A 68,564-nucleotide genomic window follows, 5' to 3' on the forward strand; every position below is an offset into this window, starting at 1 on the left:
CGAAGCTGGGCAGCAGTGTTAGCTGTGAGGAGGATGCTAAGAGGATGCAGGGTGACTTGGATAGGTTAGGCGAGTGGGCAAATTCATGGGAGATGCAATTTAATGTGGATAAAGGTAAGGTTATCCACTTTGGTGGCAAAAACAGGAAAACAGATTATTATCCGAATGGTGGCCGATTAGGAAAAGGGGAGGTGCAACGAGACCTGAGTGTCATTATACACCAGTCATTGAAAGTGGGCATGCAGGTACAGCAGGCAGTGAAAAAGGTGAATGGTATGCTGGCATTCATAGCAAGAGGATTCAAGTACAGGAGCAGGGAGGTACTACTGCAGTTGTACAAGGCCTTGGTGAGACCACACCTGGAGCACTGTGTGCAGTTTTGGTCCCCTAATCTGAGGAAAGACATTCTTGCCATAGAGGGAGTACAAAGAAGGTTCACCAGATTGATTCCTGGGATGGCAGGACTTTCATATGATGAAAGACTGGATCGACTAGGCTTATACTCGCTGGAATTTAAAAGATTGAGGGGGAATCTTATTGAAACGTATAAAATTCTAAAGGGATTGGACAGGCTAGATGCAGGAAGATTGTTCCCGATGTTGGGGAAGTCCAGAATGAGGGGTCACAGATTGAGGATAAAGGGGAAGCCTTTTAGGACCGAGATGAGGAAGAACTTCTTCACACAGAGAGTGGTGAATCTGTGGAATTCTCTGCCACAGGAAACAGTTGAGGCCAGTTCATTGGCTATATTTAAGAGGGAGTTAGATATGGCCCTTGTGGCTACGGGGATCAGGGGGTATGGAGAGAAGGCAGGTACAGGGTTCTGAATTGGATGATCAGCCATGATCATACTGAATGGCAGTGCAGGCTCGAAGGGCCAAATGGCCTACTCCTGCACTTATTTTCTATGTTTCTATGTCTCAAGAATTGATAGATTCTGGCATTGTACCAGATGACTGGAAAATTGCAAATGTTGCTCCACTATTTAAGAAGGGTGGGAAGCAGCAGAAAGGAAACTATAGACCTGTTAGCCTGACATCAGTGGTTGGGAAGTTGTTGGAATTGATTGTTCGGGATGAGATTACGGAGTACCTGGAAGCACATGACAAGATAGGCCAAAGCCAGCATGGTTTCCCGAAAGGAAGATCCTGCCTGACAAACCTACTGCAATTCTTTGAGGAAGTTACAAGCAGGGTAGACAAAGCAGATGCAATAGACATAGTGTACTTGGATTTTCAGAAGGCCTTTGACGAGGTGCCACATATGAGGCTGAAAGATAAGAGCCCATGGAATTACAGGGACGTTACCAGCATGGGTGGAGCATTGGCTGGTCGGCAGAAAACATAGAGTGGGAATAAAGGGATCCTATTCTGTCTGGCTGCTGGCTACCAGTGGAGTTCCACAGGGGTTGGTGTTGGGACCGTTACTTTTTATGATGTATGTCAATGAATCAGACTACGGTATTAAGGGATTTGTGACTAAATTTGCCGATGATACAAAGATAGGTGGAGGAGCGGGTAGTGTTGAGGAAACAGAGAGCCTGCAGAGAGACTTAGATAGTTTAGGGGAATGGGCAAAGAAGTGGCAAATGTAATACAATGTTGGAAAGTGTATGGTCATGCACTTTGGTGGAAGAAATAAATGGGCAGACTATTATTTAGATGGGTAGAAAATTCAAAATGCAGAGATGCAAAGAGACTTGGGAGTCCTTGTGCAAGATACCCTAAAGGTTAACCTGCAGGTTGAGTCGGTTGTGAAGAAGGCGAATGCAATGTTGGCATTCATTGCTAGAGGTATAGAATATAAGAGCTGGGATGTGATGTTGAGGTTCTATAAGGCACTCGTGAGACCACACTTGGAGTTTTGTGTGCAGTTTTAGGCTCCTTGTTTTAGAAAGGATATACTAACATTGGAGAGGGTTCAGAGAAGATTCACAAGAATGATTCCAGGAATGAGAGGGTTACCGTATGAGGGCCGTCCGGCAGCTCTTGGGCTGTGTTCCGTGGAGTTCAAGAGAATGAGGGGGGATATTATAGGAACGTTCCAAAGGCTAAAAGGCCTGAACAGATTAGATATGGCAAAGTTATTTCCCATGGTAGGGGATTCTATAACAAGAGGACATGACTTCAGGATTGAAGGACAACCATTTAGAACTGAGATGCAGAGAAATTACTTTAGTTAGAGGGTGGTAAATCTGTGGAATTTGTTGCCATGAGCGGCTGTGGAGGCCAAGTCATTTGGGTGCATTTAAGGCAGAGATAGATAGGTTCTTGCTTAGCTAGGACATCAAAGGGTATGGGGAGAAGGCAGGGGAGTGGGGATGACTGGATGAAGTGGATCAGTCCATGATTGAATGGCAGAGCAGACTCGATGGGCTGAATGGCCTACTCTGCTCCTAAATCATATTGTCTTGTATGTGAGTGATGATAAACCTGATTCTGATGTGGGTCTCTATTGTGGACTGAGAGTGGGAAGGGGGCGGGGATTGGGGAATCATGGTTGGGAAAGAGGGAAGGGAGGGGGAGGGAATGGGAAACACCGGAAAGACATTCTGTAATGATCAATAAATCAGTTGTTTGGAATCAAATGATTTTCCTGGTGTCTCAGGGCTAGGTATGTCTACACCCACCTCACCCCTGCTCCTTGCACTCCTTCTCTGCCACCTGCCCCATGCTCCTCCTGTGGCATTCCACCCTCGCCACTCCCAACATCCTTTGCTCCCACTAGATTCTTGCTCTCTGCTTCATGTTGACAACTGCAGTACCATGCAAAGGCCTTAGCCATCCTAAACTCTTTATGCCTAAAATCTTTGCACAGTACTGTACTGTATGTCACCATATACTACCCTGAGATTCAGTTTCTTGCAGGCATTCACAGTAAAGCAAGAAAATACAAAATAGTGACTGAAAAAATATACACAAAGGCTGACAAACGACCGAAGTGCAAACTGTGGAAAATACAAGAAAAACAATAAACAAGTAAATAATAAATAGATAGATTAATAAATGAGAACATGAGTTGTAGAGTCCTTGAAAATGAGTCCGTAAATTGAGGAAAATCAATGAGCCTGATGACAGAAGGATAATTGTTATGCTTTGTAACCAAACAATAATCTAATTGCAAGAAGACAGGAGCCCAAGAGATGTGAGTCTTAGTTTGTTCTTTACTTTAGTGAGACACACACATATCATGTGGTAGCATCATGATGAATTCAATTCACTTATTTTTACATATAACCTGTAATGAATTATTTAAATAAACAAGAATGCTTAATCAAATAATATATTAATAATATTACTCAAATACTACTGAAGTATTAAATGCACAATTGTAATAACTGTCCCTTAACCTGGTGAGAGAAGAGAGAGAGAGAATGTCGACTCTCTGTCTCTCTCTCTTTCTCTAACCTGGTGGTGTGGGACCTAAGGCTCCTGTACCTCCTTCTGAACATCACCAGTGAGAAGGGAGCATAGCCTAAACAAGAGAAAATCTGCAGATGCTGGAAATCCAAGCAACACACACAAAGCACTGGAGGAACTCAGCAGGCCAGGCAGCATCTATGGAAAAGAGTACAGTCGAAGTTTCAGGCCGAGACCCTTCGGCAGGTCCTGGATGGTGCGGGGGTCCTTGATAACAGATGCTGCTTCCTGTAGATGTGCTCACGATGGGGAGGGCCTTTCCGGTGATGGATTGGGCCATATACAGCACTTCTTGTAGCCTTCTCTATCCTTGGGCATCGGCGTTTCCATACCAGGCTGTGATGTAACCAGTCAGGATACACTCCTCTGTGCATCTGTAGGAGTTCATCAAAGTTTCAGATGACATGCTGAATCTGCACAAACTTCCGAGAAAGTAGCTGTTGTGCCTGCTTTGTTATAGCACTTCCTCTGATATGATAATACAAAGGAATTTAAAATTACTGAGGTAATTTACCCTAGCAATTTAAATCTGCTGAGGTAAAGTGAGCTGTCACTATAACTAACATGGAGATCTCACAGTAAAACCCTAGCAAGAACCACTTTTAGTTCATAATAGAGTGACTAATGAATGTTGTATGGTCAGTACTATCGGCAACAAAAGGAGGACAACTACAGTAATTTAAAATAAGGAGCTGCCTAAGCATAAAATGATTCAGTTGCATGCGTGCAAATAAGAAACACCGTTCTTTTATGATTTAGGACCACTGTGCAATAGTTCAAATGAAAGGACTTCAAATGGATGAATGAGTCCTGCTGCAGGGTTTTGGCCTGAAATGTCCACTTTATTCCTCTCTGTAGATGCTGCCTGACCTGCTGATTTCCTCCAGCATTTTGTGTGTGTGACAATGAACGACTATAATAGCAGCATTTTTAAAAAATGCTGAAATAAAGACTGGTTGCATTGAGTTGTTTATCCTTTCAATCCCAGAGGGCAAAACGGTCATGGGTTCATTTACAGGGCTGTGCTGACTTGCTTCATTTTAGTCAGGTGTCAGCACGTACCACAATTATAGCACGTGGAAGATAATATTGAAAGGGTCTACTCCACAGGAGTGGGCGAAACAGGCACACCGGGTCACATGGAGAGATCTGAAAGGATGGGATTAAAAGTTTGGTCAAAGAGATAGACTTCAGTGTGCATCTTAAAAGAAGGAGAGAGAAGTGGGGAAGAGCAGAGGGGTTTTGGCAGGAAATTTCAAAAACAATTTGGATATAAAGTAGACTTTATTATCTGCCTGACCTGCTGAGTTCTGCTAGCATGTTGGTGTGTGTTGCTCTGGATTTCCAGCATCTGCAGAATCTCTTCTTTTAGACTTTAATACCTAATTAGGTGATTATTAATAAGCAGACAATGATTTACACCTCATCTACTACTTTTATAACCAAAATGAAAGTGGACAATTAAATTTCATAATGGTATGACTTTCTATTGCTTCTGGAGTGCTGGCAGCAATTAATCTGACATCATTGACAGGATGGCGATACTCTGTACAAGTCATGGAAACATACCTGAGATGAACCGCCCCTGGACACAATCGAATGCTGTTCTTTGTCTCATGTTGTGTGCGGATTGTAACCTACTTTCCAGAGGAATGTAGCCTCTACTGGCAAAAATGCAAATGGTTTAAACCACTATTCTCTGCCATGATGTCACCGGGAAATAATTTTCAAGGAGATCAGATTTCATGTTCTTACCAGAAAATAAATCAGGTAACAACTCCCAAAGCAGCAACAATATCCTGCACCGATATAGCTCCCTTCATATAGTAAAACATATTAGTCTTTCACCCAATAGACCATGTGGGGTTATGCGATGAACAGCTTGAACAAAGCAGCGGGTTGAGAAGCCATCTTAAAAAAATATAAAGAAAGAGAAATTTAGGAAGGACTTAACAGGGCTCTGGGCCTACACATATAGTCACCTATGGAAGGTGATAAAATCCAAGGCCCAATCAACAAACAAGCTGCTGGAAAAACTCAGCAGGTCGAGCAGCATCTGAAGGAGGAAACCCTTTTTCATTGTTAGTTGCTCCAGATTTCAATGCCTGTGGTCTCTTTCCCCTCCGTATGTGGAAGACCCAAATTGGAAGAATGCAAGCATCTCAGAGGGATGAGGAGTGGGAAGTTGTTAGAGACATGGTCGGGTTGAGGCTTTGACGAATGAAAATAAAGGACAGAGTTTTAATACGGAAAGTGTAGGTGTAAGTTAGAGTGCAAGCAACACAGTTTTGAATAAGATCATTAGACCTTAACACACAGGAGCAGAATTAGGCTATTTGGCCCATCAAGTCTATTCCACCATACCATAATGGCTAATTTTTATCCCTCTCAACCCCGTTCGCCTGCTTTCCCCCTGTGCCCTTTGACACCCTTACTAATCAAGAATCTATAAAACCCTGCTTTAAATATACTCAATGATTTGTCCTCCACAGCCATCTGTGGTAATGAATTCCCTATTCACCACCCTCAGGCTAAAGAAATTCCTCCTCATCTCTGTTATAAACAGATGTTCCTCTATTCTCTGGTCCTGGAATCACCCATTATTGGAAACATCTTCTCCACGTCCACTCTATCCAGGCCCTTCAATATTCGATAGGCCGCAATGAGAAACATTCACAAAGTTCTGGAGGGACTCAGGTAGCATTGATGGAGAGGAGTAAACAGTTGACATTTCGGGCTGAGACTTTTCGTCAGGACTGGAAAGGAAGAGGGAAGAAGCCAGAGTCAGAAGATGGGAAGGAGGGGAAGGAGAACAAGCTGGCAGATGATCGGTGAGACCAGGTGAGGCCATGGTGGGTAGGTGGGGGAAAGGGGATGAAATAAGAAGCTGGTAGGTGATAGGTGCATGAAATAAAGGGATGAAGAATAAAAAAACATTATTAGAGGAGAGTGGACCACAGAAGAAAGGGAAGATGGAAGGGCACCAGTGGGAGGTGATGGGCAAGTGAGGAGAAGAGAAGGGTTGAGAGGGGAACTAGAACGGGGAAGGGGAAAAAGCAGAAGGTGGGGGGGTGGTGAAAAAACTATTAGTTAGGGAAATCAATGTTCATGCCATCAGGTTGGAGGCTACCCAGAAGGAATATGAGATGTTGCACCTCCAATCTGAGTGTGGCCTCATCATGGGAATGGGATATTGAATTGAGATGGGGGTGCACTGGAAAATCCTGCCATTTTTAGCAGACGGTGCGAAGGTGCAGAATGAAGCCGTCAGCTAATCTACGTTGGGTCTCACCAATGTAGAGGAGATACACTGGGAGCACTGGATACCAGCAGATGACCAGTAGACTTATAGGTGAAGTGTCACCTCACCTAGAAGCCTGTGTGAGGTCCTGAGTGGTGGTGGAGGAGGCAGGTGTAGCACTTGCCACTTCTGCGGGGCATATGCCAGGAGGGAACCCAGTGGGGGAGGGACACGTAGACAAGTAGAGAGCAATCCCTGCAGGAAGTGGAGAGTAGGAGGAAGGGAAAGATGTGTTAGCTGGTAGGTTCCTTTAGCAGATGGCAGAAGTTGTGGAGTTATGGAGAAGTGTGGAGATGTGGAGCATTGCATGGTGGTAGATAAGGACCAGAGGAACTCCATCCCTGTTACAACAGCAGGAGGATTGGGTGAGGGCAGATGTGCAGGAAATGGAGGATGTGGTTGATAGTAGCATCGATGGTGGTGGAAGGGAAAACTCTCTTTGAAAAAGGAGGACTTCTCAGATGTTCTAGATTGGAAAGCCTCATCCTAGAAGAGATGTGGCAGAGACAGAGGAACTGAGAAATGGAACAGCATTCTGACAAGTGACAGGGTAGGAAGATAGTCAAGATAGCTGGGGTCAGTAGCTATATAAAAGATATCTGTAGACTGTGTGAAAAAGATTGTGAAAGGGGAGAGGGGTGTCAGAAATGGCCCAAGTAAATTTGAGGGCAGGATGGATATTGGAAGCAAAGTCAATGAAACGGAAGAGTTCAGCATGGGTCCATGAAGTAGCTCCAATGCAGTGGAGAAAGAGTTGGGGAGCATTACCTGTGAAGGCTTGGAACATGAACTGCTCCACGTAGCTAAAGACAAGGCAGGCATAGTTGGAACCCATGCAGGTGCCCAGAGCTGCACCTTGGGTTTGGAGAAAGTGGAAAAAGCCGAAACAGAAATTGACTAGTTCAGCTAGACTTAGGAGGCCGGTGGCGGAGGGGAACGACTTAGGTCTATTGTCCAGAAAGAAGCAGATCTAATGGGTTTTGAGCAAGCCAACCAAGAAAAGGATGTCCATTTTACCAGTGACCCTATTCTACATGTCTGAATGATACATAAAAAATCTCCAAATCATCTATATTTGTCATCATGATGTGATTGTCCATTCAGACAATTGTTTCAAATACAGACTAATGTTAAAGACAAAACCACAATAAATTGGACAAAGATTAACTAATTGGACCAAATTAAACTAATAAACAGAGGAAGAATCATTTATTAAGTTATTGCAATTTATGATTAGTTTTAAACTGTTTATTTTGCATTTATATTTTTGCTTACTGATGTAGTAATTTTTTTGTAACATAAGATTAGATGGATTTCTTTTCTAAACTGTATTCAAGAAATATATTTAGTTAGACCTGTGGAGGTAATCAGATGAAGTTAAAACAATGGACAATGATTTAGCGATAAGTTAAGGGAATGATAGGTAGACATGTGATATAACAAAACAAGGAGAATGCTTGGCTTTAATAAAAGGCAGAGAGATTACGATCAAGCAACACAATGTTAGCTTCCACATGACGGTTAATGTTACCTAGTTGTATCTCATCACCACCTCTCTAACCCACACCTCCCCCCCGACCCCCAACCCTCCACTGTTTCTGATAGACTGACTTCTAGTTCTGGGTCAGCAGAAACCTCTCCAAAATAAGTAAGTTGTTAGTGTGCTTAAGAAGGCCTGTGGTGTGTTGGCCTTCATTAGTCGGGGGACTAAGTTCAAGAGCCACAAGGTAATGCTGCAACTCTTTAAAATACTCACTTGGATTACGTATTTTGTTTGGCTCTGGTCACCTCATTATAGGAAGGATATGAAAGCTTTAGAGGGTGCAGAGGAGATTTATCCATAGTAGTTAGTGTGTTGTTATTACAGCACCAGAGATCCAGTTTCAATTCTGCCACTGTCTGTAAGGAGTTCGTACAGTTGAAGTCAGAAGTTTATATACACCTTAGCCATGTACATTTAAACTCAGTTTTTCACAATTCCTGACACTTAATCCTAGAAAACATTCCCTGTCTTAGGTCAGTTAGGATCACTGCTTTATTTTAAGAATGTGAAATGTCAGAATAATAGTAGAGAGAATGATTTATTTCAGCTTTTATTTCTTTCATCACTTTCCCAGTGGGTCAGAAGTTTACATACACTTTGTTAGTATTTGGTAGCATTGCCTTTAAATTGTTTAACTTGGGTCAAACATTTTGGGTTCCACAAGCTTCTCACAGTAAGTTGCTGGAATTTTGTTCCATTCCTCCAGACAGAACTGATGCAACTGAGTCAGGTTTGTAGGCCTCCTTGCTCGCACACTCTTTTTCAGTTCTGCCCACAAATTTTCTATCGGACTGAGGTCAGAGCTTTGTGATGGCCACTCCAATACCTTGGCTTTGTTGTCCTTAAGCAATTTTGCCACAACTTTGGAGGTATGCTTGGAGTCATTGTCCATTTGGAAGACCTATTTGTGACCGAGCTTTAACTTCCTGGCTGATGTCTTGAGATGTTGCTTCAATATATCCACATAACTTTCCTTCCTCATGATGCCATCTATTTTGTGAAGTGCACCAGTCCCTCTTGCAGCAAAGCACCCCCACAACATGATGCTGCCACCCCCATGCTTCACGGTTGGGATGGTGTTCTTCGGCTTGCAAGCCTCACCCTTTTTCCTCCAAACATAACGATGGTCATTATGGCCAAACAGTTCAATTTTTGTTTCATCAGACCAGAGGACATTTCTCCAAAAAGTAAGATCTTTGTCCCCATGTGCACTTGCAAAGTGTAGTCTGGCTTTTTTATGGTGGTTTTGGAGCAGTGGCTTCTTCCTTGCTGAGCAGCATTTCAGGTTATGTCGATATAAGACTCGTTTTACTGTGGATATAGATACTTGTCTACCTGTTTCCTCCAGCATCTTCACAAGGTCCTTTGGCTGTTGTTCTGGGATTGATTTGCACTTTTCGCGCCAAAGTATGTTCATCTCTAGGAGACAGAATGCGTCTCCTTCCTGAGCGGTATGATGGCTGCCTGGTCCCATGGTGTTTATATTTGCGTACTATTGTTTGTACAGATGAACGTGGTACCTTCAGGTGTTTGGAAATTGCTCCCAAGGATGAACCAGACTTGACATCATTTTCTGACCTCAATCTGATAGAAAATTTGGGGGCAGAACTGAAAAAGCATGTACAGGCAAAGAGGCCTACAAACCTGACTCAGTTACATCAGTTCTGTCTGGAGGAATGGAACAAAATTCCAGCAACTTACTGGGCAAAGCTTGTGGAAGGCCACCCAAAACATTTGACCCAAGTTAAACAATTTAAAGGCAATGCTACCAAATACTAACAAGTGTATGGAAACTTCTGACCCACTGCGAAAGTGATGAAAGAAATAAAAGCTGAAATAAATCATTCTCTCTACTATTATTCTGACATTTCACATTCTTAAAATAGTGATCCTAACTGACCTAAGACAGGGTATGTTTTCTATGATTAAATGTCAGGAATTGTGAAAAACTGAGTCCAAATGTATTTGGCTAAGGTGTATGTAAACTCCTGACTTCATCTGTACGTTCTCTCCATGGCCGTATGGGTTTCCTTCGGATGGCACAGTTTCCACCCACATTGCGAATACGTACAAGTTAGTAGGTTAATTGGTCACAGGGATGTAAGCGGACAGCACAGGTTCGTTGGACCGGAAAGGCCTGTTACTGTACTGTGTCTAAATTAGAGAATATTCCCATGAGGAAAGGCTGAGTGAGCTGGGGCCTTCCTCTTTGGAGTGAAGGAGGATGAGAGGCAACTTGATAGAGGTGTATAAAGATCAGGAGAGGCATTGACAGAGTGGACAGCCAGTGCCTTTTTCCCAGGGAGGTAATGATCAAAACGAGAGGACTTCAGTTGAAGGGAAGAGGAGGAAAGTTTAGGGGAGGTATTAGAAATAGTTTTTTTTCACACAGAGAGTGGTGGGTTCCTGGAAGGTACTGGCAGTGGAGGTGGTAGAGGCAGATATAATAGGGACTTCAAAGAGAATCTTTGATAAAATGCAGGGTTTTGGGTTGTGTACTAGGAGAGAGTTAGGTTGATCGTAGAGCAGACTTATGTAAATCGCCATGACACTGTAGGCCAAAGGGCACGTACTGAGCTGTAGTGTCCTAGGATCTTTCAGGAGAACCAAACCTACTGGACTGTATTTCAAGGGATTTTTGTGGCCTGCCTTCTCTGCCTACTCACGGTCATCTGTATCCGATGCAGACGGCCAAGCCTGGAATACCCTGACAGGCTTTGTCAGAAGGCAAATCTGGGCCTGTACCAGCTATGAAATCTTTAGGGCATTTTAATATTTTTAAACTGTTTCTCACATCCAAAGTCACTTAACAACTCCTAAGATTGAAGAAAATAGAACATAGACCATATTACAGCACACTACAGGCCCTTCACTGCACGATGCTATGCCAAACTTTTAACCTACTCTAAGATCAATCTAATCCTCCCTTCTACATAGCTCTCCAATTTTCTATCATTCATTTGCCTGTCTAAGAGTTTCTAAGAAGTCCCCAATGTATCCACCTTTACCACACTCCTGGTAAAATGTTTCACGCATCCACCACTCTCTGTGTATAGAAAATACCCTTGACATCCCCTCTATACTTTCCTCCAATCACCTTAAAATTATGCCCCTTTTAAATAATTTTTCCCCCAAAATGTTAATTATTTGGACAGTACAGTGACACAATCGGAGGAGCGATTGCCTCCCATCTCCTGGAATCAATCCTGACTTTGGGTGTTGTCAGTGTGAAGTTTGCAGGTTCTCCCAGTGAGTGCAGGGAATTCCTCCGGGTGCACACATTTTCTCCCACATCTGAAATGTGCAGGTTGGTCACTGTAAACTGCCTTTAGTGGTTAGTTGAGGGGCAAAATCCAGGGGGAGTTGCTGGGAATGTGGGGGAATAAATAGAACATCAGAGCTCAGCACAAGTCCTTCAGCCTATGATATTATGCCAACCTTCTAACCTACTAAGATCAATCTAACCCTTCCCTCCTATATAACCCTCCATTTTTCTATCATCAATGTGCCCATCTAAAAATTTCTTAAATGCCCCTAATGTATTTGCTCCTCCCACCAACCCTGGCAGGGTGTTCCATTCACTCACCAATCTCTATGTAAAAAAAACTTACCTGCCACATCCCCCTACACATCCCTCCGATTACCTTATAATTATGTCCACTGGTATTAGCCATTTCCGCCCTGGGAAAAAGTCTCTGCTAGTCCACTCAATTTGCCTCTTATCATCTTGTACACCTCTGTTAAGACACCTCTCATTCTCCTTCTCTCCAAAGAGAAAAGCCAGAGCTCTCTCAACAAGATATGCTCTTTAATCCAGGCAGCGTCCTGGCAAATCTCCTCTGCACCCTCTCTAAAGCTTCCAAATAGGACTAGGACAGGATTAGTATAAATGGGTGCTTGATGACTGGGTCAGACCCAGTGGGCCAAAGGGAGTGTATTTCCATTTTCTATAACTCCATGACCATATAATCATTTGAAATAATTAAAAATACTGAAGTACAATAATTTAAAACAAAGAACAGAAGAAATCAGCGGATCAAGTAGCATCATTGGAGACAAGAGGTTTAAGGATAGTTCTAGTAGTCTCCTTCAACACCTGTAAGCAAGACATGTGCTTTAGCCACATGGAGAGGCACACATTGTGTCTAAATCCAACTTCAAGCACCAAAAGGGGCTGTAACCTTTAGCAGATGAGGTGGGAAAGTAAGCAATGACAGATTGGAGCATGCTGCTGGGTACAAGCACAGGAGGAAGCCATTAATCAAGATTCAAGATTGTTTATTATCATTCTTGAGTAAAGGAAAATGAAATAATTGTTAATCCAGATCCAATGTAGCATAAAAAACACAATAAGCATAAAGAACTCAATAAGTATACATACATAAGGTTATATAAGATTATACACAGACTGATTGCATGTACATAAAGTGACACTAGGTCCAGGAGTGTCTGTACAGGAGGTGAGTCGGACAGAAAATGATAAAGTAGTGGTGGTAGGGTGGGTTAATGGGTGCAGGTGTTGATCAGCCTGTCGACTGGGGGAAGTAACTGATTTTGGTTCTGGTGGTCCTGGCGTGGATGCTGCATAGCCTCTTCCATGATGGGAGTGGGACAAAGAGCTCATGAGCCGGGTGGGTGGGTTCCTTCATGATACTGCTGATCTCTTTCCGGCATCTCTCTGTGTGGATGTCCTTGATGGGGGGAGGCTGGTGCCAGTGGTGCGTTCGGCAGTTTTAAGCTCCATTTAACTGTGGAGCTCTCCTGTCTGCCCCGGTGCAGTTCCTGTACCACACAGTGGTATGTGAGAACCCAAGGAAAGAGCCAAGTGGTTAAGACGGAAACACTAAGAATGTCTAAAGGACATTTGGGCAGGTAGGTGGGTTGGAAAAGTTTGGAAGGATATGCCCGAAAGCAGGTGAATGTGCCACTGGCTTAGAGGGCATCTTGGTCAGCATGGGTGAGCTGGGCTGAATGGCCTTTTGCCACACTGTATCACTCTATGACTAACTGATTCAACGTATCAGGTCAAGGTCCTGACTCAGGACTGGGGGGACAGGAAAGATAGTCAGTATGTACAGGGCGATCGGGTGGGCCAGAAGGAGGGAAGCGATAGGAGGGCGGGAGGATGGATAGATGGAGTCAGGGAAGGGGTGAAAAAAGCTAGGTGGATGGGTTAGTGTGTGTGGGGGAAGAGAACTCACGGGGGGGTGAGGGTTATCTGAAACTGGAAATTTTAATAGGGCTTTAAGCTGCTCAAGCAGAACATGAGATGCTGAAATTTAAGAACTTTATTTGCCTCTGCTTTGCCTTTTAGAGGCCTGGAAATATATATTGAGGTTTCTGTTTTGACAGCAGAGTTTAGCTGGCACAGGATTCAAAGTCAAAGTAAGATTTATTATCAAAACACGTATACACTCAGGGGCCACTTCAGTCCTGCTAAGTCCTGCACCTAATTATGTTGCCACTGACCGTATATTCGTGGTCTTCTGCTGCTGTAGCATATCCTCATCAAGGTTTGACGTGTTGTGTGTTGGGAGATGTCCCTCTGTATTTTCCTGTCAATGTCTGAACGAAAACCAATCTGAAAGAAGTACCAAGTGACAGCAGTCAGTGGCCACTTTATTAGGTACGTCTGTACACCTGCTCGTTAATGCAAATATCTCATCACTCAATCATGTGGCAGCAACTCAATGCATAAAAGCATGCAGACATGGTCAAGAGGGTCAGTTGTTCTTCAGACCAAATATCAGAATGGGAAAGAAATGTGATCGAAGTGACTTTGACCATGGAATGATTGTTGATACTAGACAAGGTGGTTTAAGTATCTCGGAAACTGTTGATCCCCTGAGATCCTCACATACAGCAGTCTCCAGAGTTTACAGAGAAGGGTGCGAAAAGCAGAGAAACATCAGTGAGCAGCAGTTCTGTGGTTGAAAATGCCTCGTTAATGAAAGAGATCACAGGAGAATTGCCAAACTGGTGGTTCAAGCTGACAGGAAGGTGACAGTAACTCAAATAACCACGCATTACAACAGTGGCCTTCAGAAGAGCCTCTCTGAACTCACAACACATCGAACCTTGATGGGCTACAGCAGCAGAAGACCACAAACGTACACTCAGAGGCAACATAACTCTGAACTGATTCCCCAAGCTGCACTCACTTTCAAGGTCTCAAAGATTCATGGTGTTATTTTTAATGTTTATTTGCACAATTTGTCTTCTTTTACATGTTGGTTGCTTGACAATCCTTATGTATAGTTTTTTGTAAATTCGATTGTGTTTCTTTATTTTTCTGTAAGTGCCTGCAAGCAAATGAATCTCACGTCCATGGTAATGTACATGTACTTTGACTTTGATTTCCAGCTATTCTTTCAATACCCCATAAAATATGGGTCTCTGTTTCGAATGCAGTCAATGGCTAAACCTCCAGATCTCCATAATATAACGAATTCCATAGATCTGTCACCCTGTCAGTGAAGAAATTTCTCCTTGTTTCGGTCCAAAAAGCCCCACGCTTTGTTTTGAGACTGATCTTTCAATTCTCGACTCTTTAGCGGGGGGAAACATTCTTCCCGTGTCCACCTGTGGTTAATATCCATAAGAATTGTGAGTGTTCCAGTGGGTTTGACTCTAGAATATAGAGACTAAGCCTACTCAAACTCTCAATCATTCTCCAGCCTTTGAATCCATCAGACACTTTACATTAATACTGAAATAATCCCAATTTATTCCCCTGACCTTCCCGTCAATCACACACCCCCATCCCCCACAAACACACAAGGGGCAATCTATAATGGCTGACCCAGCCCACACAGCTTTGGGAAGTGGGGAAGTAGTTGGAGCACCCAGACAAAATCCATGCAGTCACACTGGGAGCCAGCAAACCTCACGCAGCTAGCACTGGAAGTTAGGATTAAACCTGGTTCAATAGAGGCAAGAGTCAACATCTCCACCAGCTACACTAATCATTTGACAGACTTGCCCACCTCAAGAACCAGTCTGATGAATCTTCATTACACTCCCTTAATAAGAAGCATATCTTTCCTCTACCTGTACATAATACTCCAGGCATGGTTTCACTAAGACACCATATAAATTAGATTAGACTAGCCTTATTTGTCACATTTACATCATAATTTACAGTGAAATGCATCGTTTGCATCAAATCGAATCAGTGAGGATTGTACTGGGCAGCCTGCAAGTGTCACCTTACTTCTGGCAATAAATTACCATGCCCACAACTCACTAACCCCAACGCTAACCTGTACACCTTTGCAATGTGGGAGGAAGCTGGCGTACCTGGAGCAACTTCACCTGGTCACATCCACACTCTTTGTTACGTACCCCGTAACTGGGTTGCCAAACCAGCAGAAATGGATCACTCAGTTGGAGTCTGGATTACTAGAACTAAGAAAGTTTTATTAAAGAAACAAGCAACACAGTAATCGAAAGGATAATAAATGCAACAGTTCAGCAATGATAAACACACGTGCACAGAATTAAGATAACAGCATCAATCAAGCTCTATCGTTGTCTAGGGGTAAATGACCAAATTTCAAAGTGACTCAAAGTTCAGTCCAGTTTAGTAGTTCAGTTCGCAGTAATCGTTGCCATGGCGATGGACAACGTGGGGGGGGGGCGGAGAGAGAGAGAGAGGGAACAGGAACAACTGATCATTCAGACACGGCTTCACTCACAGACCGGCGATATGGCTCACAAGCAGCTTTTGGGCAGGTCCTTGGTGATGTCACCTGAGGTCACCGACTGTGACCCCTCCTCCAGATGCGGTCGATCCTCTGCAGTGAACCCGGCACCCAGGCAAGGGCGGACACACACCGGGTTCCCGCTGATCGTACCTTTCCACCCTGGCCGTTGTCTGGTACTTCCCACCGACTCGTGAGAGGCGTACCGCTTTCAGGGTCTCGTTACCTCGGGTGACGTGTGTGTCCCGCCTTAGCGAACCTGTCCCTTTTTATCCCCCTGCTGGGGTATCGCCTGTCCATCACTTCAAACAGTTCAGAGTTCAAAGGGGGAGCCGCTCCAGACAGCTCTCTACACATCTCCAGGTGCTGTTTCTTTGTGTCCCTTATCTCTCTCTTGAAGACAGGCGGCAGACCAACTACTGATCACACAGGACAGCTAACATCTTATCTATGTGTATTCGTCACATCTTTTACTCAAAACCCCAAGCAATAAAAGCCAACATGCAATTTGCCTTCCACACCTGGACACTGGCTGTCACTGACTTGTGTATTCTTGGGTCCCTTTGAGTACTAATATTTCCCAACTTATCATTTAAAAGTAAGTAGGTTTTATGTTCCTTCTGCTAATGGATAACCTCACATTTTTCTGAGGTGTTTTCCATCTGCCATGTTGCTGCCTAGTAACACGGCATGTCCGAATCTCCTTGAAGCCTCTTCAGATCCTCATTACCACTGCACTCTTCATTTATACTCAGTGGCCACTTTATTAGATACAGGACTGCTGCTGTAGCCCATCCACTTCAAGGTTCAACGTGTGTTATGTTTTCAGAGATGCTCTTGCGCACACCACTGTTGTAACCATGGCTTATTTGAGTTACAGTCGCCTTCCTGTCAGCTTGAACTGCTTCAGTGATCTCCCTTTGGTATGTTACCAGAGATTCTGGTAAAGTTTTACAGATGTACTGTGGAGAGCATTCCGACTGGTTGCATCACCATCTGGTATGGAGGGAGGTTGTTGCACAGAATTGGAAAAAGCTGCAGAGGGTTGTAAACCCAGCCAGCACAATCAGGATATGAAGACATTTTCAACAGATATGTTTGAAGAAGGCAGTGTCCATCATTAAGGACCCTCACCATCTCACCATCCAGGACATTACTCATTGCTACCATGAAAAAGATACAGGAGGCTGAAGACACACACTCAACATTTTAGGAATAGCCTCTTCCCTCCACCGTCAGATTTCTGATCAGACCATGGACCCACGAACACTACATCACCTATTGCTCTACTTACTTAATTTTTTAAAATATTTCCTTTTATAACTCCTGGCATTTAAAAAAAAATATTGAATTGTACTGCTACTACAAAACAACAAATTTTACAACAGGTTAGTGATAATAAACCTGATTCTGAATAACTTCCTCATTGCAAGGTTAAGAATATTAAGGCAGAATAATAACGGGTACATTTTAAAGATATTCTTGTTTTCCATGAACCCAAAACGAAGAGATGACAAAATGCATACTCAATCTTGAAAGGCAGGTTCAAATCTCTAAGGGGAAAGATTTGGGATGGACCTTCTACTAAGACACAATTATTGTACCTACCAACTTTTAACTGCTTAACTGGCAGAAGTTTACAATTGAGAAGAGAAATTAGAGAATCCCAAAGTCCTAATCACATGGATTATTCTCCTCAGGATATCTACGCTTTCCATTTAGGTGAGAGCATTCTGCGGAGGATTTCACAACACAGAGGCTGGAAAGCCTGCTTGTAGAATCCTGCTGAATCCAGTGATTTCATTGGCTTAAATGGGAAGAGAGAGCTGTGAACACAATAGGTTAATACAAGTGGATTTTGATTTGATTAAATGGTCACTTAAAAATATCATGTAATTTTTGAATATATTGGAATGCTCCACGACCACCTCAACATTGAACTGATTTGGCAACCAACAGATCTCTTTCAGGGATTCTACAGCTCATGATCTCAGTATTGTTTTACTTGTTTATTCATTATTATTGCTTAATTTTCTATTTGCATAGTTTGTCTTCTTTTGCACATTTGCTGTTTACCAGTATTTGTGTATAGGGTTTCATTGGGTCTATTGTATTTCTTTGTTCTGCTGTGCAAGAAAATGAATCACAAGTTAGTCTATAGTGACATGCACATGTTTTGATAGTAAATTTATTTTAACTTTGTATGTTTGGGAAACATTTAATCATTTATGGATTTGATAGACAGTAAATCCGAGGACTTCTTCACCGGCTATCAAACCAACCCAAGGTGAAAGCCTGTCAATTTTACTCAAAGGTCATGCATTGCCAACAGATTGCACCTGGAGGCAAGTTCAAGTGAGAATAAGCAGAAGATTCAGGCAGTACAAATTTAAAGAAAATCTGGGCTCTGCACAAAATTTATGCAAAAATGGTGCTGCCCACAGAATCATGGTAGTGTTATCCAGATAACACAGATCACACCAAGTGACTAGTCGAGCCCTGTTCCTTCCTCACCTGCACACATGCACAGTCCTCTGGCCCCAGGGCAAACTGTCTTCGGCCTCCCACAGACTCCATTTTATACCAATTGGAAAGAATTAGTGTAACATGTTTTAAGTAAATAGCCTTATAAACATTTAGAAATTCAACCATGGAATGTAGGTATTGCTGGAATGGGCCAGCCGTACTTGCATAAGAAGCTGCTAATGAAAATAAATAACTTTGCAATTTGCTATTCTAATTGACAGTGGTGTAAAATTGGAATGAGAAGACAAAATAGTTATGCATCACAAATCAAGCAGCAGCTTGCCATTGGATTTTTACAGATGGCCATCATGAGATATGAATGCTGGCTTCTACTGATGTATCTAAGCACCAGGATTGTTAGCGCATAGCTGTATCTTGAAAATGAACAACTGATGGAATAAAAATCTGTGGATCTGAAGTAAACACATTCAGAACTACACAGACTGTTCATCAAGAGGTTACAAATCAAACCGTGGCATCCAGCAGTACAGATAGTCATCTGGTAAGGCCAAATCCAATTTGGAACACATCCCAAGTTGTTATGACTGAAATCCTAATGCCAAAGTTCACATTATACCTTTGTCAACAATATTAATTCAAAGTTCAAAGGAAGTATCCAGTTCACATAAAATAAATGTAATAGTTCAGCAGACAGCCATGGTTGTTGTTTGGACCAGGCCCTCACGCCATGGCAACACTTGTTACAGCCACCCAGAGGTGGTGGTGCTGGAGGCACTATGGGAGAGAACAGGGGCACAGCGGGCATACTGTAATCCATGCTAAATTGGGGGCTAGGCCCTGCAGATTGGCTCTCCCATCAGTACTGTGCTCTACTATTTTCTCCCTGGACAACGACAAGCTGGATTACGTCTGTGGACGCAGGAGACGAGGAACTGCTGCATGTTTTTTCTTGCAGAAAAGCAGCTCCAGGACAACACCCCATTCACCAATCTTCAGGCCATGTCACTCCTCAGGGATTGTGCTAATATTATGTTGTGACTGTACGTGCTGTGTGTGACTCTATGTACTGTGTTTTGTATCTCGACTCCAGAGGAATACTGTTTCTGTATACAGGTGGATAGTTGAATGACAATTAAATGAACTATATTCACAAAGTAGTCTCCTTTTTAAATTACTAAATACTTCGCATCTCTGAGGGATTTTGAAGACTTTGCACCTGAACCACTTAAAGTTAATATGCAGGTAATGAATGCAATTGTGAACATTTTTATTATATGGAAATGAGATGCCTTGTTCCATTTATACAGAGACAGTGTGATCACTTGAGTTGCGCAAGATATTCTCCTCAGGGCTTGGCTATTGGTGGGATCTCAGGTGCTGCGAGTCCAATCCAAGATCTGCATGTTCTGGTGCAGTGTGGGAGAGAGTAAGTGGTGGCTGTGGTTAGTGATTGGAACTTGGTTGTTTAGTATCTTTCAAGGCTGCTACTTGCTCTTGGCGGCACAGCAGAGGTCGTTCTCATGTAGCGCAGCTCCCTCTTGAACAGATTTCCTCTAGGAGTATCTTCCCAGTTTTTAGATGCAGTTTTTAGTTGAATTTCTTCAGACTGATTTTGATGTCATCATTGAAGCATTTATTTTGTCCATGGGTACTCACTGACCTTCCTTCAACTGAGAGTAATAGAACTATTTGTGGAGACTGGAGCTAGACATCTGGGTGACATCACCTAGGCACCTGAAGTTGCTCTTGTTTTATCGTGGTAGAGATCCTGTTCATTTTGTTATCCTCCGGTAGGATGGTGTTAGTCATTTGTCCTTTCAGCTGATCCTTAAAATCTTTCATAAGGATTTTTGGTGGCATCGATCCAGGGCTTTCAGGTGCCTGCTGTAGGTGGTCCACCAATAATCCATTTATATAAGCTCCTGTTGAGACTACATTTAAAATATTAGAGCTCATAATCTCCTTATGCTGTATAGGAAGAAATGAGCTTGTGATAGAGGGAGTTTAATGAAGTTTCATCAGCTTTATTCCAAAGGTGGTGGGCTACGGTACAAAGGCCTCATTGAAGTGGACAAAATTCTCAGAGCTCAACAAGGTAGATGTTTCCGCTGGCTGGGTATCTAAAACCAGGGGTTAATGTCTCACAGGGGGACTCTTCACCGGGATAGATTTGAGAATTCTAAACACATGATAGGTGTAGAGGCTCAGTGATCAGCTAGATTCAAGACAGCGTGAAACAGAAATTTTGAGATCAAGGCGCAAGGCATTAATGCAGAGAAGTGGTACTGAGATGAAAGGTAAGCCTCGATTTTATTGAGTGTACAGCAGATACAAGGGGCTGAATAGCCTACCATTACTACTTATGGTGGCACAATAGTTCAGGAGCAGAGGAGAGAGGAGCAAGAATGCTGGAAAAAGCTTTTTTTGTAAAATTCACCAAGCGACCCGGAACTTTCTGGCTACGAGTGTGATAAAAAGGAAATTTATTTATTAAGATACAACACAGTAAGTCTAGCCTAATTACAAGACAATTTACAATGACCAATTTACCTCCCAACCAGTACACCTTTGGACGATGGGAGGAAACCAGAGCACCCAGTAGAAACTCACACAGTCACGGTCTACAAACTCCTGACCTACAGTGGCAGGGATTGAGCCAGAGTCACTAGTATTGTAGAACATTGTGCTAACCACTACTCCACCGTGCCTCAATGGGCAGTTTAAGGAAATAAGAGCTACAGGGTTAGAGAATAATGTAACTTGTATATGAAGAGTTGGTATGTATTTGCTGAGTCAGGCAGTCTCCTTCAGCATTCCAAGGAGAGTTTTATACAAATTGGTTAAAGAATACCAAGTCTCATAGATCCTTCAAGTTGTGGTATCCAAACCAAACTGTATTGATTGGCAGACCAACTGAAGCCTATAGTTTCCAGGGCTTCCTTACATAAGTACATCCTCAACAACTTTCAAAGCTCTTAGCACACAATCCCAGATTTCTCTGCTGAGCTTTGCATGTGTTGCTCTGGATTTCCAGCATCTGCATCTTTCTTTGTTCATGCGCACACTTTAGAAAGTTGCCATCAAGTGTCTGGCTCTTTTCCATCTATCCTCTGCCAAAAACGCATGGTGATGTAGCTGTTACTGGAACACTAACAGCACCTGGGTTCAATCCCCACTGCTGACTTAGGAGTTTGTTCTCCCCGTGACCACGTGGGTTTCCTCTGGGAGCTCCAGTTTCCTCTGTTTAGAATTCTCAAAGACATACCAGTTAGTAAGGTAATTGGACACATGGGTGTAATTGGGCAGCACAGCCTCATTGAGCCAAAAAGGCCTGTTGTCGTGTAGTATTTCTAAATAAAAAAAATACTGCATACAGCCAATAGATCTTTTAAGATCAACCAGTGACAAAATAATCTAAATGGGAGTACCCCAAGCAGCTGAGTATCATGAATAAACTCATCTTCCTGTACTGAACAAAGCACCATTCAAGACAAAATTAACTTCAGAAGTACAATGAAGACTTATCATTACTTCCATTCATCTGTCATCCTGTTTAGAATAATGTAAAATAAAATGCATTACACTTATATTCATTTTACCTGCCATGGTCCAGCTTACACTGCTAGCTCATTGTCCAGGTACAGTCTACTGGCATCACCTTTACTGTTTGCTACATTGCTGTTTCAATGCTCCAATATTTATTTATAAATATTAAAGCCAAGTGACAGCAATCCCTGGGAATATGGCTCTGGAATTCTCCAGCCTGAAAAAAACTTTGAACATTAATCACTATTTTGTCCTTAAGCCTTTTTCTTTCTAATCTGACAGCCACCCATCTATGCCACAAGACTCAAGTTTGTTAATTGGCTTATAAATCTTTTGTGAACTTAAAGAAATTGTCCATGCATTCCATTTATCAACCTTCTGTTCTCAAAAATTCAATTAGATCATACACAAATTTACTTTTCTTAGAGATGAAAGATAGTTAAAGCCCCTTTCAGCCCAACAAGCCTGTGTTACCTAATTATATCCACATGACCAATTAGCTTACTAACCTGTATATCTTTGGAATGTGGGAAGAAACCAGAGCACCTGAAGGAAACCCACGCTGAAACGGGGAAAACTTACATATTCCTTAGACAGCAGTGGGAATTGAGCCCTGATTATAGTGTTACACTAACCAATACACTACAGTTCAATATTTCATTCAAATTTCAGCGAGTTTCTCTCTCATTTCTAAAACCTAACACCTACACTAAACAGTGTGGGCACGTGGCCAAGTGGTTAAGGCATTGGACTAGCTACCTGAAGGTTGTGAGTTCGAGCCCCAGCCAAGGGAACGTGTTGTGTCCTTGAGCAAGGCACTTAGTCACACGACACTGGTGCCAAGCTGTATGGGTCCTAATGCCCTCCCCTTGGGCAACATCGGTGTCGTGGAGAGGGGAGACTTGCAGCATGGGCAACTGCCAGTCTTCCATACAACCTTGCCCAGGCCTGTGCCATGGAGAGTGAAAACTTTCCAGGCGCAGATCCATGGTCTCGCAAGACTAATGGATGCCTTTTAAACTAAACTGACAAGTACTGGGAATAGTACTGGGAATGTCTTTGAACAGACAATTTTCACTCTTCAGGTTCCTTCTACTTATCTGGGGATGAGCAGAAAATTACAGTCCTTCCTTCCACTGTGTGAACTTCCACTTCCCATAGCAACCTACAACAGCAAGCCATCTGGATCACCAGATGACAAAACATAGCCCGTGTTTCCTGAACATCCCATCTGCCAGTTTTTGTCATATCCATTACCTTTATTTTCAATTAATGGAGTAATACAGTATAGAAACGGGCCTCTTGATTACAATCCTTGCAAAACATTAAGCACCCATTCTTACATTAATTCTATCCTATCCAATTTTATCCAACATTCCCATCAACCATCCCCACCCCAATTCTCCCATTTTCTACACATTATGATCAATTAAATTACCCAGATGCAAATAGAGGATGTGGGAAGAAAGAAAACCCATGACTGAAACCAGGTCTCTGGAGTAATGAGGGAGCAGCTTTCACCACTGTGTTGCTCCTTCAGTAAACATCAAGATGGAAATTTAGTCAATGAATGCAGAATATGGTATAGGACAGTCTTTTGAAGAGTTTCAGCTCGTTACAGATATCAGTATTCCAAACCTTCTTCCATTTAACAGGTTGACCATTAGATACCCTTCCATTCTCAAGTGAAAAAGGCATTATCTTGTTTTTTTTTTGCACTGGGAACTTTGTCTTGATTGACAGGTCTATAGCCATCACTAGTTGTTTTCTGCCTTAAATTGGGACACCCACACAGATGAACATTCAATCTTACAATTTAGATAGGAGTAAGAACCCAACCCAAATGATAGAAGACCCTCATCAGTATCATATTGCAAGTGATTTAGAAATGTTTCTAATATCCCTAAATTATACTGTTAATTTCTATTACTTCAACACTGCACTTCCTCTATTCTATTGCCATCACTACCCCACATATAGTTGTCAATCTACTCTTTGCATCCCACACCCACCCATCTGGCAGCATTCCAATTTAACCTTCTCCCCTCCAAAAATCTGATTTTTAGCAAACCCTCATGCAGCCCTTCAGATTTTTTGAAGTCCATGCTACAGAATTAAGTCCGTGGGCAGCAATGTGGCACAGCAGTTACTGCATCATTTTACCACACCAGCATTCACCAATAATTCCCACCACTACCTGTGCAAACTCCTTACCAGTCTCCTTGTGACTGCACGGGTTCCCTCCCAATTTCTAAAGAAATATGGTTAAGGTTAAGAGAGCTGGCACCAGAAACAGTGACACTTGTGGGCTGACAAGCATAATACTCACTAATTTTGTTGACACATGATGCATTTCACTATGTTTCCATGTATATGTGGCAAATCAAGCAAATCTATGTTATACTGCAAATGTTCCCAGTGGCTCAAACCACCAGGGTGCTAAACGGCAAGCTCCAGGGAAAAAGGCACCTACCATTTTTATCCTCCCCTTCTCATCTAATGAATTATTTGATTTGCTTGCTTTAAAACTGAACACTGTCTGAATCAATTCTGGTAGAAATTCTGGTGATTTTCTTGACAATCACCTAGCTTCCGTTCATTACGTGGTAGGTGAAGAACATCTCACAAAGGTGCTAAACATTAGTTCAGGTTTTAGTCACTCCCAAATTGTTGTGGGGGGGGGGGGGGGAGAAAAAAAACAGCAACCTGCATTGACCAAATAACTTGGACTCTTCAAGAAACAGGAAATTACTATTCATAGAAATTGCACAATAGTGGTTAGATGCCAAAGCAACAAATCAGTGACCTGCAAATTCTAATCACATATTAGTTTTGTGCAAGAGCTAGATTTGAAAAAGTACATCAAATGCTGTTTTTGCAGCTCAACCCCTTACTCTTCTTGCCATCAGTTTAGCAAACTGCAGAAATATCCATAAAATTTTCAGATATCAAATGTATATATTCCTGGGCTCAAAGAACTAAATTTGTTTATCTCCATCATGAATCAGTAACAAATGAAGTAATTACTTGCTTGAAGCCTTAGAAGACCATACTTTACAACTGGAATGCTGAAATGAAAAGACTGATGCTTCCCATTTATTGAAATTTAAAGGATGGTTTTAATCAAGGAGGTTAACCTAATAGAATGCAGTATTTTGTCCAAGATAGAAAATTAACTGCTCAAGATATTTTTCCTGACCAGCAGGGCAAGAGACCATAACTTGGCGCACATTCCAAATTTATACTAGGTCTAGCTGTAGACTGAATAGTCCAACCTACACTCAATCTAGTGCGAGGGAAAACCTAACCTCGGGGTCAACATGAACACCGACTTCTATGAACTAAGTATTCAAGACTATGGATCAATAAACCATAGAAGTATACAGTGCAGTGCAAGTCTTAGGCACACTATCTATATAAATTCTGTTTACTCATAAACCTGATAATACGCAAAACAGTTGTTTGCTTTGACTTCCTTGGTCTCTTCAGCATCAGTGCAGGTCAAGTTTCTAGGAATGAACTTCAACAGCCTATCCCAGTGCAACCATGCATACAGCACACCAGTACCTCTACCTCTGCAGGTCAAAGAAATTTTGAGGTCCCCACTCCCTCAATCAAGCAGAAGATACAAAAGCCTGAAAGCACATACCACCAAGAGCAGCTTCTATCCCATTATAACTTCTGAATAGCCCACTATAATGCCAAGATGTACTCCTGACCTCAATCTACCTTATGATCTTGCAGTTGCTGCCTGCCTGCACTGCACTTCCTGTGACTACACTTTTCTTTTCCCTTGTACTTACTCAATGCACTAATGCATTGATTTATATGGACGGCTTACAAGGCAAGTTTTTCCACTGTACCTCAACACATTTGACAATAAACCAATTCAGCATTTGAATTCATAATGAAATTCACAACTGGTTTGAGGCAGATTTGGTTAGGATTGGTGAGCAATTAAAATAATTTGCACATGCTCAAATACCAACCTGTATTCCTGAATAGTCTAATTAAAAAGAATCCCTTTTATAATCTATTTCAATATGGACTTGCCCCTCTCTGTAACAATTGCCAGTTCATCAATCCTCTATCATGCTTTTATTTCTTTTGGTCTTCTATTGCTGAATGCATAAAATATCAACTAATTTGGTTACACCAAGTATCAATTTATAGGCTGTCATCCAAAACAATCTATACAAATACTGGAAGGTTCAAAGAACACAGGATACCTGGGAAAAGGCAGGGTATGTTAAATGTAGATTCGGAACCCCACATTCATGTTTGGCATTGGTTACCAATCCTGTCAATTTATTCCAAAACATATTCAACACAATTAATTCAAATGTGGACAGAACCAAAGAGGGATAAGTGATCACCAGTCACATTGAAATTACCCCAAATCTTGGCTGCCTGGAGTAAATATTAAGTCAACTAGTTACCTCTTTAAAGCTAGAACACTAAACCTGAATGTCTGGAACAGATGACTGCAATCAGTCACAAACCCAGAAGGTAACCAAATTAGCACAAGCTAAAACATAGAACCCCATCCCTGGGACAACCTAAATCAAAGATGTGGTCTAGCAATTCCCCTGAAATTGCCAGTAATGCGCAAAGAATTCCCACCAACCCTTCCCAAAAAATACACCATATAGAAGCCCAGCATAAACATTCTACAGATACTGGAAACCCAGGGTAACATAAAATGCTGGAGGAATTCAAGTCAGGCAGCATTTATGGAAAAGAATAGAGTCAACATTTTGGACTAAAACCCTGTTTCAGATTTTAGCCCATAACATCAACTCTTTGTTCCTTTCCAGATGCTGCCTGATCTACTGAGTTCCTCTATACAAGCCCAGTACCCCATCACAAGATGCAACATTTTTCAAACTTGTCTTATTTTTACATTAAGATTTCCAGAGACATCAATTCACTGATAGAGATCAATAAAACTATTTTAAGTAAAATGATCAAATTTTCATTAGAAAAATTTAAGCCACACTTAACAGATTAAGGCCCCAAGTACTCAGTCAAGTGCACTCTAGACTCTTGAGATGTCTTACTGTAATGCAATAGAGGACGCAGGTGTGTGATTTGATGTTAACATGTGACTGTCACATTAAAATTAACCTTCTGCTGTTGAACACTGCCAGCACTAAGTACATGAAGATTATATTCAACCCTTACAAGTAGAAAATGGACATCTGCATCCAGTTTCAGTTTGAGCAATAATAGAAATGTGCTGTACAGCCAACCATTCGACACAAATTTAGGAGACACTAAGTAAGGAGAGGGTTGGAAGGAAGGGTGCACAAAGACAAAGTACAAAGACAATCTGGAAACTCTCATTTCTGTTCTTCATTCTATTCCAGATATTTAATTTTGTTTTTGGTACATTTATTCTTTACTCCAAATGACAAGATAGTACAGATTTTGCTGTCAATAATCAAGCTGTTGGTTCACACCAGTTGTTAACAGTTACACTTTTTCCTGTAGCTGTTTTCCTTCTTCACTGCCTCCTCTCAATTTAGTATTGTTCTCTCATTTTTGGTCTTTTGTTCCCTTATGGTCCATACATTTTTTCCTGCTAAACACTTCTGCATGGGTTGTATTTAACTTGGATAATCAATGGAAAGGTTAAACAAAAATCTAACGCTAACATTTTCAGAAGGAGAATTGATTTATTAACATAGTACATTGGAGTCGCCATTGTAAAACAGGTATTGTTTAACCAGGGAACTAGGAAAAAATACCACTATAGAGCTACCAGTAAAGATGTCCACCAAAACGCAACACCAGGTGTTTTTGCAGATGCATAATCTTTCAGAGCGAAATGATTTTTGGGCAAACACTGAAAACACTGCCAATGTACTATTTACAGTTAAAACGGTTTACCAGCCATTCGCTTAGGTTTGAACAGTTTCAGGAATTGGTCAAGTCATTGCTAGACAACTAATCTAGGTTGAAAATATGCTGAACAATTATCCCTTCATTTACGAGGCAGCAGTTTGAACATTTATATCCAAAGCTTCCTACATCCAGACTATATTTGTGAATTCCATTCTACTGGAGACACAAATATCAGCATATAATTTAGTAAATCAAATTGAAATTTTTAAAAAATCCATTCATAAAACATTTTATTCCACTTACATCAACTTTACACATTTTCTTGATAACAGTTATGCTTGTGTTCTTATGAAAAGTCCAGAAGACATGAATGCAGCTAGCCATACAGCAATATATCTCATTACTTCCCTGTTAACTATTTCACAGCCACATGCGTGTTAGGCAATCAAGACCACAAAGCAAAAACTAAAAAAGGAAGTTACCAGATAAACACATGGGAAGGTCTTTACCTCTTAAAACATACATTATCAAAGGTAAGCGTTCATTTTTACTGCATGTTTGCTTGTACATTTGTTCTTACGTTGACAATAATTTCTTTTAAATACAAATAAAACGTTCAGATGTCATGTGTAGCAAAATGAAGACATGAGCAATGGTGAATATTGCAACTCATGGAATGTTAATCCTCCTCTGCCCTATCCCAAAAATCCTGAGACACGTAATAGATGGTGCAGGTTTTGATCTACATATTAGCAACTCTCTAGAAATTGCACGACTCGTACTGAATCTGCCATTTCCCCAATACAGACACTAAGTTATGGGCATCCTTCTTTGCTAGTACAGGAAACAATTGACATTAGCTTTGTGGAAACCACAGCTACAAAGAGTACTAACCAAACATTTAAAACTTGTATAAAAATTCCACACCCTGAATTTACATTGGCCATCTGAAACATACAGTACAAGAGTTCCCAATATGAATTGGCTCTTCTCCCCTATCAAACACAAACCACATGGGAAACACAGAGACCCAACAAAAGTGACAGAAGCTCTCCAAAGACCTAAAATAGAAACTAGTGGGACAGCAAAGGTTACAAATAGTCTTGATGGTGAAGATTCAGGAATGAGGCAGACAGAACAAGAAGGCGGAAGTTTAGTTCTCTCCTCCCTCGCCAGCATCAGCTTCTTCCCCCTGGTTGTCTGAAGTCCACAACTAGAAAGATAAAATTCCAATTAGTGTCTTGGTATCATCAATAGACCATAGAACCATAGAAGCTACAGCACAGAAACAGGGCTTTTGGCCCTTCTTGGCTGTGCCTAACTATTTTCTGCCTAGTCCCACTGACCTGCACACAGACCATATCCCCCCATCCCCCATACACTTCCCATCCATGTATCTGTCCAATTTATTCTTAAATGTTAAAAAAGAACCTGCATTTACCACCTCGACTGGCAGCTCATTCCATACTCCCACCACTCTGTGTGAAGAAGCCCCCCCCTAATGTTCCCTTTAAACTTTTCCCCCCTCACCCTTAACCCATGTCCTCTGTTTTTTTTCTCCCCTTGCCTCAGTGGAAAAAGCCTGCTTGCATTCACTCTATCTATACCCATAATTTTATATACCTCTATCAAATCTCCCCTCATTCTTCTACGCTCCAGGGAATAAAGTCCTAACCTATTCAACCTTTCTCTGTAACTGAGTTTCTCAAGTCCCGGCAACATCCTTGTAAACCTTCTCTGCACTCTTTCAACCTTATTTATATCCTTCCTGTAATTTGGTGACCAAAACTGAACACAATACTCCAGATTCAGCCTCATCAATGCCTTATACAACCTCATCATAACATTCCAGCTCTTATACTCAATACTTTGATTAATAAAGGCTAATGTACCAAAAGATCTCTTTACGACCCTATCTACCTGTGACGCCACTTTTAGGGAATTTTGTATCTGTATTCCCAGATCCCTCTGTTCCACTGCACTCCTCAGTGCCTTACCATTAACCCTGTATGTTCTACGTTGGTTTGTCCTTCCAACGTGCAATACCTCACACTTGTCAGTATTAAATTCCATCTGCCATTTTTCAGCCCATTTTCCCAGCTGGTCCAAGTCCCTCTGCAGGATCTGAAAACCTTCCTCACCGTCTACTACACCTCCAATCTTTGTATCATCAGCAAACTTGCTGATCCAATTTACCACATTATCATCCAGATCATTGATATAGATGACAAATAACAATGGACCCAGCACTGATCCCTGTGGCACACCTCTAGTCACAGGCCTCCACTCAGAGAAGCAATTCTCTACCACCACTCTCTGGCTTCTTCCATCGAGCCAATGTCTAATCCAATTTACTACCTCTCCATGTATTACCTAGCGACTGAATTTTCCTAACTAACCTCCCATGCGGGACCTTGTCAAAGGCCTTACTGAAGTCCATGTAGACAATATCCACTGCCTTCCCTTCATCCACTTTCCTGGTAACCTCCTCGAAAAACTCCAGATAACAAGCTATGCTGTACAATATGGGGAAATTTAAGTTAAATCGCAATGTATACCTTTCCTCCAGGGCGACTATCTTGGAATAACATCACAAGTATTCAGTGCCCCCTCATTCAGATTGCAAAACCTTAAATTTATTTTATTTGGAAATTTACAATCATGGTGATTTAAAAGGTCACTCACAAAGTGCTCACACAGAACAGGAAAAAATTAGAAAGGCAAAAAGAAATATCAAACTTCATGTCCAGACTTGCAAGAATGCTTACACTGCAACAAACCACTTAATTTTAAAGACAGTAGACAAAGCTACAAAATAGAGATATAGAAATAAGATACGATTTAAAGAAGACAGCTGAAGCAGAAAATGAAAGCAACTGGCTTTAAACTAATCACCTTAACCTGTATGTCATAAATTGTTGTTGCCTTTACAACCAGCAAACCAAATGTATCAGAATGACTTGAATTGGTAATTCAAATCCTTGCACGTTTAAATAATGTATGAATTCTAATAATTTATTGAAAAGTTGAAGTTTACACCTGGTCCATACTATTTAGTACCCTTGGATAAAGGACTTTGATTTTTCACATTACATTAAGTGCCTAAGTACTTACTGTCAAGTTATCTCGCAATAACTGCATTATTAATGTGCTGTCTTTGTAGGAATCTTCATTCAGTGTATCAAGCTCTGCAATTGCTTCATCAAATGCCTTTAAGAATGAGAAAATATAGTTAAATGTGATAACCAGCTAGAACTATTTTACCCAAGCTAATTTTGTCTGTACTTACAGCCTTTGCAAGAGAGCAAGCTTGTTCTGGAGAGTTGAGAATTTCATAGTAAAACACTGAAAAATTAAGGGCCAGTCCTAGGCGGATAGGGTGTGTCGGCTGCATCTCTTTTTTACTGATGTCAAACGCTTCTTGGTAGGCTTGTTGTGAATGATGCACTGTGGCTAAAACAGAATCATAGCTCAGTATATGGCATTCATTTTAAAGCATGCAGCTACCTACAGTAACCCAAACTAATGCACAAAATGTAATATAATTGGAATTTAAAGTCAATGGTTAATTCAATAGTTTTAAACCTATTAGGTTTTATCCTACTGAATGCATTATTCTATATAAAAAATACAAAGTAATGAATAAAGAATTCAACCAGCATATTACAAATTATGAAGGTCTCTCCAATTGGTGTTTTAGAAATGTCATTGTACATTTCACAGAATATTATGCCAGTACCAGATATATACAGTTACACTGAATGCAGGGGTTGATACTGAAAGATGGAACACTAACTCCAGGCATGCAGCCAGTCACCCAATCACAATGTCTAAAATAAAACATCCCTCGCCTTAGTGAACTTCCCATTCAGAGAATTAACTCCAGTAACCCAATGCCAAGTGCACTGCAATGAGCATTTTTCAAATTCAACTGAATCCGAGCCAATGACACGTGCAAAACCCCAATCACATATTTCAAATTCAATTTTCTACAACTCAGCTTTGTGATAATACAAACTGCAATTGTGATGAGCTTTTCCAAAGACAAACAAGGATAAAGGTCAGAGCAGCTTGATATTATTTGCATAAACTTTTAACAATGTCCCAGATGGAAAACTACTACAAAATGTTAAGTGTCTGGAGTCCAAACTTGGGTTTGTAGGAGACAGTGGTGTGCTCTTGTGACTGTAACTAGCACACCACAGGGATAAAAACTGGGAGCCTTACTGTTACTTACATACATTAATCACACAAGTTAATATAGGAGGCATGATTAAATAGTTTGCAGATGACAAAAACAGGTATTGATAGTGAGGATAGTCTCAAATTACAGAAAGATTCATTAGCTAGCAAACCAGGCTAAGTAACAGCAGATGAAATTTAATTTTAGGTGCAAAATGATGCATCTTTGCAAATTAACAAAGGGAATACCAATATAGTGAATATTAGATCTTTAGGGAGTACAAGTGTACAAGTCCAAAGATTCCTGTAAGTGGCAGCACAGGTAGACAGGTGACAAAGCATGCAGAATGCCGGTCTTACTTAGCAAGGTTATGGAATACAAGAGCAGCGGGGGGGGGGGGGGGCAGAGCAGAGAGAAGAGGAGGCAGCAAGGTTCACAACTGGAATATTGTGTTTAGTTTTGGTCACCACTACAGAAGTGAAATGATTGCTCTGGAGAGAGTGCAGAGAAGGTTTGCCTGAGATTTACTGTCTTAGGAGAGACTGAGTGTCTTGGAACAGAGACGGCTGAAGGGGTAACCTGACAGAAGTACACAAATTTGAGGGGCATGGTAGACAAGGTAGGCATCATAAAGTCCACCCTTCCGTGATCTGAAAGCAGCTTCTTCTATAAACCCTTAGGTGTATGTTTGAAGCAACCGGCAAGATGTTTAAATGGGATACAAGGAAGATTCTGTTCAATGAAGCTGGTTGGAATTCAGAATGCAATGGAACTTAAAGGACATCTGTAGAGGCAGGTTTATTTTTTGAAAGCAGCTGTTGGTATCTGGTGAATGATGACAGAGGTGGTGGAGTCGTATTATGTATAACAGGCAATTAAGACACTTAAATAGGCAAGACTCTGAAGGATCCCAATTCTAATGCAGGCAAATGAGATTAGCATGGATGGGGTAAATCACAGAGATGTAGTGGGTTGTAGAGACTGCCCTGTACAACCTTATGACTCTACAAAAACAAAGGTGAAGGCAGAAACTCAACATTTATCTATCTAGATAAATGTTTGAATTGCCAAGGCATGGAAGGCTATGGTACGTGGAGGTAAATGAGATTAATGCAGATGGGTACATGGTCACCACTGACAATTATGCTTAATGTTTTTAAAATGGTAACTTAATCAAAACCTTTAAAACTAAGTTCTCTCCCATGCTGCATAATACAAAGGAGCTATGACACATATGGCTCTTTCCCAGCTTTGAAAAGCAATGGAAGCTCCAAAATGACACCGTTTTCAGTGTGGCTGTCACATTAACCACATCTCCTGCATCGATAAACACAAAGCTTGATGTGTTGAACTGCAGCTAAAACATTGGCGATAAACTTCACGTGTCCTTGAAACATTGCCACAAGCAATTCTGATTTAGAAGGCACCTTTCTAGCTTATTTACTTAGTGATTTAACAGAGTGACACCAATTCCACCTTTTTAACTAGTTCTTTGTTACGTAACTCTTAGCCTTTTAAAAGATCCTCTAACATTCACTGATGTGCCCAAACTGTAATGACTCAAAATTGCCTTAACTTTTCAGACAACATGGTAAACACTTTCTAAACAAGAGGCTGCAAAATCAGTGTTTGCTACTATGATTCTTGATGGATTCAGAGAAAACAAGTTCCATTGCCTGGCAAAACAAATCCCTTGATGGCCCTTTGGGATTTGTAAACAGCTGTCGATATCTGGTGAACGATGCCAGAGGTGGTGGTGGAATTATATACATGTAGCAGGCATTTAGACACCTAAACAGGCAAGACACTGAAAGATCCAAATTCTAATGCAGGCAAATGGATGGGGTAGTCCCAGCAATCCCAGCTGAACACCTACATCCTAGCAAAGATGCAAGCTTTAGGCAGGTGACCAAGTACACTTTTCCCCACACAAAGCCTGACTGTCAATTTATATTCAGGAATTTTTACCTCCAGCCAAAAATGTGACAACCAATGCACAGCAAGCCATCAAAAACACCATCAGCTGGTGGCTCAGGTATGCACTCCTGTATCACAATCACAAATGCCCCACTTCCTACTGCAGCAATACAACTATAGAAACTCAATTAAAATCCCAGTTGGCAGACAAACTAAAAGGCAACAGAACCTAAGACAAGCAACACACATAAAAACTGCTGGTGAACGCAGCAGGCCAGGAAGCATCTATAGGAAGGGGTACAGTCGACGTTTCAGACCGACTAACTGAAAGAAGAGATAGTAAGAGATCTTACTACCAGCAATTTTTGTGTTGCTTGAAATTCCAGCATCTGCAGATTTCCCCGTGTTTGAGAATCTCAGGCAAAATGAGATTGATAATAAATGGCTATGACAAAAAGTATAAGACCATTTGCAAAGGTACATTGTGGTAGTGGTAAGACTCTTATTCACAAGGTAGACAATGAGAAATCTGCAGTTAACAAACAAAAGGAAGAAAGCCATGGATTGCACAAGTTATGAAAATGATTATGTCAGCAGAAAGATTACCTTATTTATATTGCACGAGTTCTGTTAATGTACCTGGGGAAGTCGAACCAGGCAACAACTAGCAAGTTTATGGAACAGTAATCAAAAGGATTATAAAAATGCATTTGCAAAAGGCAGCAGGGTGGGTAGTTAAGTAGAGTAGCAAAAGAGATACATGCCTTAAGGTTAGGCCTGGGAGAGTGAAGGAAAGGAAGTCATGGCAGAGTCATATTAGTGGTCCTCAAGAGGTATATTATTATGGTCACATTACAGAAGGGAAAATTAAGCATTTCCCTGACATTCATAATGGATGGATTTTTGATCTCTTAAAATAATATCCTTAGAGGGCTCAACACACTAGATGCTAGGATGATTTTCTCCCTAATTGAGGCAGCTAGAGCCAGAACAGAGTTCTCACCCGGAGGCCGAGCAACTCATTGGAATTATATACCCACGAGAGCTGTAGGGCTCTTCTGTTAAATACATTTTAGACAGATGGATCTTGAATGTAGATTTGAATACAGATTTTGAAAATAAATTTATATTGAATATCGAAGGATAGAGGCAAAGACCAGCCCTAATATTCATAATGGCTGAGTAGTTTCAGGAGTCTTATTATATTCTTTATTATAGTCTTACTGAACTTGAGTATGTTGCTGGGGATGTTCACTTACTGATAAGGATAGAGAGGCTTGGTGTGGTTCTTAACTTGGAACAGGCAGTCAAGTTCAGACTTAAAACACAACTGACAATTGAGGAGCCTGGAAAGGACCTGTTTACCACAGCAGACATCAATAAGTAGAGTGTATAGATTTAAGGTAGTAACATTAAGCATAGGTAATTGGATGGCTTTTCCTCTCCCATCCACCAGAAGTGTACGAGGTAGGAATCCTCAGCACATGGCAAAGACCAAGGCCATAAAGGAAAATTAGTTGGTGTAGCCTGTTTGGCCAGTATAAGCATGGACAAATAACCAACCTCAATCCAATGCATAAAACCTAGAAGGATGCTATATGCTTTTAAGTTTAATTGAGAATAAAGTGACAAGGTGTAGTTTAGTGAATAGTTCCTCATCACGTGTATAGTTTTGGCCTGAAATTCAAATATAAAAGGATGTTATAGCAATTGAAAAGTTGTTCTCAATGCACAAAGCTAAATGACAGTGAAAAGAACAAAGCTGCAACGGTTATTAGCAGCAAAAGTTTTTGAGGAAGTCAGGTGAGGCAAAAGGTATAGTTGACATTTTAGGTCAGAACTGAGTATAAAGGCAAGAGAGCCAGTATAAAGAGGCAGGAGGAGGATGGGTGGTAAGAAAATGTGGAGATAGCCAGAGGTTGGGAGGTTGTAAGTGGAGATAAAGGGTTACATAATACCAAATTTATAAGGAAGGTGATGAATTGAGCCAAACAAGGGAAGGAAGGAAGGTACAAACAGAAGGGGAGGGGCAAGGAGGGGATCTGTTGGCTTGTGTGTGAGGGTAACAGGCAAAAGGATTGGGGAGGGGAGTAACCTAGGCTACAGGAGGCTGAGAAAGGTTTTGTAAAGTGGGTGTCAGCGGATCAGTGGATCAGAGGGAGAAAGGAACAGAAGGACATGGGTTACATGAAATTGGAGAATTCAATGTTTATGGCATTAGGTTGAAAATTGCTAGAAGAACAACCCCTCATACTTATTGGGTAAATATTATTTTTATTGATGTAATCATTCAATGTTTCATAGAAGGCAATATGGAATAACTGAACCTAAAATAGTATTTTTTTTTAACATGTGGATTCAATAAAGTGCTGTAACCTCGGCATACTTGTGCAAGGCTATCTCTGATAGTCCAGATTGAAGATACATGGATCTCAGATTACCAAGATGAGAAACAGCCAAAGTCATTGATCCTATTCAATACAGCTCTTTTGGCTCGAAGGAAAATAAATTCAGTTTCATTCCTATCCAATATTCCCATACCAGTAAAAGGAACATACAGTACTAAATCTTGAAATATTTTAGCCTACATGTACCAGGAATCAATCTTCCAAAAGTTGTTTTTTCTACTAACTATACTGCCAGAGCTAAAGAAACATTGATCAAGCTACCTGGACATTAACTACATTCCAGTCACAAGTGGAACTTAAGAGTTTGCTCCCCAACTATATATCAAAACCTTACAATAGTTGTAATAAATGCAGTCTCATTAGAACCACCCCGGATCAAGTGTATGGTCCCAAAACATTAGTACAAAACAGCAGGGTTGTCCATTAGTTCGGCATTAAAATAAGAATCAATTCCTATCCCACTAACACAAAACTATTTCTCTTCTTTAATTTTACCCAAATTAACACGCAAGCTAATTGACTGGAAAATTGAAAGCAGACATTTTTGGTTGAAGCAATAAATGGCAAAAGTGATCCTTCAGTTGTATCAATGTCTTAACTGCAGAACTATCACTACCTAAAATTTGAAGTCTTTTAAAAGCTCAAGTCCAAATGACCAAATATCCCCCTCCTCATTATTCTGCTCCTCCTGTTGCACACTCTCCCAAAAAAATAGCTACCGGGGCTCCTGCCATGGTTAACCATAGACTACTGCCATAACATTTGCCCCAATAAAATGGTACCTTCTGACAAAAATAAGCCAGGTGTAGTACTATCCATATTAAATTTGGGGCATATTCAGTGGTCTGTCTACATCTGAAATTCCCACGAGAATTGCATTATATCAAGAGAAACAACTTGGAAGCTAGTTGGATTTACTGCACTGGGTTTGACTTGGGGTGAAAATATTTATGGAAGTCAAGTACAAAAATTTTAGGTAGTAACCCAGAATTTTCATTCAGCCTGAGTGAAATGATCAAGAAGATGCCGGAATGTGAATCTCAATAGCAATTTTAGCATTTATTACCCACCCTTGACTGCCTCAGTTTGGGAAGAATAAAGAATCAACCACTCTGGAGAGCCTGCAGTCACATGGGCCAAACACTAGTACCTAACTGGGTTTCATTTCACGTCACCATTTCCAAGATTAGCCCTTCCTTAAAAATTTCACTTTTGTTTAATTACTTGAACCTAAATTCTTCAGCTGCATGGTAGAATTTGAAATCAAGAGATTAACTGAGCCAATTTACTGCAGTGAGGAGTGATCTTATTGATACAAACAAGATCCCAAAGACAATGAATACTAGAGAGAGTCTCAATCAAGGAGAAAGCCATTTGAAACCATGTATAAATGTTCCTTTTTGCAGGTACAGATCTCCAGAATTCTCAATTCCATAGGATTGTGGAGGGCTGTTCACTGGATGGATTTAAAGTAGACATTCTCTCTCCCCGCACCCCCAAAAAGACCAGGGAACTGAAGGATGTGGAGCCGGCACAGGAGGGCCACAATTTAGGACCAATAAGTCATGGGTATACTGATGGCCAAGTGGTCTACTCTTGCTCTCCTCCTCTCCCCCACCCCCCACACTGCCAACATCAATGATCCGAACTGACTGCAAAGTAAACTCAATGACAACCCTTAAAATACCAAGCCCCATTTTACAGAACTGTTGTGCAAAAGCCTGAACTTTCCATCGGGTTTTGGACACATGAATAATTCACATTTGGGTTAACCAGTACATGGAAATGAACCACAGACCCACTTATGAAACACGTAGAATATGTCATTAGTTTCAATAATAGATTTACTACATATTCAAAACAACAATTATATAGAATATTGTCTAAATATTAGCTGCTACATTGAAACTGCAATTCTCATGCATAAACTTCTGCTTTTAGTAACTCATCCCAATATTTCACATTTCAACATACCTTTCTTGTCATCACCAGAAGCCACTTCAGCTAAGTAACGATAGTAATCTCCCTTCATTTTCAAATAGAAAACTCTGCTCTCTGGAGAACTAGCATTGGCAATCAAGTATTTATCAAGAAGACCCTGTTAAATTGAAGTAAAGACAAAGATTAAAAGCCCAGCACTACAAGCTTTCACGTCTCAAAATTTTAGATTCACAATGCATTCCACATTGCACAGAATTCAAACATGAAATTAGAAAATTCAAGCTCAATAAAGCATTTTCTTACAACATAGAAGTACTGGATTACAGTGCAGATGCATTAGGAAGCATTAGCATACCCGAAACAGCACTACATTGCCATGAGGTAATGCTCACTTTCACTTTAAGGAGCTCAAGTCCAGTATTTCCAGAACCACAGGTATTCGTCACAATAATCACACAAGTCGAGCACCCAACTTATTGGTTTATTTGGCGATATCCAAGCTCCATCACACATTACTCCTTGGCTGCTGGGCAATCATTCTTAATTGTTCAAATAATGTTAAATAAAGATCATGGTCTTAATTTGACAATTTGTATGATACAGTTCATTAGTGAGGAATGCCCACTAACAAATTGAACTCCATACTATAAACAGATATACAGGTGACATAATGGGCTAGATACATTAAGCAGCATGAACAGCCAAACCACCTTGCAGAACTATATTAGCATAATTTTGGAAAGCAAAGTTTGTGACCTTATGCACCCAATGGTATTAGAACTGTATTGAACACTTAAGATTTAACAGCATTCACCTTACTATGCTCTTTATTCAGACAGAAGGATAACCACGGTAGCATTCTCTCAAAGCCCGCATAATAGAAGCCATCTTCAGTTAATTTAACACCGCACTTTATTAATGACCAACAACAGCACAAAGGCTATGGGATCAGAGAATATACCTTAAGTTGTAGTACTGAAGACTTGCACACACTAAGTTGCTCCAACACAAATATGTAAAAAGTTAGCCACTCACATCCCATCCAGGGGAAAAAAAAATCCAATTTGGCTAGCTAGCACCTGTCTCAGTCAAGGTGATGATATGCCTTACCACATAGCAGCAACTCTTCACAATTTGCTGACCAATATTCAGTAAGTTTCACCAGAAATCAGCAGAGCTCCAGAAGTCAATGTCTGTCCACGTGTCTGGTAAAAGTGAGATGAATGGACATAACCAAAAAGAAAGCAATCCAAAAGTTGGAATTCTTTGGAGGAAATAGGCAACAAGGAAGTCAATGAGAGTTACTGGATGTTGTTTACTTGTATTTTCAGAAAGTCTTTGACAAGGTGCCACATGCAAGACTACTAAACAAGAGGGAGAAGCAGAGTGAAGAAAAAAAGGGGGCCTATTCTGGTTGACTGCAGGTGACTAGTGGTGTTCCACAGGGGTTGGTGTTGGGTCTGCAACTTTTCATATTACACATTATTGATTTTGGTGGCAGAATTGATAATTTTATGGCCAAGTCTGCAGATAATACAATGATAGATGGATGGTGTCGAGGGAGCAGTGAGTCTGCAGGACATAGATTAGGAGAATAGGCAAAGAAATGGCAGATGGAATAGTGTAGAGAAGTTTCTGGACGTGCACTTCAGTAAAAAAAAAGCATAAACTGATTTCTAAACCGGGGTTCTCACCTATTTTATGCCATGGACCCTTACCATTAACAGAGGGGTCCATGGAACCCAGGTTGGGAACCCCTGCTCTAAATGGGGAGAAATTTAAAAAAATTTGAGGTGTAAGGGGATTTGGGGTTCCTCATACTAGATCCCCGAAAGGTCAGCTTGCGGATTGCATTGCCAGCAAGGAAGACAAATGCACTGGTCATATTCATTCCCAGAGTGCTAGAATATAAAATAATGCAACGCTGAGGCTTTCCAAGGCATTGGTCAGACCACTTCCGGTGTATTGTGAGCAGTTCTGGGCCTCATTTAAGAAAGAATGTGCTGATATTGGAGTGAGTCCAGAGGTTTAATAGAATAATTCCAGTAAGAGTTAACATACAAGGACCATTTGATGGCTTTGGGCCTATACTCACTGAAGTTTAGAGAATAGGGGTGGGGGGTGGGGGGGAAGAGATCTGATTGAAGCCTATCACATATTGTAAGGCCTAGATTCCACTAGTGAGAAAGTCAAGGACGAGAGAGGGGGCAAAGCCTCAGAACGGAAGACTAACCCTTAGAAAAGAGATGAGGAATTTCATTAGGTGGTGAATCTGTGGAATACTTTGATAGATGGCCGTAGAGACTAAGTCAGTGGGTACATTTAAAGCAGAGGCTGATAAGTTCTTGATTAGCCAGGGCTTCAAAGGCAACGGGAAGGAGGCAGAATGGGGTTGCAATGGAAAAATGTATCAGACATGATTGAATGGCACAGTAGACTTGATCAGCCAAATGGCCTAATTCTGCTTCTGTCTTGTGGTCTTGTATCTCAAGCAAAAGGAGATGGTTGTGATTACATAGGACAATTTTCAAGTGTTGTTTGCCTAGAATTTTTTGTTTATGATAGACCAGTTGAAGCTGAACATAATTTTAGACTATTTGTATCAAAATTTGGCGAAACAAAATTAATTTTTGAATATAATGTGCTGAATTGCATAACAGTACCGACACCTTGCAATATTTCAACTAAGCTAAGAATGTTTTGTTGATTTTCATTTGTACTCAGTGCCCGAGGCTTCTCACTTAACTGTCTAACAATCATCCAGCATTGACAAGATTCTAGTTGCCCCGATACCGTTTCTCCATGACCGCAATGTCTTGGTAAAGCCTTTCACCATGCTCATTATTGACAGCGCCAAGATTTGCAGGAAAGAGATCTAAACAGGAATGCAGAAAATTAATCTTTAGTGGCATGTTGCACTTCAAGGTTTTGTATGCTTGAAGCATATTGTCAACCAGCTGCAAGTAATTTGGGGCTCTAAAGTTGCTAAGAAAATATTCAACAGCATCCTTGAATACCTTCTATGCGATTTTCTCCGGTTTCACTAGAAGTTGTTTGAACTGCCTGTTATTGATGGCCTGTTTCATTTGTGGATGAACAAAAATACCTTCCTTAATCTTGGCATTAGTTATTCGAAGTTAAATTATGAATTGAAATTACAAATACAGGCGATTATAAAAAAAGGTGAATGATTGGGAAATTTCATGGTGATTTTCATGATCAGGACCTCAAAATCCATTATACACTCAGGAAGTAAAACTTTCATTGCCCAGTTATTGGAGTACAAGCACCCGAATGAGAACAGTGCTATCAACAACCTCCTCCCCTCCGCACCCCCCCACCACATCCATTAAAGTCAGAAGCAAGAATGCTCAATACTATTCACTGCTTCTCAGCAAATGAAATTCCGTACTGCACATTGTAAGACCACGTACTATTCAGGAATAGGATGATAGTACAGATGAATGAATGGATGAAGGAGTGGCGCAGGGGGTAAGGTTTCAGATTTCTGGATCATTGGGATCTCATCTGAGGAAGGCATGACCAAAGACTCAAGTTAACACTGCAGACAACAGAAAACCATCAAAAAGTTGCCTAAAGACACAGGACTGTAAACCAGTCTAGATTTGTACTTGTTTAAATATTTGTGAAATAAAAAGTACCAAAGTTTTAGTTTTATTTCTCCTAGGGCATATAAACCAAGTTTAACAATGAGAAATAATGGTTCCTCTTAATGACTGTTTTAAAGTTTAATGCAGATGGAGAGTTCTCAGCAATTGTAAACTACATTTTTATTTAAATGTGCAACACATATGACCCTGATTCTTTCATCCTCAAATGTTAATAAAAACAAAGATCAAGGATACCTAAAGAATTGAGACAAGAACAAGACTATGGTTGTGTCCTGTGTAACAAAAAAAATCCCAAAGGTTACTCAGCAGAAATTCTGCTTTGACTGATCACAACTGCAGAAATTAAGTGGTCTGTTAACTGGTATTACAGGGAAGGCACTAGCATGAACAGAGATTGGCTGACTGTGGGAATAGAGGCCTTTTTCTGGTTGGCTCCTGGCAATTAGTGGTGTTTTGCAGGGCTTGGTGTTGCATCTGCTACTTTTCACATTATGCTAATGATCTGATGGTTTCAAGGCTAGACTTGCAATGAAAAAGATAGGTGGAAGGGCAGGAGGGGTGAGGAAGCAGGAGTCTGCTGAAAGACAGATTAGAAGAATAGACAAGTATGTAGCAGATGGAAAACTGTTATCCCAACGAGTCAGTGTTGAACCATGAATCTGCCAAGTCTCATCAACCTGCACCTGGACCACTGCTCTCCATAGCCCTCCCATCACCCCACCCCCATCAATCCAGATTTCTCTTAAATGCTGAAATTGAACCTATATCCACCACCTGCACTGGCAGCTCATTCCATACTCATGCCACTCCGAGTTAAGAACTTCCCGCTCATGTTGTCCTTAAACATTCCACCTTTTACCCTTAACCCATGCTCTCTAGTTGTAGTCTCACCCAACTTCAGTGGAAAAAGCTTGCTTGTGTTTACCCTATCTATGCACCTCTTAATTTTGTATACCTCTATCAAATCCCCATTCGATATTCCCTCGAACATACAAGTCCTAACCTAATTAACCTTTCCTTATAAATCAGGCCAAGTCCTGGCAACATCTTCCTAAATTTTCTCGGCACTCAGTCTTTACATCTTTCCTGCAGGTAGGTGAATAAAACCACATACAATACTCCAAATTAGGGCTCCCCAACATCCAATACAATTTCAACATTCCAACTCCTGTACTCAATACATTGATTTATGAAAGCCAATATGCCAAAAGCTTTCCTTACTCCTGATCTACCAATCATGCCTGTTTCAGTAACCATGGATCTGTATACCCAGATCCTTCTGATCTACCACACTCCTCAGTACCCTGCTGCTCACTATGCAAGACCTATCCTGGTTGGTCCTCCCAGAGTTCAACACCTTACGTGTCTGCATTAAATTTATCTGCCATTTTCCCAACTGGTCCAGATCCTGCTGCAAGCTTTGATAGTTTTTCTTGCTATCCACTACACTCCCAATCTTTGCGTTCAACAAATCTGCTGATCCAGTTTACTACATCATCCAGATCTTTGATATAGATAACAAAACAATGGACCCAGCACTGACCCCTGGAGCACATACTTGCAGAGAAGCAACCATCTACTACCACTCTCTGGCTTCTTCTGCAAAGCTAGTGTCTAATACAATTTTATCTTGAATCCTCATCTTGAATGCTAAGCAACTGAATCTTCTTGACTGACCTCCCAGGTGGGACAACATCCACTGCCTTGCCTTCAACTTTCTCAGTAGCTTCCTTGAAAAATTCTATGGTTGGTTAGCCATGTTGACCATTCCTAATCAGTCTCTGTCTATCCAAATACTTGTATATTCAGTCCTTTAGAATACTTTTCAATACGGATGTCAGGTTAATGGCCTATAATTTTCTATTTTATTTTTAGAGCCTTTCTTAAAACAATGGAACATTAGCTATCCCCTATCATCTAACCCCTCACCTGTGGCTAAGGGTATTTTAAATATCTCTGGTAGGGCCATGAGCTTCTGCACTAGCCTCCCACAGGGTACAAGGGAACACCTTGTCAGGCTCTGGGGATTTATCCACCCTAATTTGTCTCAAGACTGCAAACATTGTCTCCCCTGTAATCTGTTTAGGATCCATGATCTTACTGCTTTCCCTTTCTATAGATTGTCCATTTCCCAAATAAATCTATAAGATGTCCCCTATCTCTTTCAGGTCCATGCATACATCACCATTCTGATCTTCTACAGGACCAATTTTGACCCTTAATATCTTTTCTCTTAATATATCTGTAGAAGCCCTGAGGGTTCTCTTTCACTTTGTCTGCTAGAGCAACATCAAGCATTCTAAGCCCTCCTGACTTTCCTTCATTTGTTCCTAACTGCCTATACCTGCTATGCACCTTTTTCTTAACCAGAGCCTCAATCTCTCTCAAAAATCCAAGTTCCCTAAACCTGTTATCCTTGCTTTTTATTTGTACAGGATTCCTAAAGGGTTAATTTGCAGGTTGCATTGCAAGTTGAGGAAGGCAAATGCAATGTTAGCATTCATTTCATAAAGATATGAGGCTAAGGCCTTAAAGCATTTGGCAGACCAAATCTGGAGTATCATAAGCAACTTTGGGCACCATATCTAAGAACAGATGTGCTGTCATTGGAAAGGGTCCTGAGAAGGTTTACGAGAATGATCGGAAGAATGAAAGGGTTAATACATGAGCATTTGTTAGTCTGGGCTTGTACTTGCTGGAGTTACAAATGAAGAGGGAACCTCATTGAAATCTACCAAATATTGAAAGGCCGAGATAGAATGGACGGGGGAAGAATGTTTTCCATAGTCTACGTCTATGGTACAGCCTCAAAATAGAAGGATGTCTCATTGCAGATGAGGAATTTCTTAAGAGGTGGTGATTCTGTGGAATTCACTGCCACAGATGGCTGCAGAGACCAAATCATTGGGTACATTTAAAGCAGAGGTTGACAAGATTCTTGATTAGTAAGGGCATCAAAAGTTACAGGAGAAGGCAGGAGAATGGGTTTGAGAAAGATAATAATCAGCCATGATCAAATGATAGAGCAGACTCAATGGGCCAAATGGCCTAATTCTGCTCCCATGTCTTACGGTCTTACTCACTACTGTACATGTATCACTTAGTCTACGTTTTCTCCAAAATACATTTTAACCTGATATGGGCAAGTACATGTATCAATTTTGTTAAATTTGCATAGTAGGGAAAAAGTCTTTAGTTTTTATGGACATGGAATAGAACATGGATTTACTGTACCTACACTGTACAATGAACTTTGCACATTCTTTCTGACAATGGACTGATTGGGTCAAATATTTCCCACAATCAAATGGTTAATTGGGCACAGACTCCAGCACCGTTGCACAACAGCCGCAGTTTCCTCTGTCTGTAACATGCAGTCCAGCATCTCAAGTCTCCTTAGACAGCACCTACCAAACCAACACCTTATCAGCTAGAATGACAAAGACAGCAAGGAAAAGGATCACCTCCAAACCACACAGCATTTTGACTTGGAAATATTCCCATTCTTTCAGTGGGTCAAAATCCTGGAACCTTGCTCTTAACAACACTGTGGAAGAAAGGGAAGGAGGCACAAGAGGGAGGTGATAGACAGGCGAGGAGAAAGTGAAAGTGTGGAGACAGAATGGAAAGAAGGGGAAAGGGGGGCGGAGGGGGAATTACAAGTTACAGAATTCAATCTAACCTGATGAAATTACTTTTGGCAATTTCTCCCCATCTGTGGCAATGAATTCCACAGAATCACCACCTCTTAAGAAATTCCTCATCTGCAATGAGACATCCTTCTATTTTGAGGCTGTACCATAGTCGTAGACTATGGAAAACATTCTTCCCCCGTCCATTCTATCTCGGCCTTCCAATATTAGGTAGGTTTCAATGAGATTCCCTCTTCATTTGTAACTCCAGCAAGTACAAGCCCAGACTAACAAATGCTCATGTATTAACCCTTTCATTCTTCCGATCATTCTCGTAAACCTTCTCAGGACCCTCACCTAATATCCTCCTCCCTTTTCTTTCATTGTCCACTGTCCTCTCTTACCAGATTCCTTCTTTAGACCTTTATCTCTTCCACACATCACCTCCTTGCTTCTTACTTCATAACCATCTTCCCCATCCACCTACTGCCACCTTACCTGGTTTCATCTATCACTTGCCAGCTTGTATAGATTCCCTCCCCCTATCTTCTTATTCTGGCTTCTCCCACCTTCCTCTCCAGTCCTGATGAAGGTTCTTGGCCCCAAATGTCGTATTGTTTATTCCCTGCCATAAATGCTGCTTGATCTGCTAGCAGTTACCTTCTGACAAGAAATTCAATGCTGGCTCAACCTGGAAAGCCCACATTCTTTAAAAATAATCCAGAAAATTTCACTCAATTGCATTAGACTTAAAAGCACATAACATTAAAGCTCAAGACCATACAATTTCAGTGCACCCAGGACCTTTTCATAATTTAAAGTGACATCCATGGATTAAGTTCACAATTCCTACAAATACTACAGTTTCCAATGTTTTTGCTTAAATACAAATTGGCATCAGTGGTTCTGACCTTCATCTCAACTCACTTTGCCCTCTTTCCCAATCTCATAGCCTTGTGTCTTCTATCAAAGAAACCCAATTACCAAAATACAGGTAGCTATTTTTGGACTCCTTCAAGATCTTAATTACCAGAAAGGTTTTACCACCAGTTATCTTACCATTGGATACAACAGGGTCTTTTAAGAGCCTCTTAGATACATGGAGCTTAGAAAAACAGAGCTATGCACTAGGGAAATTTTAGGCAGTTTCTAGAGTAGGTTACATGATCGGCACAACATTGTGGGCTGAAGGCCCTGTAATGTGCTGTAAATTTCTATGTTCACCTTCAGCCTGAGGTACCCAAGTCATTTGCAATTACACTCCAAGTGTAAAATCTCTGTTTTGGTATATCTCTGCATATTTCTAAATATCTGCCTATGCCCAAAGTCCATAAATAATGTGACCATTTCTGAACATTAACACCACCACTTTTGATCATAAATTGCTAAGAATACTAGCTAATATTCTATACAGGTAAGTAGAGATTTCCTCCAAATAATTGATAAATGATACTCAGCCTCCAAGTATAGTCATTGCCTTTTGCTTTTACTACAATTTTGTATTCAACAGCCAGAAATTATTTGGCAACTTGTGGATAAACCAAATTGTTCAAAATCATGGCGCCACATTCAACACAAACTGGAATCTATCATTTGTGCAAACAGAAAATATTTATGTATTGGTTGCCTGCCTCCATCACTGCCTGCTTTGCAGCTCCTTACACCCTAATTTTTTTAATTTACATTTCACTCCCCTTCAGGGTTAAAATTACTACTGACCAAGCTTTTCCACCTGTTCCAAGATACCCTTAGAAGACTCAGCTCAATCGATTCTGTTGCTGACTCCGCCACAGTACTTTGGAACAGTTATGTCAGAGTATAAATACATCCAGATACAGTATAATATAGGACAACATTCCACACAATTAGCTATGATCTGCAACTGCTAAATACTGGCCAGGATTTGATATCATCAAATACACCAAAAAGCTGTTAGCCAGTACATGCTGAACTTGAAAGGTACTGAATAACCAAATGATTTTCAATAAAAACTGTTCAGATGCTTACTCTGAAATATCTGATAAGACATGTTGGATTGTAAGATGTCAGGTAAAAGTTTTGGTGCACATCCGTATAATTCACTTCCAAACTGTATACAATGCCTTGATCTGACACCTCTAGCAGAAAATGGAAGCCGACAATGCAACACTGCTCTTGCATTTAATTAATTTTACCCAAACACTACAAATGCTTCATAAAAACCATCAGGGTAATTCAAGCAACACACACAAAATGCTGGTGGAACACAGCAGGCCAGGCAGCATCTCTAGGAAGAGGTACAGTCGACGTTTCGGGCCAAGACCCTTCGTCAGGACTAACTGAAAGAAGAGATAGTAAGAGATTTGAAAGGGGGAGGGGGAGATCAGAAATGATAGGAGAAGACAGGAGGGGAGGGGTGGATCTAAGAGCTAGAAAGATGATTGACAAAAGGGGATACAGGCTAGAGAAGGAAGAGGATCATGGGACGGGAAGCCTGGGGAGAAAGGTGGGAGGGGAGCCCAGAGGGTGGCGAGCAGGCAAGGAGTTATAGTGACGGGAACAGAGGGAGAAGAGATAAAAAAAAAAGGGGAAAAAATATATAAAAGTATTAAATAAGGGATGGGGTGTGCAGGGGAGGAGGGGCATTAGCTGAAGTTAGAGAAGTCAATTTTCATGCTATCAGGTTGGAGGCTACCCAGACAGAATATAAGGTGTTGTTCCTCCAACCTGAGTGTGGCTTCATCTTGACAGTAGAGGAGGCCGTGGATAGACACATCAGAAAGGGAATGGGACGTGGAATTAAAATGTGTGGCCACTGGGAGATGCTGCTTACTCTGGCAGACAGAGGGTAGGTGTTCAGCAAAACGGTCTCCCAGCCTGCGTCGGGTCTCGCCAATACATAGAAGGCCACATCAGGAGCACCGGACGCAGTACGTCACCCCAGCCGACTCACAGGTGAAGTGTCACCTCACCTGGAAGGACTGTCTGGGGCCCTGAATGGTGGTGAGGAAGAAAGTGTAAGAGCATGTGTAGCACTTGCTCTGCTTACAAGGATAAGTCCCGGGAGGGAGATTGGTTGGGGGTTGTGGGGGAGGGGTGTGGTGAATGGACAAAGGAGTCGCGTAGGGAGCGATCCCTGCAGAAAGCAGAAAGATGTGCTTAGTGGTGGGATCCCATTGGAGGTGGCGACGTTATGGAGAATTACGTGTTGGACCCTGAGGCTGGTGGGGTGGTAGGTGAGGACAAGGGGAACCCTATTCCTAGTGGGGTGGCAGGAGGATGGGATGAGAGCAGATGTGCGTGAAATGGGAGAGATGCATTTGAGAGCAGAGTTGATGGTGGAGGAAGGGAAGGCATCGATACTCAATTCAAGGCCACCCCTCCCCTCATTTACATGAAGCTTCTTTATTTCAATTTACCAAACTCTATGGCAGAGAGGGATACAGAACTCAATACAAAAGTATTTGATTTTGCCGATTTCCGATACCCAAATTTTTTCAACTCAAACGCTGTGACAACATTGTCTACTGTCCCATCTCCTTCTGAAAATTTTGCACTTTGATTACAAGCCCATCTGTTTTCTTTGAGCATGTTCCCAAAATGCAGTCTAAACCTTTGCTTATAAACTGTTGTTTCCCTTTGCCCTTAGTCTTTGACAATTCATACAAAGCTTTATACATCCAACATCTTTCTACCACAATTAACCAAAAAATCCTCAGTTTCCACTTCAAGTCCCCTTGGAAACAAAAACTGATCTAAAAAAGCAGAAATCTGATGGAACAAAATGATTTGTCAGTATTTCAAGTCTGAACTTTCATCAGTTCTAATGAAGGGTCACAACCCTGGAAGGTTCACTTATTCTACAGATGCCTTTAACTGCCAAGCTTTTCCAGCTTTTGTTTCAAATATCTTGCATAAGGTGTCAACTGACATTTCTCATGGCCATGTCATTCTAATATAATTCTAGAAATTTGCCTAATATCCGACCTCAACAAGCTAGTAAAATGATCAAAAAAGGTTTTCATCTTCAGCCAACCCCACTGTAGACCAATTCCCAAATTGGCAATCTATATAATTGCAAGATAACACAACAAGCCAAGCAACTTGTTACATTCTGCCCTTTAATAATGGCTATTTACATTTGCTTCCAACTTTGCCCACCTCCAGCAGTATGGATTACCTACCATCAATAGAGATCAATAGCTACCCTCATTTCAGATATCTCCTGGCAGGTCTCAGTAATAGCACACCCAAAAACCAGACAACTTATTTCAATCTGAAATGCATTTGTTTAATGATACATAACTCTTCCCCATTTGATTTTCTCTAGCCTTTAAACAATCCTCCCAAAGGTATCTTCTTTTTAAAATAAATTTTATAACGTACTTGCCTATGGGACTTGACTGATTAGTGACTCTTATTCTGGGGTCTTTTAGCATATCAATGAAATTAAGCCCTCAACATTGTCTGGGTTGTGCTGACTCTTTGCAAATAATGTCCTGTTATACTGAGTCTTAATACATCATAGGCTGGCTACTTGTGAACAACAGAGAAGATATTTTATATACAAGAAATAATTCCTATTTTTGATTATTCCTATTATTTTTACGACTTCAATGCATAGTCCAGCCAAGTATTAAGCAGAAAGTACAAGCCCTTGAATAGAGCTCAACTTCTAATACACTTAAACAGACCCCTAACTGGAATACATCTCAGCATCAGAAGTGATGCAACAGGTTTCCATTATCCAAATGGATGGAACTGCAATTTCATTCTTATCTAACCTACCATAGCCCAAAAAAGCCACAAAGACTTCACTCAGATGTTTACAGACAGCCCAACGTTCCATCTACTGTTTACCTCTTGAATACCAAAACCGTATTTCCCAACATTGAATTTCCCCATCACATTTTTAGACCTAACCATTTCCACAGATTTGCCATGAATGGTTGACACCAAGTTGTAGACAATCTTTTTCTAATTACATGACTAAAGATTTCGAAGTCCACCATGAACCATGTTCCTACTTACCAATGGCATGCCGTCTTCAAACACCTGAGGCAGAACCAAACAAATTAAAACAGTGGCACCCTAGGCAATGCAGGCATGCTTCCAGGCCCATATACTCTCCTAGTGGAGAATATTATTTATAGCTCACCTATCACAAGTATCAGTCCTGCCACTGATACCTGTAGGCTGGATTATCTATTGTTCCGGCCTGTACCCCAATTTGCAATCTCTAATTTCTAGTCAGCTACCAAACCCATTTTAAGACTCACATTGCATTGTGAGCAAAGCTGGTGAAAGTCCAGATTTTAAAGATGGCACTTAATTAAAATCTTCCAGTGGCTATAGTCCCAGAATACTCCAGTATTTCTATGTTTGTCAATTGTGATTTTCTTTATTCCACTGGCAGCCATATCTTCACGTCTAGCCCACAAACGTGGCCTGCTTTCCTCAAGATGAATCTTGGGATTATCCCAAATAATTGGGCATCAAATTCTGTTCGAAAATGATGCCCTAAAATGCTATAGAGCATTTATCATGTTGAGAACATGAATGGAAATTGTTTCAGAGATTGGGTAAGAATGCAGTGAAGTTCAAGGCAGAGAGGGGTATTGTTGCATTTGACAACTCATCCTCACTGTAATCACTATGAATTGTTTTATGCAAACACGAGGAAATCTACAGATGCTGGAATTGTTTTAAATAGGTTGGGTAGGGCAGCTTCATTTGGCAGGTAACCACTCTGTAACTTTTATGCAAACTAATGGCCCAGAACACTGCAGAATTATAGCAAAAACTGTAGATGCTGGAAATCTGTAACAAATAGAAAAGTCAGGAAAAAACGAGGTTAGGCCACTGAGTATTTCAACAGCTTTTAACTTATAGAAGTAATCCTGCTTGCCCACACTGCATGTTTGAAACAAAAAGTCAATGAAAGAATTCAGAGGATCAACCAGCATCTGTGGAAACAAGACCATGCGCTAGTATTTGTTATAAACATTGAGGTGACTCACTAATGGAGGTGGATTTTTCCAATTTTAAAATTGAACTGTTAAAAATGATCACATTACCAGAAACTCAACACAAAGCATACACAGAACTACAATGTCATTACCAAAATTTTAAATATTACATCTACAATTCAAGTCATTGTACCACCTATTCCTATAAACAAATTAAGTGAATATAAATGTCATGTAAAACAAATGCTTCTAATACTGGAAACATTAAAAATAATCAAACAAAATAACTCAGTTCTTAATCCCCTAATTTCTACTTTGATCCAATTTTAGTTTGCACAAATCTGTTTTTCCAACAATGGTTACACACCTCCAAGAGTTGACAAATAAAACCCAATATGAAATGATGTCACTTCATCTACGCCACAGAGTTCTTTCCTGGATTAGACACTTATTTTTTTCAAATTATCCAAAAAATGCAGCTAAATTGAAACCTGATACAGTTAAATTGACATTTAATGTTTCCATGCATTTTTCCACATTTACAGTTCAATTCTTCCCCCCCCCCACACCAAGGATCAGCTTTTTCTTCCACTATTTACATGTATTAGTAATTTGCTGTGGTGTTAGTCAGAATTTGACATACAACCATCTGTAATAAAAGCATGAGCAAATATGCTAGAGAAACAAAACTTGTTTAGATTTACAAACATAACCCAAAACAACTCCCAAACATTTGAGAAGGGTAGCTGAAGTTCATGCCTTTTGATGTCATACCAAGCTTTTTAAAACTCAGTGAATGGGAAGTGCAGTTGGAACTATCCATTCTGTCACAGGTTGAAGAAACCAGGCCTCAAATTTTAACACTTGGAAAAAATCTGAGAAATAAAAGCTAGAAGCCTTCCTTATATTACACTCAGGCAATTTAATACAAAGCAATTAAAAGACCCAAAGTTTATATTACATTTGATTAAAAAAACAAATTAATCTATACAAAACACGTGTTTATTGCACACTTCAAGCAGAATTTTCTGGAGTTGGATAATAAAGGGGAGGGGAAGAAAAACCAATAAGGCTCCAATATTGTTCACTTTCAAAATGCTGCAGATAAAAAAAATTGTACCTACCAATCCGTTTTACATGAAAGCAAGATCACTGCAGAAGCAGAAAATGACCTCATGGTGCAAGAATCACTTTCAACCCTCCACCACTGCAACAAAAAAATCCTACCAGGAAAAGTTCACCTGAATCCAAAAATAAATAGGGAGTCTTCAACCTCACCTCTCCGCACCCTTTAGCAGGTCTACACATCAGCACCAGTGATTAACCGATTTGCAATAATCCTTTAGTGACTAGCCTAAAGCTGTGTCACCTAAAGTAAACCGTTATCAGCAGCCTTCAAAGGCACGCCCAATAAAAACCAAGCCTAGTATTGCAATAAAACAGTAAAGTTAAACAAGGAGCCTCATTTGCATGTGCATAATCAAAGACGATTAAATAACGACTTCAGTGGGGGGGGCAATAACATGTTAAAATTTAAATTATTATACTGTATACTTTAAATTTTGAATTAGACAATAATGCAAAACATAGCCGGGAGGCGTTGAGAGGAAGGCCTCCAATGGCAACGCCCAAAAATCTGGCTGCGTTTCCTTCACCTAATCCGAGACTGCCCGCTATTCCCTCTCAACAAAAAGAGTCCGTTATAACCGATTCCAATATAAGATTTCTTTACGGACAGATTTAAAATTCAGACTCATGAGAAACAAGGTCAAAGCGGTGACAAGTAAATGCTGCGGCTCCCTGGTAATATGGATTGTAACATCTCAAACCACCACCCCTCCAACCGGAGGTGAGGAGGAGACTGAACAACCGCAGATTTCCTCCATTTACAGAAAGGGAAACGAGACGAGAGGGAGGATAAAATGATTTTTTTAAAAAAAACAACCGATTGTAATACTGCCAGACGAAAACATCTGCAAACCGTAATAATACTGCCTTTATCGAGCTATATAGTTCAACGGCTTCGAATGTAAAATTTACACAAGCTGAAACATCGTTCAGAAATATGTATAAGGAATGCAGGTTTCTCGATTGTAAATGGCGACCTACCCTGCCTTACACGTTTTTTTAAACAGATGAGGTAATGACTTGGGAAAATAACCGAGTTTACTCTTCCACACCCTTGTTAAACTGGAGGTGCTAATATTTTTTTTAAATATAAAAGGACCATTAATAGCCGAACACTGATGAGATCCACCCTGCCTTGCCCTCCTCACCAACACATCGTTGCAGATGTCCCGCAGCTCGGCCTCGATCTTCTCCCGGTACTCCCGGGCCATCTGCTGCTTCTTGTCGTTGCCCTCGGTCTTCTGCTCGATGCTGGAGATGACCCTCCAGGAGGAGCGCCGGGCCCCCACCACGTTCTTGTAGGCGACCGAGAGCAGGTTGCGCTCCTCGTTGGAGAGCTCCAGGCCCTGCTCGGTCACGGCTTTCATCGAGGTCGCCATGTCATCGTAGCGCTCGGCCTGCTCGGCCAGCTTGGCCTTCTGCACCAGCTCGTTCTTGTCCATGGCGGATGGGAAGAGGGGGGAGGGAAGCCGATCGCTCTCGCACTCTGCGGGGTCGGCGTGTGAAGAAAAGAAAATGGAGGGAGGAATTATTTTTCAAAAAAAGCGACGAGATAAATCCCTTCCCTCCACTGATTTCCACCCTTCCCCACCCATTGTGAGTAAAATCGAGGGGCGAAAGAAAGGAAGGGATAGAGAACAAGGCTCGCGAACTCCCCACCCTTAACAATAAAAGGAATTGCGACCCTTTCCCAGGGAAAACGCCCCATTTTTTTCCTCTCCAAAGCAAAAAGGATCTCAGTGAGGGGAGGGAGGGGAAAAAACGAGCCGCACTGCCGTGCCGGGTGGCGGGGGCAAGTGGGCGAGGGTTCCCCGGCGGCGCAGCGGGGCCTCTGCAAGCCGCCCTCGGCCAGGGTGGCGACAAGTAGCACCCCACCCCGGTCCCGGTGCTGGAGCCTCCATCGCCCGCCACCCACCCTCCCCCTTGACGCTCATCTGTTTTTTAATTCTTGTTTTTTTGTTGTTGTTCCCCGATGCACTTCGTCCTCCTCGGTCGATGAATGAATGAAGGGCTGGGGGGGGGGAGCGGGGTGGGGTGAGGAACGGAGAGAGGAGAAGGGGGGAGGAAGAGAGAGCGGCCGCCCTTTCTTTTACCTACTGTCCGAGTTGAGCCCTCACGGTGACTCTGGCGCTCAGCGAGTGAGGAGGAACCGCCGCGATTCACCTCACTTGACGCTCGTTCGCCTGCTCGCACTCGCACTCGCTCGCTCTCACACACACTCGGTGGGTGGGGGAGGTGATGGCGCTGCCACTGCTCAGATGAGGGGGGAGGGGAGGGGAGACGGAGCCTTTTCCTCTCTCAGCTGATCCTCGAGCGGCTCTCCGCCGCACGGGGTTTCCTCCAATGAGGTGCAGGGCGAAATGACGTCAAACCGTTGCCCGGGCAACGGCGGCATGATTGACGTGTAAAATCGATTATCTCCCGTGTTATAAAACGAAAGGCGCTCTTTCCCACACCCCTGTTTCTTCCCCCCCACCTTCTCAAATGCATCCCTTCCTCCTTTCTCAATTAAATTAATGCGGAAGAAAAGAAATAATAATATATATTTATATGGTGCCTTTACACTGGGTGCGTTCGCGCCTTGGGAGTGTTGCGTTTTTGCGCAATGCTACACGTGTGTAGAAATCCAGCAAGGGGGCAATGAGGGCACTCAACACACCCAGCAGCAGCCTTATTAAAGCTCAAAGCTAACAATGCACTTGGAAAGAAGGGAGGGGAATGGGAAGGTTACCGAAAACGTTAACCTTTCCAATGCACCACAATTATTGCAATCTGCTAAGCAATTTAGGCTTCATACAGAATCAAACGCAATATATCAAGGAATTATGTAGTCCCTGTGGTGCTGATGTCAAAAGACTATCTCTATGCAAAACCCAAAATGACAACTGTAAGCTTAAAATTGATTTTCCCATCTGCAATGCTGCTTTAAAGAATTGTGTATCAGCATTCATAGCTCATTCTGGTATTCCACCAATGGTTGTACAATACATATTCACAATTTGGTTTGTCAAACCTTCTAGAATGAATTAACTATTATTTGGCTGCCTCATTATTTAATGTATAAAATTTTGCAAAAAAAAAATCATTGATTTACAAGCACAAGAGATTCTGCAGATGCTGAAAGTCCAGAGAAACACACACAAAATGCAGGTAAGGCAGCATCTATGGAGAGGAACCAACAGTTAGGCCGAGACCCTTCATCAGGGCATCTTCAATTTATAAGAAACCTGAACCGGTAGATATCTTCATTCACAACACTGAACTGATCCCTTTGGACTCAGTTTGATGCCCTCTACAACTCATGATCTCAATATAATTCATGTATTTATTTGTTTATTATTACTTGTTTCTTTTTGTATTGCAGTCTTTGTGTGTAGTTTTTCATCGGTTCTATCGCATGTCTTTCTTCTACTGTGGATGCCTGCAAGAAAATGAATTTCATGAGGGTATTTGGTGACATATATGTACTTTAATAAAACTTCCTTTGAACCTGCCTGACTTTTTTAATATATGAAAAAATAATGGACCCAGTCCCCATTTTTTTCAGTAATCCTTTGAGCATATGAACTCAATCAGAAAAAAGGAGTAATTTATTTATTGCATTTCATGACCTTAGAATGTCTAAAATGTGTACATGATAAATAAAGTGTTTTTGATTGCAATGAAAACAAAAATCCTCAAAATCCTGACTCCATGGATGCTGCCTGGCCCACTGAGTATTTCTGGCATTTTCTGTTTTTATTTCAATAGTTTTGCTTTTCAGAATCAGGTTTAATATCACTGATGTACCTGTATGTCGCGAAATGTGTTGTTTTGTGCCAGCAGTACAGTGGAATACATAAACATTTACCATAAATTACAATTATATATATATAATTAAATAATTAGTGCAGAAGTAGTGAGGTAGTGTTCATGCATTGGTTCATTGTGGTGGCAAGAGGGAAGAAGCTTTTTTATTTTTTATTCAGTAACAGCCTCCGTGTCCAAATACAACCCGAGTGACCAACTAACCTGCTTACCCATAAGTCTTTGGGGTGTGGAAGGAAACCCGAGCCTCTAGAGGAAGCCTATGCAGTCACGGGGAGGATGTACAAATTCCTTACAGATGGTGATGGGAATTGAATCCGGGTCTCTGGCATTGTAAAGCGTTATGTTAACTGCAAAGTAGCATTCCTAAAATGTTGATTGTGTGTTTTCAGGCCCCTGTACCTCCTCTCTGATGGTAGTACTGAGAAGAGAGCACCAGTAGACAGCAAGCTTTTCACTTACTGTTCAACTACAGTCACCTTTATAAAGAATCTTGACAGACAGTTTCCATGCAATAGGTCTAATTGAATGAAATAAATCTTCATAAAAAATATTTTTGAGGTTTATTTCAAAGATTAATTTTCAGAGAAGTTGCTCCCCTGTCTTGATGTTGCCTGGGATGGATTTTTTCAGCTTTTCCACCATTAGCTATCTCCTGCAATGAAAGATGCAATTCAGAGCATAAGACATAGGAGTAGAATTAGGCTATTTGGCCCATCATGTCTGCTGCCCATTCCATCATGGCTGATTTATTATCCCCCTCAAACCCATTCTCCTATAAGACATGGGATCAGAAAAAAAAAAGAATTATTGAGCTGTGCACGGCTGAAAGAAGAATGGTCATATTTTACCCTGGGTCATGGTCTTGAAACACACAGAATGAGGCCTGAAAATGTGTGTAAAAGGTCTTGGTCTGAAATGTTGATAGGTTATTCCTCTCCACAGATGCTGCCTGATCTTCTGAGTTCCTCTGCCATTTTGTGTGTGTATAGTCATTGCAGTATTGATCTGCTGTAGGTTAGTACAGTTGTTATTCCCAGTCTTATCCTCCTTCTACACTCCCCCAATCCTGCCATTTTCCACTCCTTTCTGTTCACCTCAGCTAGTTCAATTATTTCCTCTTTCACCTGCAGAACATTTAAATCTGAACCCAGTTTAAAAATTTACGTTCCAAATTTACATTTTTCATGTTCAAAATCTTTTTAACTCTCCATTCATACTGGGAAGTCATTAATTATGGAATTGCAGAGTCACACATCATGAAAACAACTCCTTCGGCCTGCTACGTCCATGCCACTTATCAGCTAATAATCAATGCTGAGTAACACATTCAAAATGCAGGAGCAACTCAGCAGGTCAGGCAGCGTCTGCAGAGAGGGATAAAGGGTGGATGTTTCGGGCAGAGGTTCTTCGTCAGGACTCATTCCTTTCCACAGAAGTTCCTTTATTCCTCTCCATAGATGCCACCTGACCTGCACAGTTCCTCCACCATCTTATGTGTGTTACTCTGATTTCCAGCATCTGCAGAACCTCTTGTGTTTATGATCCACACCAATCCTATTTTCAGCATTATACAGCATGGTGTTTCAGGCAATGATTTTAAAACTTTGTGAAAGCATCTGCCTTCACCCCCACCCCCCGCCCCCGCTCCCCAGGAAGTCCGTTACATAGCCCAACTATTCTCTGGATGAAAAATATTTCCCTCAAATCTCCTCAAAAATATTCTACCCTTCGCTTAAACCATGCCTTCAGGAAATATGCTGTGCTGTTAAGGGCAAATATTCAAAATATCTACCCCGTCTACACCCTTCATAATTTTGTTCTGCCTTTATTGAAATCTCTAAATTCCTCGGTGTTATCATTTCAGATCATCTGTCCTAGGCCCAGCATGTAAGCGCAATTTATGAAGAAAACACTTCAGTGCCTCTACTTCCTTTAGAGTATGTAAAGACTCAGCATGACATCCAAAACTTTGACAAACTTCTATAGATGTGCGGCCGAAAGTATATTGACTGGCTGCATCACAGCCTGGTATGGGAATACCAATGCCCTTGAATGGAAAGTCCTGCAGAAAGTAGTGGATAAGGCCCAGTCCATCATGGATAAAACCCTACCCACCACTGAGCACATCTACAGGGAGCACCATCACTGGAAGGTAGTGTCCGTCATCAAGGACCTCCACCACCCAGGTCATGTTCTCTTCTCAGGAAGAAGATACAGAAGCATCAGGACTCACACCAGGGGTTCAGGAACAGTTACTGCCCTCCAACCATCAGGCCCTTGGCCATTGTAAATTGTCCCATGATTAGGCCAGTGTTAACTAGGTGGGTTGCTGGGCTTGTTGGACCAGAAGGGCCTGATCTTTACCATATTTCTAAACAAATAAAACACTAGTAACTGTAAATTCCATTGATAATGTTAACCAAGGAAATAGCCAGATTCAAATAATGTGAAACCTGCCTCTGACACCAAGAAGTTTCCAGAAAAATTCAACTTTAAGTACTGAAAAAAAATTTCACTGAACAATGGCATGTATATAGGTGAATATATAAAAATATAAACAAGCGGAGGAACTTTAGACAACAAGAAAAATGACAAATCCAACAGTACTCACATCCTTCCTACAATAGTCTGATCAGAACTGCTCCTTCATCTGTGGCGTAAGCGATGTCTTATAAAGCAGTAACATTTCTTCAATGCCCTAGTTAATGAAGGAAGGTATCCCATTGGCTTTCTTCGTGATCTTGTCCTCCTGTGCTGCTATATTTGGAAATGGCCACAAAGTTTTTAATTTCGAGAAGCAGCTCTGTAACAGTCCCTTCTGGTCCCTGGAGCCAGCCCCACCCGATTACACCCATGTGACCAATTAACCCACTAATCCGTAGGGGAATTTCACGGCATATGCCAGTGACATTAAACATGATTCTCATTCTAAACCGGAGCACCCAGAGAAAACACACGGTCATGGAGAGAACGTACAAACTCCTTACAGAGAGCAGCGGGAATCCTCTGGTCTTCAGTCGTTCCAAGGGTCTTACCCTTCTGTGTATATACCCTAACCACTGTCAATGGATCACTTTATACTCTACAGAATTAAATTCCATCTGCTATTACTTGGTCCGTTTTACCAACTCATCAACACAATTCCACAGCTTAAAAACTACCCTCCTCCCTATCAAAGTTCAAAAAGTAAATTTATCATCAAAGTATGTCTATGTCACCATATACTACCTTCAGAGCCATTTTCCTGAAGGCATTCACAGTAGAACGAAGAAATACAATAGAATTAATTAAAAACTACACACAAACAAAAAAAGTAATAAATAATCCCGAGAACATAATTTGAAGAGACCTTGAAAATGAGTCCGATGTTTGAGGAATCAATTCAGAGTTGAGGTGGGTGAAGTTATCCACCATGATTCAGGAGCCTGAAGGTTGAAGGGTAATAACTGTTCCTGAACCCGGTGGTTTAGGACCTAAGGCTCCTGTACCTCCTGTAGCGAGAAGAGAACATGGCCTGGATGTGGCTATCAGCAACACTAAGAATTTTCTTGTCGTCTGTGAACTTTCTGATATTTCCTACATTCATATCCAGATCATTAATGTATACATCAAACAACGAGGGTTCCAGAACTGAACCCCGCAGTATACGACTGCTACCAGACTTCCAATCACAGAACAAACTTTGACCTTCAACCTGTGGTTCTTATCACCAAGCCAATTATCAGATTGTCACTGGATCCACGGGCCTTTGTTGTATTTACCAGTCTCTTATGCAGGACCTTGTCAAAAGGTATAAATAAAGTCCATGTAGACCATTAATGGACAGACAGGGCTTGGCTTTACTTGTCACATGTACATCGAAATATTGGAATATACAGTGAACTGCGTTGTTTGTATCAATGACAAACATAGTCCCAGATGTGCTGTCGACATGCTTCCGGCACCAAAGTAGCATGCCCACAACCAACCCGAACTCCAACATCTTTGGAACATGGGGGGGGCGCGGAGGGGGAACTGGAGCACCCAGATGAAACCAACACGATCGCGGGGAAAACGTACAAACCTCTTACAGTCAGCAGCAGAAATTGAACCTTATTTGTTGGAGCTGTAAAGCAACATGCTAACCATGCCACTCTGGTACTACTGAAGCTCCTGTGAGGTCCACTGTTAATATGGGTTTTCCTGCTGAGTGTAACCTTGGAAGGTTTGCTATAATTCGGTTCCTCAGGGAGTAATCCCAGTCCTCAGCTGTCTTCCACACACGAGAGGAGTATCTGGATAACAATGAGTTTAACCTTTTGGTATAAACAGCAAAGCCGAAGCTCAAAGTTCAATGCTTCACAACTCTGGAGGTAGAAAGTCTGAAAGGTCGAAGACTAAAGTTGGTGAGTCCAGAGGTAGAGGGCCAAAGGCCAAGTCTGCGAGTCCGGGCCAGAGGCTGGAAGTTAGAGGCCTGAGCCAAAGTCAGGAGGTCCGAAGACTTGTCCTGGAGTTTAGGAGCCTGTTTGTGTGTGGGAACGGGGGTTGTTTTGCTGTTGCAGTCTTGTTTTCTTCTGTTGCTGTTCTTTCTACTGCTTGAGTTGCTCTGGGTTGTGTTGCTTTAGTGCTGAACTTTGTGGGCATGCTATGTTGGCACTGGAATGTGTGGCAACACTTGCAGGCTGCCCCGGCACATCCTTGGGTGTGTTGGTTGTTCATGCAAATGACACATTTCACTGTATGTTTCAATGTGATAAATAAATCTAAATCTAAATCTGAGTCACTTTCTTTTGCTATATTATGGATGCCTGTGCAAAATATTTTACTGCACTTTTCTAATTTTTTCCTCCTGAAGGGAGCGACTAATTTTGGAGCACATCTCCTCTGCCGGTGGCCACATTTATCTAAGAGCATGCTCTTCATTAAGAGTCAGAATAAAATTGCGTTGTCCACCATTTTAAAACTGTGAGTATTTTAGCTACATCTACAAACGTTTGTACATTATCCTGTTCTTTCCAAACGTCAATAAATGTGCAATTTGAGAAGCACTTCGTAATCAACAGCAGCAGACCAAGATGGTTTTCCCCCTCCAGGAATGTAAACATCAACTGCATTGTCTGTCCTGGCTGAAATAAACTAACTCAGCATAGATTCATGGACACCCCGCTCTGGTCTTCTGCCTGCTCTGGATCTCTTTATTGCCAGCTGCCTACGGGACATCAACCGTCTCGACTTCACCGCACCTTGTCCCCATTCCAACCTCACTCCTTCGGAACGCTCTGCTCTCCACTCCCTCCGCACTAATCCTAACATTATTATTAAACCCGCTGATAAAGGGGGTGCTGTTGTAGTCTGGCGTACTGACCTCTACCTTGCCGAGGCACAGCGACAACTCGCGGATACCTCCTCTTATTTACCCCTCGATCGTGACCCCACTAAGGAGCACCAGGCCATTGTCTCCCACACTATCAACGACTTTATCCGCTCAGGGGATCTCCCATCCACTGCTACCAACGTTATAGTTCCCACACCCCACACTTCCCGTTTCTACCTCCTACCCAAGATCCACAAACCTGCCTGTCCTGGCCGACCTATTGTCTCAGCTTGCTCCTGCCCCACCGAACTCGTTTCTGCATACCTCGACACTGTTTTATCACCCCTTGTTCAATCCCTTCCGACCTATGTTCGTGACACTTCTCACGCTCTTAAACTTTTCGATGATTTTAAGTTCCCTGGCCCCCACCGCTTTATTTTCACCTTGGATGTCCAGTCCCTATATACTTCCATCCCCCATCAGGAAGGTCTCAAAGCTCTACGCTTCTTTTTGGATTCCAGACCTAATCAGTTCCCCTCTACCACCACTCTGCTCCGTCTAGCAGAATTAGTCCTTACTCTTAATAATTTCTCCTTTTGCTCCTCCCATTTCCTCCAAACTAAAGGTGTAGCTATGGGCACCCGTATGGGTCCTAGCTATGCCTGCCTTTTTGTTGGGTTTGTGGAACAATCTATGTTCCGTGCCTATTCTGGTATCTGTCCCCCACTTTTCCTTCGCTACATCGACGACTGCATTGGCGCTGCTTCCTGCACGCATGCAGAACTCGTTGACTTTATTAACTTTGCCTCCAACTTTCACCCTGCCCTCAAGTTTACCTGGTCCATTTCCGACACCTCCCTCCCCTTTCTAGATCTTTCTGTCTCTGTCTCTGGAGACAGCTTATCCACTGATGTCTACTATAAGCCTACTGACTCTCACAGCTATCTGGACTATTCCTCTTCTCACCCTGTCTCTTGCAAAAACGCCATCCCCTTCTCGCAATTCCTCCGTCTCCGCCGCATCTGCTCTCAGGATGAGGCTTTTCATTCTAGGACGAGGGAGATGTCTTCATTTTTTAAAGAAAGGGGCTTCCCTTCCTCCACTATCAACTCTGCTCTTAAACGCATCTCCCCCATTTCACGTACATCTGCTCTCACTCCATCCTCCCACCACCCCACTAGGAATAGGGTTCCCCTGGTCCTCACCTACCACCCCACCAGCCTCCGGGTCCAACATATTATTTTCCGTAACTTCCGCCACCTCCAACGGGATCCCACCACTAAGCATATCTTTCCCTCCCCCCCTCTCTCTGCATTCCGCAGGGATCGCTCCCTACACAACTCCCTTGTCCATTCGTCCCCCCCATCCCTCCCCACTGATCTCCCTGCTGGCACTTATCCGTGTAAGCGGAACAAGTGCTACACATGCCCTTACACTTCCTCCCTTACCACCATTCAGGGCCCGAAACAGTCCTTCCAGGTGAGGCATCACTTCACCTGTGAGTCGACTGGGGTGATATACTGCGTCCGGTGCTCCCGATGTGGCCTTTTATATATTGGTGAGACCCGACGCAGACTGGGAGACCGCTTTGCTGAACATCTACGCTCTGTCCGCCAGAGAAAGGAGGATCTCCCAGTGGCCACACATTTTAATTCCACATCCCATTCCCATTCTGACATGTCTATCCACGGCCTCCTCTACTGTAAAGAATAAGCCACACTCAGGTTGGAGGAACAACACCTTATATTCCGTATGGGTAGCCTCCAACCTGATGGCATGAACATTGACTTCTCTAACTTCCGCTAGGCCCCACCTCCCCCTCGTACCCCATCTGTTACTCTTTTTTATGCACACATTCTTTCTCTCACTCTCCTTTTTCTCCCTCTGTCCCTCTGAATATACCTCTTGCCCATCCTCTGGGTCACCCCCCCCCGTCTACCTCCTGTCCCATGATCCTCTCGTATCCCCTTCTGCCTATCACCTGTCCAGCTCTCGGCTCCATCCCTCCCCCTCCTGTCTTCTCCTATCATTTTGCATCTCCCCCTCCCCCTCCCACTTTCAAATCCCTTACTCACTCTTCCTTCAGTTAGTCCTGACGAAGGGTCTCGGCCTGAAACGTCGACTGCGCCTCTTCCTATAGATGCTGCCTGGCCTGCTGCGTTCACCAGCAACTTTTATGTGTGTTGCTTGAATTTCCAGCATCTGCAGAATTCCTGTTGTCAGCATAGATTATATTGAATTGGTTGATTTATAATAATAGATATACAGTATAGCTGATGGTAGAATTCACAAGTGCCAAGAATCATTTTCACCAAAAGTAAAAGTTTACATGGACAAATGGATCCTGCATGCAGTACATTCAGATTTATTTATTACATGGACGTCGAAACATACAGTGAAATGCATCACTTGTATGAACAACCAGAACACTCAAGGGTGGGGGCAGCCTGCAAGTGTCGCCACGCATTCCGGCACCAACATAGCACGCCCACCACGTTTAACACAACGCAGAATGATACAAGCAGCAGCAACAGAACAGAACAAGGCAGCAACAGCAAACCCATTCCAACCTTGCCAACAGCTCTGGTCTCCCCGAACCACCCCCCAACCCCCATCACACATACAGACAGACCTCCAGGACTCCAGTGGCACTGGCAATTCCTGATTTTACCTATTACCCCTTCCTTGCTGCACTTGAAAGGTAATGTGTTGTCAAGGCACTATGCGAGTTCAGTAGATCCATGTTCTAGTTTTAAATGTGTATAAAAGCTAAAAATTTTTTCCCCACTGTGCAAGTTTAACAACATAGAGCATAGAACATAGAATAGTACAGCACAGTACAGGCCCTTCGGCCCACAATGTTGTGCCGACCCTCAAACCCTGCCTCCCATTGGTACATTGGTACATAGCTAGCCACCTGATATGGGTGAGTATAAAATGTATTTTGGAGAAGATGCAGAATAAAAGATACATGTACAGTAGTGAGTAAGACCATAAGAGAGAGGAGCAGAATTAAGCCATTCGGTCCATTGAGTCTGCTCTGCCATTCGACCATAGCTGCTTTATTATCCCTCTCAACCCTATTCTCCTGGCTTCTCCTGGTAACCATTGATGTCTTTACTCATCAGAAACCTATCAACCTCTGCTTTAAATATACCCAGTGACTTGGCCTCCATGGCCATTTGTGGTAATAAATTTCACTGATTCACTATTCTCTGGCTAGAGAAATTTCTCTTCATTTCTGTTCTAGACTCCCCCACTTTTGAAAACATTCTCTCCACATCCGGTCTATCTAGGCTTTTCAATATCCGATAGGTTTTGATGAGAGCCTCTCTCATTCTCCTGAGCTCCAGTGAGTACAGGCCCAGGGCCATCAATGCTCCTCATACATTAACTCTTTCATGCCCAGAATCATTCTCGTGAAACTCCTCTGGACCCTCTCCAATGCTGATTGCCCACCTTTTTGCTGTATCTGCTCTCTTTTTTTCACCCAGTAAATGTTCTTTAGATTTTTATTTCCTTTATTCTCTTTCAATTGGACTTCTGATCAAATTCTGGCTTCGATCATTGCTCAGTCATTGCCTGGGTGTTGTAAAGTCCAGGGTATGTTGCTGTTATATTCTTTAGCTCCTATATCTGCAGGTCCTTTCTCTTCGAGGCCTCGGCTTGAAGTCTTGTGGGGCAAGGCCTGATGGCTGGTGCTCCAAGTCTGCAAATCTCTGTGAGTCTACTGAGAAGTCGGGGCCCAGTGTCTATGAATCCACGAGGCAATTAGAGGCCGAAGAAGACAGCCTGTCATGGAGTATGTGTATGTGCAGGTGGGTGTATGGGAGCGAGGAATGGGACTTGTTTTACTGCTGTTGGTTGGTATGTTGTGTTCTGTGGACATGCTATGTTGGCACTAGAATGTGTGGCGACACTTGCAAACTGCCCCCAGCACATCCTTGGTTGATTATACAAAAGATATACACTATTTCATTGTATGTTTCAATTTTCCATTTCCTTCTGCACCTCATTCAGCACATCGGAAGGCAACTCTGCCATTTCTTTAGCGTTTGTCTGTTTTAAGAGGCCAAGTTGCTAGCTTGACACTCAACCCAGCACAGGGGGAACTTGAGCAAGGAGCCAGCTGGTTTCGAACCCAGGACCTCTCACCCCAAAGTCCGGTGGGGTTGCCACTATGCCACCGGCACAGACATATTTCAATGTACATGTGATAAATAAATCTGAATCTGAATTCAAATGAATCCCATCTCAGTGGTTTGACAGAGAAGCCAACATTCTTTTTGCAGGTGCTATTTATATTCTGGATTGTCAAAGTTGCTCCTGTCGTTGGGAATCATCTAATTGGCTGTTGTCTGGTTGGCTGCAAAGTATTGACTAAGTAATTTTTGATTTGCATGTTTTTTAAGTCCTTTGAAGGACTCCACAATGCATATTCTCAGTATTATTCTTTTTATTACAGTATTTGCAAGATTTGTCTTCTTTTGCACAATAGCTGTCAATACTTATTTTTCTACAGCACGTTTCTATTGCCATTGCCAGATAAAGTGGTGGACAGTTCAGTGATCGATTGGCTCCTGTTATGGTGCTGGTTACGCAGACTTTCTTGTTATCACTCGGTCAGATACTGATGTAATCCAACAAAAGTGAAACAAGCCTTGTTCCCCCCCCCCTACACACCCACCCAACCGCAATATATGCAGTCCTCAAACCCCCAAGAGAGGACATCTATGGCCTACAGCCACCAATGGACTCATGGATTCAGACACTGGGCTTAAACTTTCCCATTGTACCTAGCAGAGACTCACATGCAGAGGGCTCTGACCATTGGGCTTCAATCGACCTTCGGGCTTATATTTGGACCTCCAATTGACATTGATGTATCAGAACCTCTGATTCATCTTTGGACATCTATCAGAACCTTCGATTGACCTCTGGACATCTATCAGAACTTCCGATTGACCTTTGGATATCTATCAGAACCTCCGATTGACCTTTGGACATCTATCAGAACCTCCGATTGACCTTTGGACATCTATCAGAACCTCCGATTGACCTTTGGACATCTATCAGAACCTCTGATCGACCTTTGTGCTTCGATCTGGACTTCCGATCAACATTCTAGCTTCGGTCATTACTCAGTCATTGCCTGGGTGTTGTAAGTAACTCTTGTACTTGTCTTTCTGACAAACAGAGTCCTTGTGTTGACTAAAGCCTGTATATTACCCATTTCTCTGAAGGAGCACACCATTAAGGCTGCCCTGCTCCTTCACTGTCAACCATACCTTTTCTAGTTGTTTTTGTCCTTTGCAAATTTGAAATGCCCTAAACATAACCAATTCAGAAACACATTAATAGTGATCAACATCAGATAGAGGAAGTACAATCATGGCAACCACAGAAGAGTCTCCCTGTCATCTGCCACGAGGAAAGTTATTACAAGAATCCTCCTCAAATGCCTGCCTGCTCCTAGTGGCCAAAGAAATTATACCAAGGGACAATTTGCATTCTGTCCATCATGAGGCACAATGTATACAACATCCAAACAAAAAAGGCAGCAGATTCAACAATGAATCTGAACAATGAATCCCCTCAGCATCAGCGGCTCCACAGTGGAGAGAGTGGAAAACATCAAGTTCCTTGGGGTGCAGATCTCGGACAATCTCACCTGGTCCAGGAACACCACTGGGATTGTGAAATGGGCCCACCAGAGATTGCACTTTCTGAGGAAGCTTAAACAAGCATCACTCCCCACTAACATCTTAACTACATTCTACAGAGGCGTGGTTGAGAGTGAGCTGACCTTTAGCATCACAACCTGGTACTCCAGCTGCAGTGCTGTCGACAAAAAAGCCTTGCAGAGGGTGGTTAGGGGAGCAGAGAAGGTTATTGGGGTCTCCCTACCTTCTGTCCAAGATCTCTTTCAGAGTCGATGCCTCCAGAAGATACGGTACATCATTAAAGACCCCTCACACCCTCTCCATGAAATGTTTGTTCTTCTGCTATCAGGCAAACGTTACAGGAGTATCAAAGCTAAAACCACAAGGCTACTAAACAGCTCCCTCCCACAGGCAGTCAGACAGCTAACTAGCTGCTCTACCTGACTCTGCTTTGGACACTTTTAACTTGCACTGGACACTTACAACTTGACTTTAACTGACATGTGGCTATTGTGTTTTACTATTTATTGTTATGTTTATTATTTAGTGTTGCGTTTGTTACATTATGATTGCACTGCTCCTGGGAAACGCTGTCTCATTCTGCCCTGCAGAGCTGATGTACGGTTAGAATGACAATAAAGTTTTTTGAATCTTGAATCTTGAATCTTGATCTCAGTAAGATCTTCACTCTATTAAATCCAAAGTAACTTTATTATAGACCTCATAGAAACATTTATTATAGACCTCATAGAAACATTTCGAATGTTAAAAGGCATGGACAGAGTGGATGTGGCAAAGTTGTTTCCCATGAGGGGGGAGTCTAGTACGAGAGGGCATGACTTAAGGATTGAAGGGCGCCCTTTCAGAACAGAAATGCGAAGAAATTTTTTTAGTCAGAGGGTGGTGAATCTATGGAATTTGTTGCCACGGGCAGCAGTGGAGGCCAAGTCATTGGGTGTCTTTAAGGCAGAGATTGATAGGTATCTGAGTAGCCAGGGCATCAAAGGTTATGGTGAGAAGGTAGGGGAGTGGGACTAAATAGGAGACAATGGATCAGTTCATGATAAAAATGGCGGAGCAGACTCAATGGGCCGAATGGCCTAGTTCTGCTCCTTTGTCTTATGGTCTTATGGTCTTATTATCAAATTAGGTATACACTTTGT

The 68,564-nt window shown here is 41.8% G+C and overlaps 1 protein-coding gene across 2 annotated transcripts; it reads right to left on the reverse strand.

Moving 5' to 3' along the window:
- Positions 1-28,119: 28,119 nt before the first annotated feature.
- On the reverse strand, positions 28,120-54,968 carry LOC134350306 (14-3-3 protein beta/alpha-1). Of its 2 annotated transcripts, none has more exons than XM_063055362.1 (6): positions 54,733-54,968; positions 53,784-54,121; positions 38,329-38,452; positions 31,136-31,299; positions 30,961-31,056; positions 28,120-29,059 (listed from the first exon to the last, which is right to left on the reverse strand). In XM_063055362.1, exons 2-6 carry the CDS (start codon positions 54,075-54,077, stop codon positions 29,000-29,002), a joined length of 738 nt encoding a protein of 245 aa, XP_062911432.1. In that variant the 5' UTR covers positions 54,078-54,121; positions 54,733-54,968; the 3' UTR covers positions 28,120-28,999. The 2 variants fall into 2 exon arrangements, with proteins under 2 accessions (XP_062911432.1, XP_062911424.1); XM_063055354.1 differs by having other exon boundaries at positions 54,729-54,968.
- Between the last annotated feature and the right edge of the window lie 13,596 nt (positions 54,969-68,564).

The sequence above is a fragment of the Mobula hypostoma genome, chromosome 1, assembly GCF_963921235.1.
Source record: "Mobula hypostoma chromosome 1, sMobHyp1.1, whole genome shotgun sequence".
In the NCBI taxonomy this organism is placed as follows: domain Eukaryota; kingdom Metazoa; phylum Chordata; class Chondrichthyes; order Myliobatiformes; family Myliobatidae; genus Mobula; species Mobula hypostoma.

Excerpts from the sequence above, each read along its gene's own strand:
- LOC134350306 (XM_063055362.1), bottom strand. The coding sequence starts at position 54,077 with ATGGACAAGAACGAGCTGGTGCAGAAGGCCAAGCTGGCCGAGCAGGCC. Across the intron at positions 31,300-38,328 it reads TTCTGGTGATGACAAGAAAG|CCACAGTGCATCATTCACAA; the intron begins GTATGTTGAAAT and ends ATTCTGTTTTAG. Across the intron at positions 29,060-30,960 it reads TATTGCGAGATAACTTGACA|TTGTGGACTTCAGACAACCA; the intron begins GTAAGTACTTAG and ends TTATCTTTCTAG.